General features: G+C 44.4%; 1 protein-coding gene across 1 annotated transcript; it reads right to left on the reverse strand.

Moving 5' to 3' along the window:
- Positions 1 to 21,251: 21,251 nt before the first annotated feature.
- On the reverse strand, positions 21,252 to 38,602 carry AKAP17A (A-kinase anchoring protein 17A). The gene is made up of 5 exons (XM_077294682.1): positions 38,446 to 38,602; positions 32,683 to 33,458; positions 30,074 to 30,222; positions 28,887 to 29,127; positions 21,252 to 22,454 (listed from the first exon to the last, which is right to left on the reverse strand). Exons 2-5 carry the CDS (start codon positions 33,442 to 33,444, stop codon positions 21,603 to 21,605), a joined length of 2,004 nt encoding a protein of 667 aa, XP_077150797.1. The 5' UTR covers positions 33,445 to 33,458; positions 38,446 to 38,602; the 3' UTR covers positions 21,252 to 21,602.
- Between the last annotated feature and the right edge of the window lie 33,487 nt (positions 38,603 to 72,089).

Raw genomic sequence — 72,089 nt, forward strand, 5'->3', positions numbered from 1 at the left:
TAATTACCCTGGTTACAAGTGAACACATCGCTGGATCGGCGTCACACACGCCGATCCAGCGATGACAGCGGGTGATCAGCGACCAAAAAAAGGTCCTGATCATTCCCATCGACCAACGATCTCCCAGCAGGAGCCTGATCGTTGGTCGTTGTCACACATAACGAGATCGTTAGCGGGATCGTTGCTACATCACCAAAAGCGTGACGTTGCAACGATATCATTAACGATATCGTTATGTGTGACTCAGCCTTTAGGCCCCTCACATGCTGTGCAAGCAGTGTGTTGGGAATTTACAGATGTGAACAATGGGAAGACGTGATAAGATGCCATTTGGTATACCTTCTGTATAGTTTGGCGAGAGCCAGGAGATCATACCAGTGAAAACTTCACGATCTAACGAGAAAAATAAATGTAAAAATCAAGTGTTCTACCATCAGCTATATGTCCAGTGCCTTATTCTGCTGAAATCTTAGTTTTTCTTGGGACAGTAGAGCTTGTGAAAGCATTGAGTAGGGAGGACCTGGCCTACAAGATCACCTTAAACCTGGTGATACAAACATTCTACATGAGCCACTTGTTGACAGAAAGAACATTATATGAAACTGGATCTCTAAGCAATTCGTTAAAGTTTTGCCAACTGCAGGAGACTGTTACATGCACTTCATTTTGACATTTACTACCTTGCTTGCCATTTAAAAAAATAAAGGCCAAGATTTGATAGCTGACTATAGTTGGAGCATCAGGCGAGAATGTCCAGACTGAATACTCCAGGATAAGCTATAAGCATAAATTTGTACTTTAACAGCTACGTAACTTTACAACTTGCTCACAATTTGACTTACAGTACAAGATCAATAGACCATTTGTATAAACACAATAGCTTTAAATGAACATTACTTTCAGGTTATTTTTTGCCATTGTATGTACATTTTGTATGGTTTTTGGAGACAAAGAAAGGGTATATGGCACCTTAAAAAGTTGTTTTGATAACAAGAAAAACTGAGATCACTTTAGGATTCAGAACTCAAGTTAGTCAAAAACAAGTGTCAGGTTTAATGCAACGAAAATTATGTTCCTCAGTTTATAAGTATCTGTCTGTATGTCACAGCATTTAATCCCTTAAACATTAACCCTGACCAAGCCCCCAACTCCATTTGCTGAAATGTAGCCTCCAACTTGCAAGGAACCTCCATCATGCTTTACTGTTACCCGCAGATACAGCTGTGCTCAAAAGTTTACATACCCTGGGAAAAATGTTGCTTTCTTGGCCTTTTTTCAGAGAAAATGAATAACACTAAAACTTTTTCTCCACTCATGGTTAGTGGTTGGATAAGCCATTTATTGTCAAACTACTGTGTTTTCTCTTTCATAATGACAACCCAAATCATCCAAATGACCCTGATCAAAAGTTCACATACCCCATTTCTTAATACCGTGCATTTCCCCTCTGACATCAATGACAGCTTGAAGTCTTTTGTGGTGTGGATGAGGTTCTTTATTTTCTCAGATGGTAAAGCTGCTCACTTGTCTTGGCAAAAAGCCTCCAGTTCCTGTAAATTCCTGGGCTGTCTAGCATGAACTGCGTGCTTGAGATCTCCCCAGAGTGGATCAATGATATTGAGGTCAGGAGACTGAAATGGCCAATCCAGAACCTTCACTTTGTTCTGCTGTATTCAATGACAGGTTGACTTGGCCTTGGTTTTGGATCATTGTCATGTTGGAACATCCAAGAACGTCCCATGCACAGATTCCGGGGTTATGATTGCAAATTTTCCTCCAGGATTTGCTGATAACGTGCTGCACAACTGTACGTTATTGTACAGCTTACGAGTCCTTCGGTGAATAAACAGCCTTCTGTTACAGCCAAATAATTCACATATTGACCCATCAGTCCAGAGTACCTGCAGACACTCTCTGCACCTTGGTCTCGCTGATATGTCAAAGTTATGGTTTTTTTGCTGCAATTCTTCCATGAAGACCACTGCTGGCCAGACTTCTCAGAACAGTAGATGGGTGTCGCAATGTCGCACTAGTTGCTGCCTGATTTAAGCTGATGGAACTGCTGGGCATCTTTTTATTTCAAAGGGAAGTAAACAAGATTTGTTTTTCATGTCCTGCACCGTTTCCTTGGCTGACCATTACCGTCCTCAACATTACCAACTTCTTTCTTCAAAAGAGCTCTAACAGTGCATCAAGAAACCACAGTCAACTATGAAATCTTTGCTTGGACAAGACCTTGCTGATGCATTATAACTATCTGGTGTCTTGATGTGTTTAGTCTGGCCATGGCGTAAGACCTATGACATGAAACGGTCTTCCACAGCTTCACCTCTGTGACAGAGTTTGGCTGTTGCTCACCCAGTTTTAAGCCTCCTACACAGTTGTTAATGACTATTTTCATATGTAGGTTGTAACACAATCATCAGTTTAGCATGATTGGTTAATTGGTTACTCATACACCTGACTATAAGGGTACGTTCACACAGGACTTTTTTGCTGCGTTTTTTTATGCTAATTTTCAGCTGCTTTTTACAGTACCAGCAAAGCCTATGAGATTTCAGAAATCTCATGCACACACATTGGGTTTTTGTTTGATCAGTATTTTCCGCTTTGCTGCGTTTTTTGGACATAGGGCATGTCACTTCTTTCAGCGTTTTTGCAGCGTTTTTTCACCCATTGACTTGAATGGGTGATGGAAAAACCGCTGCAAAAACGCATGTAGCATTATTTGCTGCGTTTTTTGTGCAGAAAAATCATGGCCAGCAGGAAGTGATCTCACAGCCAAGAGCTTAGGGGTGTGGTTAGTGAGGTGTGAAGAGCCATTGTAAGGTGTGAAGAGCCATTGTGAGGTGTCCTGAATGTGATCTATTGTGAGGGAGTTTCTGGTAGTGAGGTGTGAAGAGCCATTGTGAGGTGTCCTGATTGTGATCTATTGTGAGAGAGTTCCTGGTAGTGAGGTGTGAAGAGCCATTGTGAGTAGTGTTGAGCATTCCGATACTGCAAGTATCGGGTATCGGCCGATACTTGCTGTATCGGAATTTTCGATACCGAGATCCGATACTTTTGTGGTATCGGGTATCGGGTATCGCAACAACATTAATGTAATAATGTGTAAAAAAGAGAATTAAAATAAAAAATATCGCTATACTCACCTGTCCGACGCAGCCGGGACCTCAGCGAGGGAACCGGCAGCGTTGTTTGTTTAAATTTCGCGCTTTTACTTGGTTACGTGAAGTCCCGGCTTGTGATTGGTCAGGGCGGCCATGTTGCCGGGACACGGACCAATCACAGCAAGCCGTGACGAAATTACGTCACGGCTTGCTGTGATTGGTCCGCGTCCCGGCAACATGGCCGCCATTAACCAATCACAAGCCGTGACGTCACGGGAGGCTGGACATGCGCGTATTTTGAAAAGCGCGCGTGTCCAGCCTCCAGTGACGTCCCGGCAACATGGCCGCCATTAACCAATCACAAGCCGGGACGTCACGGGAGGCTGGACATGCGCGTATTTTGAAAAGCGCGCGTGTCCAGCCTCCAGTGACGTCCCGGCAACATGGCCGCCATTAACCAATCACAAGCCGGGACGTCACGGGAGGCTGGACATGCGCGTATTTTGAAAAGCGCGCGTGTCCAGCCTCCAGTGACGTCCCGGCAACATGGCCGCCATTAACCAATCACAAGCCGGGACGTCACGGGAGGCTGGACATGCGCGTATTTTGAAAAGCGCGCGTGTCCAGCCTCCAGTGACGTCCCGGCAACATGGCCGCCATTAACCAATCACAAGCCGGGACGTCACTGGAGGCTGGACACGCGCGCTTTTCAAAATACGCGCATGTCCAGCCTCCCGTGACGTCACGGCTTGTGATTGGTTAATGGCGGCCATGTTGCCGGGACGCGGACCAATCACAGCAAGCCGTGACGTAATTTCGTCACGGCTTGCTGTGATTGGTCCGCGTCCCGGCAACATGGCCGCCCTGACCAATCACAAGCCGGGACTTCACGTAACCAAGTAAAAGCGCGAATTTTAAACAAACAACGCTGCCGGTTCCCTCGCTGAGGTCCCGGCTGCGTCGGACAGGTGAGTATAGCGATATTTTTTATTTTAATTCTTTATTTTACACATTAATATGGTTCCCAGGGCCTGAAGGAGAGTTTCCTCTCCTTCAGACCCTGGGAACCATCAGGAATACCGTCCGATACTTGAGTCCCATTGACTTGTATTGGTATCGGGTATCGGTATCGGATTGGATCCGATACTTTGCCGGTATCGGCCGATACTTTCCGATACCGATACTTTCAAGTATCGGACGGTATCGCTCAACACTAATTGTGAGGTGTCCTGATTGTGATCTATTGTGAGGGAGTTTCTGGTAGTGAGGTGTTAAGGTACCCTCACACTAGACGATATCGCTAGCGATCCGTGACGCTGCAGCGTCCTGGCTAGCGATATCGTTTAGTTTGACACGCAGTAGCGATCAGGATCCTGCTATGATGTCGCTGGTCGTTGAAGAAAGTTCAGAACTTTATTTGGTCGTCAGACCGGCGTTTATCGTCAGGTTTGACACCAAAAGCAACAATACCAGCGATGTTTTACGCTGGTAACCAGGGTAAACATCGGGTTGCTAAGCGCAGGGCCGCGCTTAGTAACCCGATGTTTACCCTGGTTACCAGCGTAAAAGTAAAAAAAAAAAACAGTACATACTCACCTGCGCGTCCCCCGGCGTCCGCTTCCTGCACTGACTGAGCGCCGGGACCGGAAAGTGAAAGCACAGCACAGCGGTGACGTCACCGCTCTGCTGTTAGGGCCGGCACTCAGTCAGTGCGGGAAGCGGACGCCGGGGGACGCAAAGGTGAGTATGTACTGTTTGTTTTTTTTACTTTTACAATGGTAACCAGGGTAAACATCGGGTTACTAAGCGCGGCCCTGCACTTAGCAACCCGATGTTTACCCTTGTTACCCGGGGACCTCGGCATCGTTGGTCGCTGGAGAGCGGTCTGTGTGACAGCTCTCCAGCGACCAAAGAGCGACGCTGCAGCGATCGGCATCGTTGTCTGTATCGCTGCAGCGTCGCTTAGTGTGACGGTACCTTTAGCCATGTCTTGGTATAGGAGGATGAGCATTAATGTTTCCCAACTAATCATGGAGGTAATATTTTTTTTAATTTGTGATATATCTATCTATCCGATTGTTTGCAATGGTACACTTTGCGATGCTCATGTGCTGTTATGTACATGTTCATGTGTATGTTTGTATCTTCCTTGTCATGAATGTTGGCTTCATTTCATCTTGCATTTGGTAATTACTTTTTCATTTATTTTTCCAAGGTGGAAGCAATGCCTGTAATTTGGGATGTAGCTTGCCCAAACTACAGTGATCGTCAATGTAATTCGCCGTAAATTGTTCCCCCGCTGGGATGAAGGCGATGCTAAGCTCCACTGGGGTCACTCAACTTTATCATGCACAAATAGACAAAAAAACGCACCAAAACCGCACAAAAAACGCATCTATAAGCAGCTGAAAATTGGCATAAAAAAAGCAGCAAAAATACGCAGCAAAAAAGTCCTGTGTGAACTTACCCTAAGTCTGCAAAATCCCTGACTTTGTGAAAGTGTACCTAAAAGAATTGATCTTTTAATAAATAGCAAAGAATGACCACCACAAATATTGATGCAATTTAGATTTCTCCTTTCATTCACTTTGCAATTTAACTGATAAAAAAAAACCTATTAACACTTCTATCTTGAAAGCATTCGTACACATACATTATATATATATATATATATATATATATATATATATATACACACATACATACACACACATACAGGGGTTGGACAAAATAATGGAAACACCAACAAAAGTTAGTTTAATATGGTGTAGGTCCACCTTTTGCTGCTATTGCAGCCTCAATTCTCCGAGGTATAGATTCATACAAGGTGTGAATTGTTTCAAGGAAATTTTAGCCCATTCTGCAGTTAAAACACCCTCCAGTTCTTTGAGTGACGATGGCGGCGGAAATCGACGTCTAACTTGAATCTCTAAAATCGACCATAAATGCTCAATAATGTTGAGGTCTGGGGATTGTGGGGGCCAGATGAGATGCTCAACTTCATTAGAATGTTCCTCGTGCCATGCTTTAATGATTCTAGCTGTATGAATTGGTGCATTATCATCCTGAAAGATGGCGTTCCCCTCCGGGAACAGTGCTTGAACCATTGGATGCACTTGGTCGCCAAAATGCCTAAATAATCTCGGCTGTTAATTCTTCCATGAAGGGATATCATTGGTCTGGCGGATCTCCACGAAATAGCATCACAGATCATCACAGAACCTCCATGTTTTACGGTTGGGAGAAGGCAGTCTGGATGGAATGCTTCTTTCGGCTGTCTCCAAATGTACACTTGGCCGGAGGTCAGAAATAGGGTAAACAATGATTCGTCTGAGAATATCACATGTTTCCACTGCTCGAGGGACCATTCTGGAGGTTTCTACACCACTCTAAATGCTTGGAAACATTTGTCATTGAGAGCAGCGGTTTTCTAATTGCAGGTCTTCCGTGGAATCCTGATTTGTGCAGCTCCCGACGAAGTTTTCGTGGAAACTGGGTTCTGTAGGTGTTCATTGAGCTCAGCAGTGATTTTCGGAGCCGTGGTCTTGCAATCCTCTTTCACAATTCGCTTTAGAGTCCAACGGTCTCTCTCAGTCAACTTTGACTTTTGGCCGGACCTGTGCTTTGCTGCGGACGTTTTTCCTTCTCTTTCAAACGCAGTCATTACTTTGGAGACAGTACCTCTTGACACGCCAAGCATTCGGGCACTTTCTGTTACACTAGTTTCTGCCATACGAGCACCAACAATTTGGCCTCTTTGAAAATCTGAGAGGTCTGCCATTGGTATCAGATTCTCATCAATGTTCTTACAATTATGCAAAACAAACAGTTAATTTACATACACATATAACAACTAATCAACTACAGAACATTACCATATGTCACGGTTTGCATGTTTATCACATGTTCGAAGATTATGATGCCAAAACATTAGGTGTTTCCATTATTTTGTCCAACCCCTGTGTGTATATATATATACACTCACTGGCCACTTTATTAGGTACACCTGTCCAACTTCTTGTTAACACTTAATTTCTAATCAGCCAATCACATGGCGGCAACTCAGTGCATTTAGGCATGTAGACATGGTCAAGACAATCTCCTGCAGTTCAAACCGAGCATCAGTATGGGGAAGAAAGGTGATTTGAGTGCCTTTGAACGTGGCATGGTTGTTGGTGCCAGAAGGGCTGGTCTGAGTATTTCAGAAACTGCTGATCTACTGGGATTTTCACGCACAACCATCTCTAGGGTTTACAGAGAATGGCCCGAAAAAGAAAAAAAATCCAGTGAGCGGCAGTTCTGTGGGCGGAAATGCCTTGTTGATGCCAGAGGTCAGAGGAGAATGGGCAGACTGGTTCGAGCTGATAGAAAGGCAACAGTGACTCAAATCGCCACCCGTTACAACCAAGGTAGGCCTAAGAGCATCTCTGAACGCACAGTGCGTCGAACTTTGAGGCAGATGGGCTACAGCAGCAGAAGACCACACCGGGTACCACTCCTTTCAGCTAAGAACAGGAAACTGAGGCTACAATTTGCACAAGCTCATCGAAATTGGACAGTAGAAGATTGGAAAAACGTTGCTTGGACTGATGAGTCTCGATTTCTGCTGCGACATTCGGATGGTAGGGTCAGAATTTGGCGTAAACAACATGAAAGCATGGATCCATCCTGCCTTGTATGGAGCATCTTTGGGATGTGCAGCCGACAAATCTGCGGCAACTGTGTGATGCCATCATGTCAATATGGACCAAAATCTCTGAGGAATGCTTCCAGCACCTTGTTGAATCTATGCCACGAAGAATTGAGGCAGTTCTGAAGGCAAAAGGGGTCCAACCCGTTACTAGCATGGTGTACCTAATAAAGTGGCCGGTGAGTGTATGTATATATATATATATATATATATATATATATATATATATATATATATATATATATATATATATATATATATATATATATATATATATATATATATATATCTATCTATATCTATATCTATATATATCTATATATATATCTATATCTCTATATCTCTATCTATCTATCTATCTATCTATATATATATATATATATATATATATATATATATATATATATACTAGCTGTACTACCCGGCTTCGCCCGGGTTAATGACTGCTGTTAGCAAAATAGAATGTGTTAACAAAAATTTATTCTGCACACAAAAACCACAAAACAAATAGATAGAAATGTAATTATTAAAAGGCAAAAACTAAGCAAATAGAAGCATTTCACAACATATATTAGCTTTGTTATACTGAGAATGTCTTTGTTGCCTATATTAACCAATCAGAGCTCAGGTTAATTAACTGTAGCAAAATAGAAGCTGAGCTGTGATTGGTTGCTATTGGCAGCCTGATAAATCCCCAGCCAACAGGAAGCCCTCCCCCCTGGCAGTATATATTAGCTCACACATACACATAATAGACAGGTCATGTGACTGACAGCTGCCGTATTTCCTATATGGTACATTTGTTGCTCTTGTAGTTTGCTTATTAATCAGATTTTTATTTTTGAAGGACAATACCAGACTTGTGTGTGTTTTAGGGCGAGTTTTATGTGTCAAGTTGTGTGTGTTGAGTTGCGTGTGGCGACATGCATGTAGCGACTTTTGTGAGATGAGTTTTGTGTGGCGACATGCGTGTAGCAACATTTTGTGTGTTGAGTTGCATGTGACAGGTTAGTGTAGCAAGTTGTGTGCAGCAAGATTTGTGCATGGCGAGTTTTGCGCGTGGCGAGTTTTATGTGTGGTGCATTTTGAGTATGTGCAAGTTTTGTGTGAGGCAACTTTTGCATGTGGTGCAACTTTTGTACATGTGGCAATTTTTCTGTGTGTGCAAGTTTTGCATGAGGTGAGTTTTCCATGAGGTGAGTTTTGCACGTGTGGCGAGTTTTGCGTGAGCCTAGTTTTGCATATGGCGAGTTTTGCATGTAGCGAGTTTTGAGTGGTGACTTTTGTGTTTCGACTTTTATGTGGCGAGGTTGGTGTGTGTGTGTGGTGAAATGTGTGCTGAGGGTGGTATATGTGTTCAAGCACGTGGTAGTGTGTGGCGCATTTTGTGTTTGTGTTCATATCCCCGTGTGTGGTGAGTATCCCATGTCGGGGCCCCACCTTAGCAACTGTACGGTATATACTCTTTGTCGCCATCGCTCTCATTCTTTAAGTCCTCATTGTTCACATCTGGCAGCTGTCAATTTTCCTCCAACACTTTTCCCTTCACTTTTTCCCCATTATGTAGATAGGAGCAAAATTGTTTGGTGAATTGGAACGCGCGGGGTTAAAATTTCACCTCACAACATAGCCTATGACGCTCTCGGGGTCCAGACGTGTGACTGTGCAAAATTTTGTGGCTGTAGCTGCGACGGTACAGATGCCAATCCCGGACATACACACATACATACATACACACATTCAGCTTTATATATTAGATATACCTGTATGTAATCTCCTGTATATAGTATATACCTGTGTGTCATCTCACCTATATATAGTATATATCTGTGTGTCATCTCCTGTATATAGTATATACCTGTATGTCATCTCCTCCTATACATAGCATATACCTGTGTCATCTCCTCCTGTATATACTATATACCTGTAGGTAATCTGCTCCTGTATATAGTATATACCTGTGTGTCATCTCCTCCTGTATATAGTATATACCTGTATGTCATCTCCTCCTGTATGTAGTATGTACCTGTATGTCATCTCCTCCTCTATATAGTATATACCTGTGTGTCATCTCTCCTGTATATAGTATATATCTGTGTGTCATCTCCTCCTGTATATAGTATATACCTGTGTGTCATCTCCCCTGTAAATAGTATATACCTGTGTGTCATCTCCTGTATATAGTATATAGCTGTATGCCATCTCCTCCTGTATTAGCCCTCGTTCACACGTTATTTGGTCAGTATTTTTACCTCAGTATTTGTAAGCTAAAATGGCAGCCTGATAAATCCCCAGCCAACAGTAAGCCCACCCCCTGGCAGTATATATTAGCTCACACATACACATAATAGACTGGTCATGTGACTGACAGCTGCCGGATTCCTATATGGTACATTTGTTGCTCTTGTAGTTTGTCTGCTTATTAATCAGATTTTTATTTTTGAAGGATACCAGACTTGTGTGTGTTTTAGGGCGAGTTTCGTGTGTCAAGTTGTGTGTGTTGAGTTGCTTGTGGCGACATGCATGTAGGGACTTTTGTGAGATGAGTTTTGTGTGGCGACATGCGTGTAGCAACTTTTTGTGTGTCGAGTTGCATGTGACAGGTTAGTGTAGCAAGTTGTGTGCAGCAAGTTTTGCGCATGGCGAGTTTTGCGCGTGGCGAGTTTTATGTGTGGTGCCTTTTGAGTATGTGCAAGTTTTGTGTGAGGCAACTTTTGCATGTGTTGCAACTTTTGTGCATGTGGCAATTTTTCTGCGTGTGGCAATTTTTCTGCGTGTGCAAGTTTTGCGTGTGGCGAGTTTTGCACGTGTGGCGAGTTTTGCATGTGGAGAGTTTTGCGCGTGGCGAGTTTTGAGCGGCGACTTTTGTGTTTCTACTTTTATGTGGCGAGGTTGGTGTATGTGTGGTGAAATGTGCACTGAGGGTGGTATATGTGTTCGAGCACGTGGTAGTGTGTGGCGCATTTTGTGTGTGTGTTCATATCCCCGTGGTGGTGTGATTATCCCATGTTGGGGCCCCACCTTAGCAACTGTACAGTATATACTCTTTGGTGCCATCGCTGTCATTCTTTAAGTCCCCCTTGTTCACATCTGGCAGCTGTTAATTTGCCTCCAACACTTTTCCTTTCATTTTTTCCCCATTATGTAGATAGGGGCAAAATTGTTTGGTGACTTGGAAAGCGCGGGGTTAAAATTTCACCTCACAATATAGCTTTGACGCTCTCAGGGTCCAGACGTGTGACTGTGCAAAATTTTGTGCCTGTAGCTGCGACGCCTCCAACACTTTTCCTTTCACTTTTTCCCCATTATGTAGATAGGGGCAAAATTGTTTGGTGAATTGGAAAGCGCGGGGTTAAAATTTCACCTCACAACATAGCCTATGACGCTCTCGGGGTCCAGACGTGTGACTGTGCAAAATTTTGTGGCTGTAGCTGCTACGGTTCAGATGCCAATCCCGGACATACATACATACATACATACATACACACACACACACATTCAGCTTTATATATTAGATATACACAGTACAGACCAAAAGTTTGGACACACCTCATTTAAAGATTTTTCTGTATTTTCATGACTATGAAAATTGTAAATTCACACTGAAGGCATCAAAACTATGAATTAACACATGTGGAATTATATACTTAACAAAAAAGTGTGAAACAACTGAAATTATGTCTTATATTCTAGGTTCTTCAAAGTAGCCACCTTTTGCTTTGATGACTGCTTTGCACACTCTTGGCATTCTCTTGATGAGCTTCAAGAGGTAGTCACCGGGAATGGTTTTCACTTCACAGGTGTGCCCTGTCAGGTTTAATAAGTGGGATTTCTTGCCTTATAAATGGTATTGGGACCATCAGTTGTGTTGTGCAGAAGTCTGGTGGGTACACAGCTGATAGTCCTACTAAAAAGACTGTTAGAATTTGTATTATGGCAAGAAAAAAGCAGCTAAGAAAAATGAGTGGCCATCATTACTTTGAGAAATGAAGGTCAGTCAGTCCGAAAAATTGGGAAAACTTTGAAAGTGTCCCCAAGTGCAGTGGCAAAAACCATCAAGCGCTACAAATAAACTGGCTCACATGAGGACCGCCCCAGGAAAGGAAGACCAAGTTTATCCGTGTCACCAGCCTCAGAAATCGCAGGTTAACAGCAGCTCAGATCAGAGACCAGGTCAATGCCACACAGGGTTCTAGCAGCAGACACATCTCTACAACAACTGTTAAGAGGAGACTTTGTGCAGCAGGCCTTCATGGGAAAATAGCTGCTAGGAAACCACTGCTAAGGACAGGCAACAAGCAGAAAAGACTTGTTTTGGTGAAAGAACAAAAAGGAATGGACATTAGACCAGTGGAAATCTGTGCTTTGGTCCAAATTTGAGATCTTTGGTTCCAACCACCGTGTCTTTGTGCGACACAGAAAAGGTGAACGGATGGACTCTACATGCCTGGTTCCCACCGTGAAGCATGGAGGAGGAGGTGTGATGGTGTGGGGGTGCTTTGCTGGTGACACTGTTGGGGATTTATTCAAAATTGAAGGCATACTGAACCAGTATGGCTACCACAGCATCTTGCAGCGGCATGCTATTCCATCCGGTTTACGTTTAGTTGGACCATCATTTATTTTTCAACAGGACAATGACCCCAAACACACCTCCAGGCTGTGTAAGGGCTATTTGACCAAGAAGGGGAGTGATGGGGTGCTATGCCAGATGACCTGGCCTCCACAGTCACCAGACCTGAACCCAATCGAGATGGTTTAGGGTGAGCTGGACCGCAGAATGAAGGCAAAAGGGCCAATAAGTGCTAAGAATCTCTGGAACTCCTTCAAGATTATTGGAAGACCATTCCCGGTGACTGCCTCTTGAAGCTCATCAAGAGAATGCCAAGAGTGTGCAAAGCAGTCATCAAAGCAAAAGGTGGCTACTTTGAAGAACCTAGAATATAAGACATATTTTCAGTTGTTTCACACTTTTTTGTTAAGTATATAATTCCACATGTGTTAATTCATAGTTTTGATGCCTTCAGTGTGAATGTACAATTTTCATAGTCATAAAAATACAGAAAAATCTTTAAATGAGAAGGTGTGTCCAAACTTTTGGTCTGTACTGTATATATGTGGCAATTTAATATTTCTCTAGCACTTTCAATTTCACTTGAAAAGGCATCAGCACACCCTAGTGGCAGACTATATGAACTGAACTAAACACACCAAATCCCAACATTTGTAATTGTATTCCACTAGCAAAATGTTAGATGTATTTTACTACTTTTATTTTTCTAGCATATGTCTAAAATGGAGGCCTGACTGGACTCTCCGCCAATATAAAGTACAAAAGCAGGGGGGAAGAAGTGTTGTCATTGGGATGAGTTTTATAAGACCAAGAGGTTTCCCTACTAAAATGTATAAATACTAAAGGAGTTACAGCCATATTGAATGGTCGCTTTCTTCATTAGGACAAATTTACATATCTGTTTTTTAATGTAGTGCACGGTGGTGGTATCTGCGAGCTGCCCGTTACATCACAGACCCATTGATTGTCGTGTGTTTGGTCTGTGGATCAAACCAATTTCAGACATGCCTCTGCTTCTTTTCTGCAGACCATGTGAGCTCAAAACATGAAGGAAGGGAGACATAGGCTATAATGGATAAGTGTTATATCCACAGAAAAAAAAAAATATATATGTGAATGGGGCCTGAGCAATGTCATTGACAGTATCCGTATAATATCCTTTGTGATGCATGTCAGTGTTATTTAGAAGTATTTACTGCTCACTAGTCATTATTTGTACTGTTAATAAAAGAGGTTGTCCCATGAACAAATTACATTTTAACCAATTTGATGTATTCAAAAACATGTGACTGTGCGGAGACAATTTTATAAAAGTACCACTACTGGCCAGGGAAGGAAGCACAAGTCACTTATAAGTGACAGTACAGACGAACTAGCAAGGGCTCACAATGGCTTCTTTCTAATGTAACACATTGCCCTGCCTGGTTTATCACAGGAGCGGTTGTTTCTGCTGTGTCTCCAGCTCTCTGAGCTCATCCTAAATGAAGACATATGACAAATAAAGTCAGCAACCACTGGAGGTCCTACCTCATTGACTTGATTTATGATGAGCTCAGAGGGCTGGAAACACTCCCACGTGATAAAACAAGCAGGGAAATGTGTTCGCTCAAAAAGGAGCAGCTGTAAGCCCGTTTTGTCTGTATACGCACTCATAAGTGACTTACGCTACCCCGCTGGCCAGGAGCTGTGGTATGTGTTGACCATGAACTGGAGCAGATATGCATGATCAGATACAGCAAATTACAGTATGTAGCAGGGGCATATTATAAGATTATCTCAGCACCGGAACATTTTATTGTAACATATAGTCATGGAACTTATGGTTATTCAAAGATGTATTGATTAAAGTGCACTTTATTCATTGGACAATCCCTTTAAAGAAGGTGTTGTCCGGCTTAATTAGAACCTGGGGCCAAAGCTGCTTATGCTTATGTCCGATTTAGAACATGTGACCGTGGCAACAAAGGATTGCACACATGGCATTAGTACTGTACACCTGTCACCAAAAATCAGCAGGGGAGCAGTGCTGAATGGCAGGTGTTCAGGAGGTAAATGCCGCTTATTTTAACATTTTGAAGCATAAGTAGCATTGGCCTAATTGGTTTTTTTTTTTTTTTTAAACAAAACCAGTCAACCCCGTGAAGTGTAACTGTTCAAATAACAGACACTGGCAGCCATGTTCATCAATAGGGGTCCAGGTCTCGAGACTCCCACCGACTGCACAAAACACTGCTCTGAAGTGTAAAGCTCTTGTAAGGGCAGTGTGTGGGCTTAATAGTAAGTCATGGGTTCCCTCACTGCTCGGAGATGGAGAGGATGGGCCGATAGACTTACTATGAAGCCTGTATACTGCTCTGTGGGCACTCTGCATACAAGAGCTGCACAGTTCAGAGCTGTCTTTCCTACTATTTGAGGGGGTCTCGGGACGAAGACCCGCACCGTAGTGCAGCTATTTGCAGTGTCTGTTTCATAAAAAATGTGCATATCGACAGTTATACTTCAGAGACATTTATATAAACTTGAACAATGAAAGAGCCTCTGTGCTCTGAAAGCTTGAAAATATCATTTTTCTGCTTAGAATAGTGTAGTTACTTACCGATAACGGTATTTCTCAGAGCCCATGACAGCACTACCAGAGAGAGGGAATCCGCCCTTCAGGGACAGGAAACCTACAGGATAAAAAGGGCGGTACCTCTCTCCTGCCTCAGTTTGGTTTACAGAGCATCAGAGGTCCTCCAGGTCAGTGACAACAAGAAATATACATATTTTTAGCAAAATACTTATGAAGATTACACCGTGTCTAAATCAAACACACATTTCGTTTAATAAGGTGCTCACCGCACACGTGATAAGGGGGGGAATAAGCAGGTGCTGTCATGGGCTCTGAGAAATACCGTTATCGGTAAGTAACTACACTATTCTCAGTCGCCCATGACAGCACTACCAGAGAGAATTGCAGAGATTATTGCTTTAGGGAGGGACCACAGCCTGCAAGACCCTTCTTCCGAAGGTTAAGTCCGACGAAGAGGCTAAGTCTAATCGATAGTGCCTAAAGAAGGTTGAAGGTGTTGACCAGGTGGCCGCTTTACAGATTTTATCTATTGGTACCTCCGACCTTTCGGCCCAGGAGGTCGCCATAGCCCTTGTAGAGTGTGCCTTGAGTCCTTCAGGCACTGCGTTTCCCGTGGACGAGTATACCAGGGCTATCGCATCAGTAACCCAGCGAGCTATAGTGCTCTTGGAGGCTTTGAGTCCTTTCCTAGGTCCCTGAAAACAGATAAAAAGAGAGCCTTCCTTCCTACACTGTCGGGAGGATTCTAGGTAGTGTATTAGACACCTTCTCACATATAAGGTGTGGAATTTTTCCTCTTTTTGATTTTTCGGGTTTGGACAGAAGGAAGGAAGGATTATTTCCTGGGATCTATGGAAATTGGAAGCAACTTTGGGTAGATAAGCAGGGTCTGTTCTCAATACTACCCTATCCTCCATGATTTGTGTGAAGGGAGGTGTCGCAGATAGAGCCTGGAGGTCACTAATTCTACGGGCAGATGTTAGGGCTGTAAGAAGGGCCGTTTTGAGAGATAAGATTTTAAGTGGTATCGAATCTATGGGTTCAAACGGGGGTTCTGTCAGAGCTGATAGTACTAAATTTAAGTCCCAAGATGGAGGACTTTTGATTTTTATCGGCCTAGAACGTACAGCGGCTTTAATGAATCTTGTTACCCATGGGTTAGTGGCAATACTATCATTGTATAACGCCCCTAAGGCCGCTACTTGCACCTTTAAGGTGCTCACCGATAGGCCCATATCCAAGCCTTTCTGTAGGAATTCTAATATTTTGACTACTGGAACCCCATCTTGTATTTTTACCCCGGAGGTGGACAGAAACTTTTTCCAGGTTTTACCATAGATTTTAGTTGTTATTGTCTTCCTACTTTTTAATAGTGTGGACACTAAATTATCTGAGAAGCCCTTTGCCTTTAGCAGTGACCTCTCAAGTTCCACGCTGTCAAGTGTAGATTTGCCGACTGAGGGTGGAGCACCAGCCCCTGTGATAAGAGGTCCGGAAGATCCGGAAGGACCCAGGGATCGGTGACCGATAGAATTCTCAGCCAGGAAAACCAGGCCCTTTTGGGCCAGAAGGGGGCTATTAGGATGATTCTCGCCCTGTCCTGTCTTATCTTCCGTAGAACTGCCGGAATAAGTATATGAGGGGGAAAGGCATATGCCAGACCGTGAGTCCAGGGGATCGAGAATGCATCCAGTGCACGGGGGTTTCCCCTGTGGTTTAGAGAGCAAAATTCCTTTACTTTTCTGTTCTCTATACTGGCAAATAGGTCTATTACTGGGACCCCCCAGACTTTGGTGATCTGATCGAAGACTCTTTGGTTCAGAGCCCATTCCCCCTGTTTCAGCTGGGTACGGCTTAGGAAGTCTGCTTTTTTGTTCACTACGCCCCTTATATGTAACGCTGAGAGGGATAGGAAGTGATGTTCGGCTAAGGCGAAGATTTGGGAAGTAGTTTTCATCAGGGCTTGGGATCTGGTCCCGCCCTGGTGGTTCAGGTAGGCTACTACTACCTGATTGTCCGAAAAAACCCGGACATGATGACCTCGTAGTTTGGGAAGAAAAATTGACAGGGCATGGCTCACTGCACAGAGTTCTTTTTGATTTGAGGATACCTGGTATTCTTGATCTGTCCATACCCCCTGAGTAACACTGTTTCCCAGGTGAGCTCCCCACCCCATGGGACTAGCGTCCGTGGTAACTACTCGATGTGCATCTATCACCCACGGAACTCCCTTTGATAGATTGGTGGCTAGATCCCAACAGTCTAGGGAACGAATAGTGTCTGAACTTAGAGTCATGTGACCTTCTAGGTGTCCCCTCAGTGTAACCTGATTTTTCAGGACATCCCACTGGAGGTCTCTCGTGTGGATTTGAGCCCACTGTACTGCCGGGAGACAAGCAGAAAGGGACCCCAGCAGTGACATCGCTCCTCTCAAGGTCATATGAGGGTTTGAGCGAGCTCCAGACACAATACTTAATATTTTTTGTTTCTTCTGGTCTGGAAGGCGACATTCCTGTAAAACCGAGTCCAGAGTTAGGCCCAGAAACTCTTGTACCATGGTCGGTTCCAGTTTTGACTTTTGGAGGTTTAGGAGCCAACCTAATTCCGTTAGAGTTTTTATTACTCTGCTGCATTGTTGTTGGCAGTGTTGGGCTGAGTTGCTGACAATTAGGAAGTCGTCTAGATATGGTATTATAATAACGTCTTTTTCCCTTATGTGGGCCATCATTTCTGCTACCACCTTGGTAAAAACATGGGGCGCTACTGAAATGCCAAATGGGAGGGCCTTGTACTGGTATTCTTTTACTACTCCCTCCATGACTACTGCTAGTCTGAGGTATTTCTGTGAGTTTTTGTGGATGGGGACGTGATAGTACGCGTCGCTGAGATCCAACACTACCATGAAACAATTTGGAAACAGGTTTTTTATTGTTGATTTTATCGATTCCATTTTGAAGGTCTGATTCTTTACATAACTGTTTAATTTGCGCAGATTTATTATTGTGCGGAAGGAACCGTCCGGTTTTGGAATGAGAAAAAGTGGGGAAAAGAATCCTTTCCCCCTTTCCAGTAAGGGAACTTCTCGGATCACATCTTTGGCTATGAGTTTTGAGATCTCTAGTTCCAAAGCCTGTTGTTGCCGGCATGAGGGTTTCAATGGAGTGACCACATAGTGTTGGGGAGGAAGGGTGGTAAAGTTTATTTGAAGTCCCATCTTTATCAGGTTTAAAATCCAAGTACTGGAAGAGATTTTTTCCCAGGCCGGAAGGTATTGAGACAGTCTCCCTCCCACCCTGGGGGAGGTGTCACTTAGGGTTTTTTTTATTTCTTTGGGAATTGCCAAAGAGGAAGCCCCTATTCCTATTTCTCCCATCCTCCCACCTGTTCTGTTCTCTAGGGGGGCGTCTGCGGAAAAATTTCCTGTTCCGAAAGGGCCGCCTAACGTATGGCATGGCCAGGTTAGGGAATCCCTTCTTCTTATCCCCTGCTTTTTGTAGAATGTCATCTAGGGTTTCTCCAAATAGAAATTTTCCCTCACATGGGATTGAACAGAGTTTTTGTTTTGTCTGTAGGTCGCCTGGCCAATTTTTCAGCCACAGCGTTCTACGAGCTGCATTAGACAGGGCTGCCGATTTTGAGGTGAGTTTAATAGCATCCGCCGAAGAGTCGGCCAAGAAAGCTGCCGCCCCCCTAATCATGGGAATTGATTCCATTACTTTTTGTCTGGATACTCCATCACTTAACTGTTTCTCTAAATTGTCTATCCAAATCATTAGAGATCTAGAAGTACAAGCGGCTGCTATTGTGGGCCTTAAACATCCCCCCGCTGACTCCCACGCCCCTTTTAGGAAGGTGTCGGCTCTTTTATCAAGGGGGTCTTTCAGTGTTCCCATGTCCTCAAAGGGCAGTGCAAACTTCTTTGACGCTTTAGCTACTGCCACGTCAAGTTTAGGGGCTTTGTCCCATGCTGTAGAATCATCTTCCGCAAAAGGATATTTCCTTTTAAGAGAGGGTACAGATGAATTTTTTCTTTCTGGTTTCTCCCACTCCTTTTTAATTAAGGCCTGCACGTTTTCGTTAAGTGGAAAAACTGTACGTTTTTTCTGGCCCAGACCTCCAAACATAATGTCCTGTACCGTTTTGTCAGGACGTGGGTCTAGGACACCCATTGTAGATCTTACGGTCTTGACAAGGGCATCTACTTCGTCTAAGGGGAAGCAGTGACGGCCTCCACTCTCAGAGTCTGAGGAAGAGGAACCTTTCCTGTCTGATATATCCTCATCAGAACTAGAAGGATCGGAGTGAGAAAGGGGGACAGGTGTTCTCTCCTTAACCCCCTCCCCTTTAAGGGATTTGAACGCTGTTTCTACCTCTGATCTTATTACTGAACGTAATTCAGAGGCAAAACTAGGGGTTTCTTCACAAAGGACTTGTCCTATACAGGAACCGCATAATTTCTTATCCCAGTTCTGTAACAGGGGTTCTCCACATAAGGGACAGTCTCTATGTTTAGTTTTCTCCGTTTTTTTTCTTGCCTAAAAAATAAATGGAAAAGGGGACCCTAATTATTTGGTGAACTTTCACGAAGATCACTCACCCATCTTGCACAGCTACAGGTACCAGTTCTGGAGGAGGCACGGGATCTTGTATGAGACCCGAAGTAGAAGGTGTCGGCTGGCTGGACATATTGGAGGCGTTACTCTGCGTTGTGGAATGGCTCCTGGAGCGGGTACTTCGGGTGCCTGCAGAGGTCCTTCTCTTTGTCTCGCCTGGCTTGCGTTGGTGGTGTCGCTGCTGTTGTTACGGCGGTGGCTGTAAGGGCTGCGCCGGCTGGAGCTGCTGATCGCTGTCCGCCATATTGGGACTGTATGCAGCAAAGGGCGCTCTCACAGCTGTTTTTTTAATTAGTGCGCCGATCACCCCTCCTCCAGGCTGCGTTGCAGGGAAGCGCTGGTCCCCAGTGCGCAAGCGCGCTCCCCGGGACCCGGAAGTAGACAGCGTCTATATCCGGTGCGGCGGCCATCTTGGTGGTCTCACACACCGAGCCGCCGCTCCGGACCAGGCCTCTGCTGCAAAGGCACGCCGGGTCCCTGAAGCCCCTACCCCAATCCGGGGAGGCAGCCGCGCTCCCCTCCTCACGCTCTGCAGCCCCATCGGACGCAGAAGCGGCGGCGTCGGACACCATACCAGCGGTGACAGGGGCCTCCCCGCCGTCATACCTCCACTGGTCGGCTCCGGATTACAGGTACCGATCCTGAGGGTTCCCCTGTCAGGGACAGGAAACAAAAGTGAGGCAGGAGAGAGGTACCGCCCTTTTTATCCTGTAGGTTTCCTGTCCCTGAAGGGCGGATTCCCTCTCTCTGGTAGTGCTGTCATGGGCGACTGAGAAATATATAATTCCTAGAAGACTTTTGTCATTGTTGGCATAGAAGCATTTACAAAGATAAAAGACAGAAAGGGAAGATGCAGAATCAAAGTATTGCCACGGTGTAGCCTACTGAAGAGCATAGCCCATATACAGCTCACTAAACTCACTATGGAGTCTCCTACTGAAACAAATCCAAGATCTACTCCTATTAGATGATATAGAAAGAAATCAGCAGAAAGTATAAACCCCAATGGAAATAAAACAGACCAGAGCACTCATGGTTTTACGTAAGAGAAAAATAAATATTTTATTAGCCAGATCTGGAATCTAGCTCTGCAATCCTACGTGGTCCCTAAAACCAAATCCACTAGGAGTTAGAGGATCTGCCACCAGCTTCAAAAATATAAGCTCCATACATTAGACAGGTCTCACTTCTGAATCGGATTCAATAGAAAAAAAAAAAAAAAAAAGGCTCACAGTGGAAGCACTGGGAGGCGCTAGCGAGAGCTGCACTTACGCTGAACTGAATGACATAGGTACCCAGCGAACTTATTGACACAAGGGCAACGTGTTTCTACCTTGACTCGATGTCTTGCTCAGACTCTATAAAAACGTCCTTCTCTCAGAGGAATGTCAGACTTCAGGAAATGGTGTACTCACTTTAAAAATCTGTGTCAGTATAGGCATTTTATTTTCCCAACTGATAAAAAATGTAAGGTAAAATAATGTTCAAAAACTATGCAGCCAATATGGCATGGATTTTCTGAGAAAGTACACTATCCTTGTCGACACAAAGACTACTCTTCAATATTTTATGCAGTTTGTACTCTAATTCTGGTGACAGATCTTCTTTAAAAAAACGTATTTGTGTCATTTTTAGTAAAATTTGAAATGTAAGTACACTGAAATGAACCCGAAGGGACAAAAAGACTCATTACTGATATGTACAGTTCTTTATGGAGGCCAGCCACAGCAACTTCCAAGTTTAAAAGTGGTTCTACAGATGGATACATTTCTAGAATTATCTGACCAATATGGACAATGTGTGACGCTGTTAATCAGCTGTGAGCTGTATAATTGTGCTGGCCTGGTTGTTAGCTGTTCGCCTTTGCCTAGGAGCCTTCTTGGAAACCAGTCTTTCTCAGATATCTCTGACGGACAGCTGATACCATGCTAACAGCACCGAAGCTTCTATCACTTATTGTCACATTATTCAGTTTTTTCTTTTAACAGAGACACTAAAGTGAAGAAGCTTTTCCCCCCGGAGCAATGCTGGAGACCGAGGACATTCAACTACTCCAGGATCTCCTGTCCTTGCTGTAAGATCTGCGGTGATGCTTCTTCTCCTTATGACTGTACCTAACCTTCTCTCTACCTTTGGTTTTGCTACGTTCGGAGCTGACACTTCTTCTCCGTGGGCTGTGATCCTTAGAGGAATGCTTTTTATGTGATTTCTTCAGCTTTCTGTGGTCATCATCTTCTCTATTTAAGTCTCGTTTGTATTTGGTCTTCTGCCTGCGCTCTGTGTCCTGAGTGTGACTGTACTTAGCAGCTTTCGCCTGTCTGTGCGCGTCATCTACATCGGCTCCACTGTGACGTGTTTCACTCTCCTCCTCCTGTAAAGCTGGATCTTTACTTGCCGAGTTTTCATGATGCATCATCTTATTGCCTAGAATGCTGGTAAGTGAGTACAGGGGTCGCCCTGGGTTCAGGACATTCACCTGGTTGTAATCCTGGACGTGGGGGTCTTCTGTGCAGACTCCATTGACAGCATGAAGAGATGAATTTGCATAGTTGATGTAAGGCCTGAGCGGCTCATAGTCCGGTGGCGTTTGTGTTGAGGTAGATGTGACGTAGTTCACAGGTGGGTCACGAGGGAGGTTTTCACTGGGATTGAGAGGATAAATCTGCAGAGGATTAACGTCTTCTTTCACTTGAGACGCAGAGCCCAGGTTCCTGTTGAGTAGACTGTTGACCAACTTTTCTCTCAACTCCCTCTCCTTCCGGTGTAAACTCAGAGTTCGCTGCTTCTCTTCTTCTACTCGCCTCAGTTCGGCCTCCTGTTGTCTTCTCCGCTCTTCCAGCTGCAAAAGACGAATTCTCTCTGCTTCCTTCTCCTCCTGTTCACGAATCTTTGTAGCCTGTAAAACAAGGCAAAAGTCCATTAAAACAAATGTGATAGCACACATGTAATTGTAGAAAAGATATGATTATGAGCGGTAACACTTTCAGGTCTTCATCCTTTGACAACTGTGGGATTAACGGGGGCTTAAAAGAACTAGTCCACTACTCGGACAACTTCTCATACCCCTCGCTTGGCCCCGATAAAATAATAAAACTTATATTCATCTCCAATGCGAACGCCGTTCCTGCACTGCTGAGACTTGCTCTCCCCGGGGCTCTCGTGCGGTGTTGTGACATGTGACGCTGGCCCGCCTTCGGCAAATTGAACATAAAATGGAAGGACGGGATCTGCTGCAGTCTGGACTTCCTCTTTATGTTCAATAAAGGCGGGGACAGTGCTGACGCCAGGGTCACGTGACACAACACTGCACAAGAGCCCTGTTGTCTAAAGCATGAAGCAGTTTGTCTAAAAAAAAAATAAAAATAAGTGGACACTGTGAAAATTGTAAGATTATTGATTCATTGTTTTATTTTTAATACAGATCGTAATAGGAAAACAAAAGCACTGCCAACATTTAAAAAAAACAAAAAACATGTAACAAAGTTGGGTTAAACAATTAGACATTATCTGATGAAAATTTCAATTTATGTTTTCTCTCTGCAAATTATGTGAAGGCCACAGTCTTTAACAATGCTCCGTTAAAAAAATGCACTCGGCACTCACTGCCAGGAGCAGAGCCCGCACCGCTCCCGGCAGGTTAGCCCACTAAATGCGGTGATCGATGTCGGTTTAGAAGGCAGGCAGATGGAGGGCACCCCTCTGCCCTTCAATCGGTGCCCCTGCTACGTCATTGCGAGGGGCCTGATTGTTGCCATGGTAACCTGATGTCGTCATCATGACATTCGGGTCAGAGCTAGCAAACTTGTTACACCATGCTCAGATCATGGTGTATTAAGGTACCTTCACACTAAACGACGCTGCAGCGATACAGACAACGATCCCGATCGCTGCAGCGTCGCTGTGTGGTCGCTGGAGAGCTGTCACACAGACCGCTCTCCAGCGACCAACTATGCCGAGGTCCCCGGGTAACCAGGGTAAACATCGGGTTGCTAAGCGCAGGGCCGCGTTTAGTAACCCGATGTTTACCCTTTGTTACCAGTGTAAAATGTAAAAAAACAAACAGTACATACTCACCTTCGCGTCCCCTTCCCTGCACTGACTGAGTGCCGGCCCTAACAGCAGAGCGGTGACGTCACCGCTGTGCTGTGCTTTCACTTTACGGCCGGCGCTCAGTCAGTGCAGGAAGCGGACGGCGAGGGACGTGACGGACATCAGAGGGTGAGTATGTAGTGTTTGTTTTTTTTACTTTTGCGATGGTAACCAGGGTAAACATCGGGTTACTAAGCGCAGCCCTGCGCTTAGTAACCAGATATTTACCCTGGTTACCATTGTAAAACATCGCTGGCATCGTTGCTTTTGCTGTCAAACACAACGATACACGGCGATCTGATAAAGTTCTGAACTTTCCTAAACGACCAGCGATATCACAGCAGGATCCTGATCGCTGCTGCCTGTCAAACTCAACGATATCGCTAGCCAGGACGCTGCAACGTCACGGGTCGCTAGCGATATCGTTTAGTGTGAAGGTACCTTTACGTTTGTGTGTCTGTGCAAAGCTGGCAATTTGTAAAGCATAGCATTGCTTTTGCATTCCTATGAGCTGCAAGAAGTTTTATTTAATTTATATATATATATATAAATATAAAAAGGGGTGAGGAGCCATGCAGACCAGGATAAGGATGAGGAGCCACGCATACCAGGAGAGGGATGAGGAGCCATGCAGACCAGGATAGGGGTGAGGTGCCATACATACCAGGATAGGGATGACGAGGCCATGCAGACCAGGATAGGGATGACGAGGCCATGCATACCAGGATAGGGATGAGGAGCCATGCAGACTAGGATAGGTATGAGGAACCATGCAGACCAGAATAGAGATGAGAGGGCAGTGCATACCAGGATAGGGATGAGGGTACAATGCGTACCAGGCTTATACTTGGCTTGTCATCACTGCATCCAAAACGACCCGACCTATAAAACTGTCCAACTAGTTAAAGGGAAACTGTCACCCCCCCAGGCGTTTGTAACTAAAAGAGCCACCTTGTGCAGCACAAATGCTGCATTCTGACAAGGTGGCTCTTTTAGTTATGATGCCTGCACACGCTGAAATAAACGTTTATAAAATGTGCCCCCTCTTACCCTGAAATCGCCAGGGAGGCGGGTCTTTCCTTCCTAATCAGACGCAGCACAGCCGTCACTCCAGGCCTGTGCACGCCGGGCGCCGCCTCCTCTTGTAGCATTATCGTCCCCGGCGCCTGCGCATTAAGTTTTTTTTTTCGGGCGTGCGCAGTTGCGCTGCCCTTTGTACTTACAGCGCAGGCGCTGGGGACGATAATACAGCAAGAGGAGGCGGCGCCCGGCGTGCACAGGCCCAGAGTGACGGCTGCGCTGCGTCTGATTAGGAAGGAAAGACCCACCTCCCTGGCGATTTCAGGGTAAGAGGGGGCACATTTTATAAGTGATTATTTCAGCGTGTGCAGGCATCATAACTAAGAGAGCCACCTTGTCAGAATGCAGCATTTGTGCTGCACAAGGTGGCTCTTTTAGCTACAAACGCCTGGGGGGGGGGGGGGTGACAGGTTCCCTTTAACCCCTTTATTGAACACCGTGAAAAAAAGATAACATGGCAAAAAAGGATGCTTTATCATATCATCAAACAAAAAGTAGAATAAAATGCAATCAAAAAGATGAATGTAAATAAAAGTATGAAACAGTCATCTTGTCCCGCAAAAAAACATGCAGACATACAGCTTCACCAGCAGAAAAATAAAAAAAGTTATAACTCTCAGAATAAAGTGGTGCAAAATAATTTTTTTATAAAATACTTTTTATGTAAAAGCAGCCAAACCTAAAAACAAGATATAAATGGGGTATTGCTGTAATCGCACTGACCCAAACAATAAAGCTGCATTCTCCATTTTACCACACGTGGAATACAAGAATTGCTGGTTTTTGTTCACTTTGCCACCCAAAAGTCGGAATAGAACCTATCAAAAAATGTCATGTGTCTGAAAATGGTACCAATAAAAATGTCAAGTCTCGCAAAATAACAAGCTCTCACATGACTGTCGGACGAAATTTGTAAATGACAGAAATTAGAATAATAGCTATGCAAAAACTTGTGTGTGACAGCATCCAAACATAAAAACCCGATAGAAAACTTGTTATTGCTGTAATCACACAGACCCGAAAAATAAAGTCGCCTAATTACTTAGACTGCACGGGGAATGGAGTAAAAAAATAAATAAATCCAATTCACCTGCCATTATGTTAATTCTGCATCCCAAAGATCGCAGTAAGGCATGGCGTACATTTATCCGGCACTCTGCGCTGAGCGCTTACATCGGGGTTTCCGTGTAAATCTCTGAAATATGTGATTCAGTCGGAGCCCATGGCGGAAAATTCCCTATAATGAGGCAGATGGAGGCACTGTTAACGCCATCTTACGTATGATCCAGAGGTGTTTGTTTTTTTAAGTGTGCATAAAAGCACGGTCCGCCAGTTTTGTGCACTTCTAAAAAGAAGGACAAAGCTGAACAGAGCTCACACGGAGTCCAGAGTAACTCTGATGCCTCATTATAGTGAATGGATCCCTCAGGGTTTCATCTGAATAATGTTATTTGGAGATTTAAACGGAAACCCCAGAGTAAGTGCTCAGCGTAGAGCAGCGGATAACTGTGATCCCAAAAGTTATGTAAAATGTTTCCAATAGAAGATTCAACTCAATCCACAAAAAAAAAAAGCAAGTCTCCAATCAGGTCCGTTATGTATCAATGGAAGTATAGGGGGCTTCCATATTACTGGTAGCACAAAGGCTCTGGAAAAGTGAAATGGTTCCTTGCCCCTCAAAAAAAATTCAGCAAATTCTGTGCTCCGAAATCCATATGCCCCCTTTCTTCTGAGCCCCAACGTGCCTAAATCACATATAGTCATATAGTGTCCACATGTGTGGCTTTTCTGAGCAATGAGAGGCCACCTAATTAATGGGTGTGCGTCTCCAGAAGCATGAGCTGGGCACTACCACGTACTGGGGACTATAATGTACTGAGCACTACAATGGCAGTTTGCAATTTTGACTCCGCAACATCAATTGCTGCTTGTTTCTGAAAAACACCCATGGAGTCAAAATTGTCACTACAGCTGTAGATAAATTCCCAAAGGGGTACAGTTTCCACGGGTGTGTCACAGAATTTAATACCATTGGGAGGTGAAGAAAAAAAAGAACATTTTAACCACATTTTAACCAATAGTTTGCGGATTCCATATACAGAGGCACCAAATGCTAGAGAGCAGAATCCCCCTTCAAGTGACCCCATTTTAGAAATTACACCCTTCTGGGAATTCATCTACAGGCGTAGTTATGATTTTAACTCCATGGGTGTTTGCCATAAACAAGCAGTAGTGGATGTTGCTGAGTGAAAATTGCACATCTGTCATATTAGTGCCCATACATTATGCCCAGCTTGTGCTCCTGGAGACATGCACCTGTAAATTAGGTGGGCTCTCATTGCAACAGAAATGCCAAACATGGATAATACCTTCGGTTTAGATACACTGTGGGCTCACAATTAAGGGGGCATTTGGATGTGCGAGTGCAGAATTCAATGGATTTCTTTTGGGAAGCATGGAGCCATAACGTTTTTCCAGAGCCTTTGTCCTACCAGTAATGTGGAAGCCCCCTATATTTACATTAACAGATGACGGGCCTGAGTGGGGACTTTTTTGTGGACTGAACTGAAGCTTTTACTGAGAACATTTTACATAACAAAACGTATAACTGCGCTGAGCATATCTCCGAGTGAGGTGATTTAGATGTAACCCCTGAAGGATCCATTCACTATAATGAGGCAGCAGAGTTACTCTGGACTCCGTCTGGCCTCTCTTCAGCAATGTCCTTTTTTTCCAGAAGTGCATAAAATTGTGGCAGCTAGATAGTGTCCACAGTGCCTCCATCTGCTTCATTATAGGGAATCTTTCTGCTGGGGTTTCCATCTGAATCACGTATTTCAAAGATTTGCACGGAACCCCGGTGTAAGCGCTCAGCGTAACATAAATGTGCGCTGAGCCGTACTGCGATCTTTTGGAAGCAAAATGAACAAATCAACAGCAGGTGAAGAATTGTTTTTAATTGTACGCTGTTTCTTGTGTGGTATAAGTGATTAGACGACTTTATCCTTCAGGCTGGTGCGATTACAGCGATACCAGATTTATATAGTGTTTTTATGTTTGGCTGTACACTATAAAAAACGCTTTGTTAATCGCTTTATTCTAAGAGCTATAACTTTTTTACTTTTCCGCTGATGGAGTTGTATGATGGTTTTTTGTTTTTTTTTGCAGGACAAGATTACGTTTTCAGAGATACTTTTTTTCTTTTTTTTAATTTGCATTCGACTTTTGATACCGCTTTATTCCACTTTTTGTTCAGCGGTATGTTGAAAGAGCATCGTTTTTTGCCACTTTTTTTTACGGTGTTACCTTAAGGGGCTAACTAGTGGGACAGCTTTATATATCGAGCAGTTCTGGACATGCGACATCAAAAAAAAATATTTTTTTTTGTTCATTTTGTGATTTTTTTTTCAGTTTTTTAATTTATTGTTTTACTTTGCCTTTTTTATAACTTTCCCTGCCCTTACTAATACTCTCTAAATGCTTTTTTATTGCAGTGCATTAGATCGGTGAAACAGACACAGGCCACAGTACCTGGGTGATCCCGTGGCCATCTCTTGGACTGGGGGTCACAATCATAATTGCACTGTGCCGATCAGAGCACAGAGGGAGCTCCCTCCCACTGCTACGCTTGTCGATGTAGCTGTCACTATTGACAGCGGCATCAGAGGGATTAAAAACACCCGCGATCGGCACTAGCACGCACAGATTGTGGGTACTGCAGAAAGTGTCAGCAGTCATATAGTGCCGACACCTGGCTTTTGATTGCGCCGGCGCTTGGAGTGAGCCCACGTGAATGTCACGCCGTACATGTACGTCGGTTTGCAGGAACGCACCTCCCGCAGCGCATGTATGGCGGATGTCGTGCAGACATTAAAATTTCTATATCCGTTCACATGGTCGCCATGTAATAATGCCATTCTCTGACGAGGCAGACACTATGCAAGCTGACAGAGCAAACAAGCATTTCCTCACGTCCCCTTGTAACTTGGGCTGCATATAAAATGTAGCTGTGGATGGCATGTTCTGTGCAGCAAGACTGAAAATTACACGAGGAAAAAATGGAGTGAAATAACTGTACATGTACACTTGCTCATTCATGTATTCAGCAGGATGCTACGTGACACCACGCTGGACGCTCATCCATGCAGCCGGCTCTCACCTTCACTCTGCTCAGAAGCTCCACAATTAATCTGATGGACTGTAAATTCCTCTGAGCCAGGAGAAGCTTTCTCTCCTCAAATCGGATTTTCTCCTGCAATCTCTTTTGTTCCTCGGCCTGCAGTTTTTGTAATTTTTTCTTGTTCTTGCGAGCTTCCCGTTCCCTCTGCTTCTCCTCCTTCCGCTTTATCTTATCCTTCCGTTTTTTCTCTTTCTCCAGCTCTTCCAGTTCTTTCTGTTTCCTAAAAGACAACCAGTTCACGTTAGGGGAACAGAAGTGATTTTACTATGGGTAAGGTCTCTTCACAGAGTTTTATGAAGTTTATTTAGAGGTATATGTTCGGATTATCCCCAGATGTATATCTCCACTAGCTCCTATTATAGAAATACTGAACAGTGGCAAACATTTTTTTTTTTCTGGAAGCAGTCCATACCCACAAAAAACAGCATTAATATTGTGGCTCAATGGAGGCCACATGGCAGGGACCTATGGGGACATTTCTTCCATGAACTTTCTCGGTGGTTACAGCAACATTATGGCAATGAACAGGGAGTGCATGTAGAAGAAAATGGCCCCTTTTATGGAAGGACCTGCTGTGCCATTGATGAGAACGCTGATGTGTAAACCATAGACAAACCAGGCGGCATTCCCAGACTCATGTGCACATGGTTTCTAGATTAGATTTCTCATGACGGGCACAGCTGATCTCTATTGGAAAAGTTTCATTTTCATTGGGTGCAAACACTTACAGATCCATAACATAATGCCATGCATAACAATATGCTGGTAGATTATCTTTAAATGCTAAAAAAATTAACGATTGACCCAATCTGCAGTTTGTTAAAAAATAACAAACCGCGCTATACTCGCCCCTCCTTGGGTCGACCGGCGATACTACGCCGCTGCTTCCAGAGTCTGGCAATGGCTATGGTGCGGACGTCACATGGACAGCCAATCAGTGAGCTCAGTGTCTCAGCCCATGTAACCTGAACGCCCCCCGCCAGAGCTGCCGAGTTCCCTGACTGGCTGCTGCGCTGCCCACCTCACGTCATCGCTGTAGCCAATGTGGGGAAGGGAAGCACACAACAGTACAAACTGCAAGCGGGCCTGACCGTTGTCTGAAAGGGTGCAGCCCCTAGTACACTGAGGATATGTCAAGGGTTGATGAGTGATGAAGATGATCTTACCGTTCCTCCTCCTTTTGCCTCTCCGCAGCTTCCTTCTCTTTTCTCTTCTGATCCTCTCGCTTCTGTTCTAGTTCTTGTAACTTCTGACGCTCCAGTTGACGCTTCCTAATAGAGGTTTCACTCAGGTGCTTGGTTGTGTCAAATGAGACCTAAGAAATGGAAAAAAGCCCATGAAATAGATTATTTTATTGCAATGGAAATGATCTTACTAGCAAGTTAATTTTCTAATTTGTTAATATTCTTACTCCTGCACATTTTCTGTCTAGACCAGATCCCTTCCTATTAGAGTGCAACGTCCATCCGTTTGGATCAGTATTATTGGGAATCTGGTGGTACCTGATTATTTCCGATACACACAGTGCAGTCTGCCCGGACCTACAATAGGCAGGTAATGTCCCTGAGCACAATCTGCACTTGATCCATCATTGTCCCCATGCATAATCAATGCTATAAAGTAATGTTTTCTCCCGGGTCTCAATGTGTCATACAGTATGATATGAAACACAGAGATTTTCAGTCTTCCATGATTCCATTCTGTGCAGTTTACGGTTTTACTCTAGGTATACAATCCACGTGATTGCATGCGCTGTGTCTTGCTGCTTGTGTCCAAAAATATGTCCACCACTGGGCAGTTTCAGAAGTGTGCAGCAAAATGCAGCATGTGCGACACCCGGAAAGGCCACTCACTGAGTGTATGAGTTAACCCACTCACTGCCAGGGCAATTTTCACACTGTGGACAACAAATCAGCTATATTATATGCCTAATCAGCCAGGAAGTACAACACAAGGACTGTGACCGCACTAGTAGATGTCATTGTATCGCTATACAGGCAGTAGCGAGTCATGAACTGTTCTGTAGGTTTGTTCATAACCCGAATTTGTATGCAAGTTGGAACAGAGCAGGCAAAAAAAAAACAACAAAAAACTAATAAAGCAATGCTGACCCCTTCAGCCGGTCCTCTTCTTTTCGCCATGATCCACATTTCTGGCTTCTTAACTATAGGACAGGATCTCCACAAGCCTCCAGGTTTCAGACATCACTGCACATCATAAAGTTGAAGTACATCTTGACCTCAGGACCTTACAACACAGTGACCTCCAAGGCCGGAAGTCCTGGCTCTTAGTGAAGATGCTGGAGATGTGAAGCGTGGCAGCGGAGAGAAGAGGAACAGACGGCAGGCAGCAAGCCTATATTACTGCTGAGAATATGGCAGCATACTGGAAAAATAGTTCTCTCCAGTTACTATTTCTCACAATTTCACATAAAAAAAAAATATTTTTTATGCCCATAGTGCCACTCTGCCAGCACTTTGTGGGGGTACGCTGCCTGCTGACCTTGTATATGAGGGACTACTAAGGAGGATCGGTAGCTTTAATTTAAACACACTATGGCCCCTTTCACACATCAGTCTTTTGCTGTCAGTCTCAATCTGGCAAATTTTGAAAAAAAAAATTGATCTGGTGAATGTTGCCGCTGGATCTGTTTTTTTCTCATAGACTTGTATTAGCGATGGATGGCCTCACGTTTCATCCGTCGTTCACCGGATCCATCGAAAATTGTTTATCCGGCGGCCGGAGAAAAAGTAACGTTTTTTGTGTCCGTCGAAAAAACGGACAGAGACGGATTCGTTGAAATCCATCGTTTGCTAGAATGGAAGCCTATAGCGCCGGATCCGTCAAATGATGGAATCCGGCAACGGATTCCGTTCTTCTTAACTGGGCATGCTCCGATTTTTTTAGAATCCAATTAGCTCGATGAGCTAGTTGGATCCAGCGAAAAAACTGATCCGTCGCATCAGTTTTTCAAAATCTGCAACGGATCCGTTTTTTTTCAACATTCGACGGATTGTGACTGATGGCAAAAAAATGATGTGTGAAAGTAGCCTATCCTTGTAAGTTCCCTAGAGATAATCTGCCACCAGAAAAGTCTGCCTCAGCTTTCCTTCTCTCCCTACTCAAAACACATGAATCTGTGGCAGAGAGAAACTTTATTGTGTAGGGAGATGAGCAGGAGAGGTAACCATGGCTGACAGAGAAGATATTAGGCCATTCTAAAAGGACTCTGCTTGGATCAGCACTTTTAGCCTCAAAAATGTTAAATGCTAGCGTGAAATTGCATGAAGTTGCACGTGAATGGAAAGGATTGGGTGACATTTTGAAAAGGTCACAGAAAATATCCGAAAACTTGAGGATATGGAGATTTTATGGTGTGGACTAGGATTGTACTTTATCTGACCGGATTATCATGATTTTGGAAGGACGTATAAGGTTGCTTATATATCATATATATTTAGTGTGCTCTAGTAAGTTGATAAAGGCTAAATATATGAACACTCCTCTGACCGAGTCCTCGTCTTTCTCTTGTTACCATCCACCCATCAGTTTTCCTTTTTTGTGTATGTTATTATAAAGCATGAGAGTGAAGGTTAGGATCACTATTTCTTCTTCTCATGCCTGAAAACTCCCTTGAGAAATGTCACAATTATTTTTAGATAAGGAATAAGCTAATTGAACCACTCGGGACCCTTGTTTGTAGCCCTGTGTCAGTGTCTGGGGAAATCTAATAAGAGAAAAGAAGTGATCTTCTTACCACTACACAATTACAAACCTTTATATTACAAGCCACAGCTTTTCCATCTTCCCCCTTATGCATAAGCTTCATCCCACGCAGAGCATTCATTGCCTTGACAAAGCCGACATACTCCTTGTATTGTACATAGGCTTCAAAGTTCAAGTGGCCACCAAAACTAAAAGTATGGAAGTTCCTGCCAGTCATTTCTTCTCGATACGGGTCAAGCATGGGGATATCCACATTCCTAATCTCGCCAAACAGACTGAACACCTTTACAAGTACATCTTCACTTGGTTTCTCAGTCCCAGAATCTTTTGAAGCAAACCACTTGCAAGGAAGACCTTCTAAGTGAATGGTGTCCGGTCTCTCTCCGGGTAGATTTTCATTCATGTCTTCTGCATCTCGAAAGAAAGAGTCCCAATCGTGTCTCGTTGGAAAATCTATTTTAAATTCGGCAGCTCGAACTTTCAGAATATCAGAGAAGCCGCTTAGCTTTATGCTCTTCCCTTCCAAAGCGGCTATAAAAGCTTTAACCAAGCTCTTGTTCTCTACTTCTCCCTCGAACCGTATGAAGTCCATGGTGCTCTTTGAGATTCGGAGAGTGGAGAACTGATGGTTATTCACCATGCCCTTTAGACGTTCCATTACTTCCCAGTTTGAGATGGATTTTCCCGGTTGCTTCAGTTGAGGGAGTGCTACGCTGATGATCATTTTTGAGATAGGCTTTAAGAAAAGGCCATGTAGATGACATAGTTCCACAGCTTCAGATGTATCATGCACTATGGTGGCGGCAGCCATAGTATAACACAGTCCTGTAAAAGAAATGAATTCACATATTAAGCTAGTTATCCTAGCAAGCCAAACAGCCATTCAATGTCTCTACAAAACTGCACTTACATAGGTCGCCCTATAACTGGAAAGCCATGATTATTTTATTCAGCACTACACGTCCATAGGTTGTGTCTGCATGTGCAGCTCAGGTTCATTTAAAGTAGAACTCCAGATTTGTTTGGGTTTTCTGTCCACCCTATAAGAGTACCCCTATATACATAATCCAGGTAGTATTGCCTTATTTTGTTCTTCTTATCTGCAAATTCATCCTTTCTCTTCAATAGGTCATGATCTTTTGCAGACACGCCCTCTCTACACAGAAATTACATGTAGTTTTGTTCCCTGCAAGGGGTCACAATCTCAGTCAACAGAAGTTCTGATATGATGAAATTGGTAGGACTGTACCACATAAGTATTGCACAGAAACTCTTAACATGGGTAATAATGATGACTGCACAGCCCCTGTCACTTTTATGATGTAGCAGATCAGTTATGTCTCCCAGAGTGTAGGATATTTGCTTATTTAGGAGAATGTAGAAGGAAGGATAAACCTGAAGAATGTAAGTCCGCAAGGACAGGGTCCTGTCCCCTCTGTACCCCTCTGTCTGTCATTGTAAGTTTGTTTACTGAAAACGATATCTATAACCCTGTAGGTAACCCCTTTTCTCATGTACAGCACCATGAAATTAATGGTGCTATATAAAAAAATAATAATAATCAGAGACATACCAGCAGACTGAGATGGTACTGGCTCTAGCTGGTCATGCAATGCTATATTGATGAATCATGGGATTTTAGCAGAGCACGGAAAAATAAAAAGTAGGGAAAGAGCTAAAAATGGCGGGGAGAAGATAGGATTATAAAGAAGTAAGAACATCATGTATAGTAGAAGAGCATATTGTGACAATCAGATATGGAGGGGGTATAGTTAGAAGAAAAAAAAACCTCATAGTGGTTCTTTAAGTGAATTGGTCTCACCTAGAATACCAAACTGTGGAAAAAAGAAGCCATGTTTTTCTAACCCCAAAACAATCTTATAAATGACAATATTCTTAATTATCATGATCAATTAAAAGAGTTATGACATTTTTTAACCTTTTCCAAACATAAATCAGCTTGTACATTTTATAGCCCCAGCACTGTGATCTACACTACTCTGTTAATTCCTCCTGCAATGATGACAAAACATCTATGCACATCACAGCAACATCCAATCAGTAGCCACCATACATGCAGACACCATCGCTGAGGCAAGTGACTGGCTGCAGCGGTCATGTGGATGGAGAGCACTTCATTGCTGCAGAAAAGCAGAGATCAGCAGCGATTACAGGAGCGACAGAGCAGGAAAACTGCATTCAAAAAGTGAAGCTTTGAGAAATCTTGGGCTGCATCTTCAATTATTCTTTTTCTGATAAAAACAAGAAAAAGATTTCACTGTTTAGGCCGGCATCACACTGGCGCTTTAAACGGCCGAGTGCAATGCGATAAAAAAAAAAAATTGCACTCGGACCAATGTTAACATATGGGGCAGCTCCCAGCAACCGACTTTTTGTCGGCCGTTTTCCTTGGTCCGAGACAATCGCAGCATGCTGCGATTGTCTCGGACCGAGGAAAACTCTCGGCTCACTCGCACCCATAACAAACCTATGGGTGCGAGTGAGGCAACGCACATCACTTGGATATCATCTGAGTGATGTGCGTTATAAGCGGACCCCAGCAATGGAGGAGATGGAGAAATTAATTTCTCCGCCGCAGCTGTGCTCCGATCCTCCCTGTGCGAGAGAATCGGAGCACAGACGCATGACACTCGGCTCCTGCTCTGCTGCGAGCAGGAGCCGAGTGTCATTAGCATATCGCATCCGATGCAATACGCTAGTGTGACGCCGGCCTTAAATTACAGTTCTGGAACCCAGAGCTGCAGTGTGAACACTGCGATGCAAAAAGACTGGAAAATGACGTTGCCAGCTTCTGCTCACCAGCAACACAAATTTGACTGATATATATATATATATACACACACTGCTCAAAAAATAAAGGGAACACTTAAATGACAGAATATGACTCCAAGTAAATCAAACTTCTGTGAAATCAAACTGTCCACTTAGGAAGCAACACTGTTTGACAATCAATTTCACATGCTTTTGTGCAAATGACAAAATGGGATAGACAACAGATGGAAATTATTGGCAATTATCAAGAGACACTCAATAAAGGAGTGGTTCTGCAGGTGGGGACCACAGACCACATCTCAGTACCAATGCTTTCTGACTGATGTTTTGGTCACTTTTGAATGTTGGTTGTGCTTTCACACTTGTGGTAGCATGAGACGAACTCTACAACCCACACAAGTGGCTCAGGTAGTGCAGCTCATCCAGGGTGGCACATCAATGCGAGCTGTGGCAAGAAGGTTTGCTGTGTCTGTCAGCGTAGTGTCCAGAGGCTGAAGGTGCTACCAGGAGACAGGCCAGTACACCAGGAGATGTGGAGAGGGCCGTAGGAGGGTAACAACCAAGCAGCAGGACTGCTACCTCAGACTTTGTGCAAGGAGGAACAGGAGGACCACTGCCAGAGCCCTGTGCTGGTGCGGTTGGCCCTGGCTTCTTTGTAATGCAGGACAATGCCAGACCTCATGTGGCTGGAGTGTGTCAGCAGTTCCTGCAAGATTAAGGCATTAAAGCTATGGACTGGCCCGCCCGTTCCCCAGACCTGAATCCGATTGAACACATCTGGGACATCACGTCTCGCACCATCCACCAATGTCACGTTGCACCACAGACTGTACAGGAGTTAGCAGATGCTTTAGTCCAGGTCTGGCAGGAGATCCCTCAGGAGACCATTTGCCGCCTCATCAGGAGCATGCCCAGACATTCTAGGGAGGTCATACAGGCACGTGGAGGCCACACACAATACTGAACATCATTTCCTTGTCTTGAGAAATTTCCACTGAAGTTGGATCAGCCTGTAACTTCATTTTCCACTTTGATTTTGAGCATCATTCCAACTCCAGACCTCCGTGGGATATTAGTTGTGATTTACGTTGATCATTTTAGGTTTTATTGTTCTCAACACATTCCACTATGTACACATAAAGGAACATCAGCCGTGTGTTGTACTACCAAAAAATGGCGACTCAACCATAGATATAACACTAATTGGAGAACCATGAGTCAAGAAGTTGCCAAATTTTACTTATTTTGTGTGTGCTTTGGCCCCCGGCTACTTTTGTAGCACTCTTGCATTTTATTATACCACCATATTTCTCTGCTGGGCTGCCTGTTTTTGGCAGATAGTCTTCAGTGCACACTTTGTGACAGCATATGTATCACACATCTATATACCTTACGATTTTTATGGTGTTCTCAGTTCACCACTGTATCCATGGATTTAGTCACTTTGTTACTTCATTGTAATTGGTAATATTTTATTCTGATATTGATGTATCTTTAATAAATTTTGTACTTTTTGCTCTAATTGTTTTTGGCAACTTCTTGACTCACGGTTCTCCAATTAGCGTTACATTCCACTATGTAATGAATAAAGATTTACAACTGGAATATTTCATTCAATGATATCTAGGATGTGGGATTTTAGTGTTCCCTTTATTTTTTTGAGCAGTATATGTATATATGATCACATCGCATTTCGGGCCTCTGTTGGAGGTATATGTCAGGAGGACCTACCCTTCTACTTCAGACACACATCCAACTGTACACACATAGGTCACCAAAGGCTGATAGTGTACAATGCAGGAGAGCTTGACACACTGGCACATTGTATGCTGAAAGGAAACTAGTTTTGCATATGTTAGGCACATGAGGAATATGAACACAATGGAGGTATACACTGGGGAATATTACCAAACCAGACCTGTGACGTGGAGAAAAATGAGATCTAACCAAACGTAAGACACCAGCACAGACTATGGAGACTATCACTTCACACATGTACAATGGGGCAAGTGGTGGTCTAATGTTACGGCGAAATCTTTTGCCACGACTACTGCCATAATTGTGCCTTTCAAATAAATAATGCACCTGAGCACAAAGGGAGGGGCCGGCCACCTGCATGTAGGTAGAATAGTGTGGAATGTAGCTGCTCTATAATAACATCCCAAGGTGGGCATTGCTCCAGTACAAGAGACACACACGTCACTGTACACCCTATGCCCGGGTAGGGGCAGACAAATCTCTCTGTACAGTCTTGTGCCCGGGTAGGGGCTCACGTATCTCTCTGTGCCCGGGGCTCACATCTCCCTGTACACCCTGTGCCCGGGTAGGGGCTGACACATCTCCCTGTACACCCTGTGCCCGGGTAGGGGCTGACACATCTCCCTGTACACCCTGTGCCCGGGTAGGGGCTGACACATCTCCCTGTACACCCTGTGCCCGGGTAGGGGCTGACACATCTCCCTGTACACCCTGTGCCCGGGTAGGGGCTGACACATCTCCCTGTACACCCTGTGCCCGGGTAGGGGCTGACACATCTCCCTGTACACCCTGTGCCCGGGTAGGGGCTGACACATCTCCCTGTACACCCTGTGCCCGGGTAGGGGCTGACACATCTCCCTGTACACCCTGTGCCCGGGTAGGGGCTCACATCTCCCTGTACACCCTGTGCCCGGGTAGAGGCACACACACGTCACTGTACACCCTGTGCCCGGGTAGGGGCTGACACATCTCCCTGTACACCCTGTGCCCGGGTAGGGGCTCACATCTCCCTGTACACCCTGTGCCCGGGTAGAGGCACACACACGTCACTGCACACCCTGTGCCCGGGTAGGGGCTGACACATCTCCCTGTACACCCTGTGCCCGGGTAGGGGCTCACATATCTCTCTGTGCCCGGGTTATGGCGCGGACAGTATGTGCTGTTGATGACACGTAAGCCTATGATAGGACAGGAGAGTTGGGTGAGTGCCTCCTGTGCCCCCCGGGGTCTACCCAACGTCCGGCACTCAGCAGCCTCCTACCTGTGCGGCCACCGATAACTGAGCCGCTATAAGCACATTCGGCAGGAAGATCACGGTGACGGAACCGCAGAGGAGCCTGGGATATGGGCGGGGTCAGAGCGCAGAAGACAATTTCCGGTTCCGCCGCTTAGCTTTACTGTGGTCTCCATGGAGATACGGGGAGAAGTCATCTATAGGAGGGATGTTATTAACCGGAAGCGGATAATCCGCCATATTGGGTGAAGGCGCGCAGCGGCTGAGCGGGACGTTTTGTAAAGCAATGTGTTTTGTCCCATTTAATACTAATGTGGTAGAAATGAGGGGACACGTGAGAAAACGGGCGGGCATCGTGCAATATGAGGGGTTTCTTTAATTTTTTGCAGGCAATGGTGTGTCGCCGTGCACCTGCCCTAAAGCGGCCACCTAAGCTAGCACAACTCATTAGAGCATCATGGGAGAGCTCACGTTGTGTGGCAGCGATATAGTCTGTCAAGCCACACCAGCCCAGTACAAAGAGGCAGAGCAGCCACCCCCCTATACTTTCCAACCAGAGACTGCCCCATTACTGTGCCAACCGGAGACTGCTCCATTACTGTGCCAACCGGAGACTGCTCCATTACTGTGCCAACCGGAGACTGCCCCATTACTGTGCCAACCGGAGACTGCCCCATTACTGTGCCAACCGGAGACTGCCCCATTACTGTGCCAACCAGAGACTGCTCCATTACTGTGCCAACCGGAGACTGCCCCATTACTGTGCCAGCCAGAGACTTCTCCATTACTGTGCCAGCCAGAGACTTCTCCATTACTGTGCCAGCGAGAGACTAACCCATTACTGTGCCAACCAAAGACTGCCCCATTACTGTGCCAACCAGAGACTGCCCCATTACTGTGCCAACCAGAGACTGCCCCATTACTGTGCCAACCAGAGACTGCCCCATTACTGTGCCAACCAGAGACTGCTCCATTACTGTGCCAACCGGAGACTGCTCCATTACTGTGCCAACCGGAGACTGCCCCATTACTGTGCCAACCAGAGACTGCTCCATTACTGTGCCAACCAGAGACTGCTCCATTACCGTGCCAACTGGAGACTGCCCCATTATTGTGCCAACCAGAGACTGTCCCATTATTGTGCCAACCAAAGACTGCCCCATTACTGTGCCAGAGACTGCTCCATTATTGTGCCAACCAAAGACTGCCCCATTACTGTGCCAGCGAGAGACTAACCCATTACTGTGCCAACCAAAGACTGCCCCATTACTGTGCCAACCAGAGACTGTCCCATTATTGTGCCAACCAAAGACTGCCCCATTACTGTGCCAGAGACTGCTCCATTACTGTGCCAGCCAGAGACTTCTCCATTACTGTGCCAGCCAGAGACTTCTCCATTACTGTGCCAGCGAGAGACTAACCCATTACTGTGCCAACCAAAGACTGCCCCATTACTGTGCCAACCAGAGACTGCCCCATTACTGTGCCAACCAGAGACTGCTCCATCACTGTGACAACCAGAGACTGCCCCATTACTGTGCCAACCAAAGACTGCCCCATTACTGTGCCAACCAGAGACTGCCCCATTATTGTGCCAACCAGAGACTGCCCATTGCTATTCCAACCAGAGACTGCCCCATTACTGTGCCAACCAGAGAATGTCCCATTACTGTGCCAACCAGAAACTGCTCCATCACTGTGCCAACCAGATACTGCTCCATTACTGTGCCAACAATAGACTTGCCCATTACTGTGCCAACCTGAGACTTTCCCATTACTTTGCCAACCAGAAACTGTACATAACTGTGCCAACAGACTTCCTCCGTTACTGTGCCTACCAGACACTGTCACATTACTGTGCCAACCAGAGACTGCTGCATTGCTGTGTCAACAAGACATTGTACCATTAGGCTATGTGCCCACATTGTGAAGCAGATTTTTCCTCCTCAAAAACCGCACACCCTTGCCAGGGAAAACGCATGCGGATTTTGATGCGTTTTTCACGTGTTTTTCATGCATTTTGTAAGAGTTTTTGAGCACAAATAAAGTTGGGACAAATAAAAAGGCTCCTATGGAGGTCATTTCCTAGTCCAACCCCCTTTCTCCATTTTATTTTCTTGTTGGATTCAAGATGCCACAAGTGCAGCCCCAGCGGCGTCTCAGCCAAGAAAATATGCAGATTTTGATGCTTACATTAGTGATTGTGCTGCACCACCACAGCGAGCAGGTAACATACGGTCAGTAGATTTTGTATCTGTTTTATATACGGATGTATTTTGTACTAAAGACTATATTCTCCCATAGGAGCGCTCTCGGAGGAGGAGGAGAACAGCATGGAAAAGAATGTGGGTGCACCCGATTGTTCAGGAGCGGGCGGAAAAGGGCCACTTCAATCTCCTTTAGGCCTCTTTCACACGTCAGTGTCTCCGGTACGTGTACTGACAGTTTTCTCACATACCGGAGACACTGACACCCGTAGACCTATTCAAATGAATGGGTCTATGCACATGTCTCCGTGTTTTCACGGACCGTGTGTCCGTGTTGAAAACACGGAGATATGTCCGTTTTTCTCCAGCAGCACGTCCAGCAATACGTCCTGCACACGTGCACACAGAGAACAGTGTGCACTCCTCCGTGTGCACGTACCGCCCGCAGGAGAGACAGCGCTACAGTAAGCGCTGTCCCCTCTGCGTGTGGTGCTGAAGGCGGCATTCATCTCTTCTCCCCTGCAGGAGAGAAGAGATGAAAGATCAAGTTTTTGTTCTTTTTTGTTAAAAATAAAGTTTGCTGGTGACCTCCCGCCTCCCATCCCCAGTGCGCCGCCCGGCCGATTGCAGAGAAATACTCACCCAGCTCCTGCGATGTCTCCTCTCTCCTCAGCGCCGGCAGCCTGTCCTGTGTGAGCGGTAACGTGGGACCGCTCATTACAGTGGTGAATATGCACATATTAACCACTGTAATGAGCGGTCCCACGTGACTGCTCACACAGGAGAAGCTGCCAGAGCTGAGAGGAGAGAGGAGACATCGCGGGAGCTGGGTGAGTATTTCTCTGCAATCGGCCGGGCGGCGCACTGGGGATGGGAGGTGGGAGGTCACCAGCAAACTTTATTTTTAACAAAAAAGAACAAAAACTTGATCTTTCATCTCTTCTCTCCTGCAGGGGAGAAGAGATGAATGCCGCCTTCAGCACCACACACAGGGGGAACAGCGCTTACTGTAGCGCTGTCTCTCCTGCACGGTCCGTGTGGTCCTCAGGCTGCACACGGCTGCCGCACATGTGCCACACTGATGTGCCACGTGAGCACACGGACACGGATAACTCCGATACCGAGTTCTCCGGTACCGGAATTATCTGGACGTGTGAAACCGGCCTTACCATGATTTAAGGAGGTAAGATATATTAGGGAAAAAAGCTATATTGTCATCCGTGTGAACCTAATGTATTTTTAAAATGATTTTTTTTGTTGGTGGTATCCTTAAGATGTCAAATTTTAATCCATGTGATAAACCTGACATTTTTTTTTTGTTTTCAGTTATCTGGAGAAATTTATCCAGTTCTGCAGGCTCACGATAGAAGCTTTCGATCGCCTACTCGCTCTTCTGTCTCCTGATTTACATTACGTGGACAAAGTCATGTGAAGAGCCATCTCTGCTGAGGAAAGGCTGCTCATCACCTTGTGATAAGTGTATTATTTTATTTATTTTTTTTTGGTAACACATTTTTCCCCCATAATACTGCCAGACCCAGTGCCCCCATAATGCTGCCACAGTAACCCCATAATACTACCAGACACGGTGCCCCCATAATGCTGCCACAGTAACCCCATAATATTAACAGACACAGTGCCCCCATAATGCTGCTACAGTGCCCCCATAATACTGCCAGACACAGCGCCCCCATAATGCTGCTAGACACAGTGCCCCCATAATGCTGCTAGACACAGTGCCCCCATAATGCTGCCACTGTGCCCCCATAATACTACCAGACACAGTGCCCCCATAATGCTGCCACAGTAACCCCATAATACTGCCAGACACAGTGCCCCATAATGCTGCCACTGTTACCCCATAATACTACCAGACACAGTGCCCCCATAATGCTGCACAGTGCCCCATAATACTACCAGACACAGTGCCCCCATAATGCTGCACAGTGCCCCATAATACTGCCAGACACAGTGCCCTCATAATACTACCAGACACAGTGCCCTCATAATGCTGCCAGACACAGTGCCCCATAATACTGCCAAAGTGCCGCCAGTGCTTGAATCTTATTTATTAAAAAGTCCATATATGTTTCCGTATAAATTTCAAATGTGCCATTCTGTTATATGTCATTTATTTTATTGGCTTTTCTAATTTTTTTTTTTTTAATTTTCAGGTTTTTGGCCACAGGAAAGCACTACACATCACTGCACCTCCAATTTAGGGTTGGTAAATCCACCATTTCAAGAATTGTGAGGTGCACATGTACCATCATCTGGCAGAAGTTGCAGCCCATCGTGATACCTTGCCCAATCGAGGAGACTTGGCTGCAGGTCACAGCAGGCTTTCAGTCTGTGGCCAATTTCCCCAACTGCATAGGTGCTGTCGATAGCAAACATGTGAGAGTGCAGAAGCCACCACGATCAGGATATAATTAGAAAGTCGAGCGGGCACCACTGCAATATCATTTGTAATATCGGCCAGGTGCTACCAATACGCTAATAATACATTTATGGAAAAAAAGAGGAAAAAAGGAGCGCAATAGAGGTGCACACAGAGTCTTTATAATAGAGTGTAAACAATGCTTTATTGAGACCACGTCAAAAGTGCACTTTTGACTTGGTCTCAATAAAGCATTGTTTACACTAATTATAAAGACTGTGTGTGCACCTCTATTGCGCTCCTTTTTTCCTCTTTTTTTTACCACGATCAGGATAACGTTTCTTTAATTTTAAGTAAAAATAGAAATTTTATTCATGATTAAAACAATTTTGTCATCATATCAATAAATTAATACATAAAATACACATAAAAAAGAAGAAAAAAAGGGGTTTCAAGTGACACCTAGTGTCACGTCAAAAAGGCGGTTTTCAACTAATCAAGAGGGCATACTAAATCTACATGTATATAAATATGTGCAAAAATAGCAGGCAATAGAAAAATAAACAGTAAAATTACTGACAATAAACATGTAAACAAAAGGCTATCAACAACGACAAAAAATAAACAGGTTTGTGGATATATTAAGAGGCACTTATAACACTGCCGAACATAGAAAAATCATAGGGGCCTTCTATCCATATAACAATATAGACCAGCAAGTGCTCAGTAAATAAAGGCACCCAAATGACACTTCATTATCATACTATTTAACCAAAAGCCAGCCTGATAGAGTCATGTAGTAGTCCAATCCAGACTCCTTTAACCCCTTAACGACCGCCGATACGCCTTTTAACGGCGGCCGCTAAGGGTACTTAAACCACAGCGCCGTTAATTAACGGCGCTGTGGAAAAAGTGAATAGCGCCCCCCAGAGTCGGATTTTCTCTGGGGTCTCGGTTGCCGAGGGTAGCCGAGACCCCAGAGAACATGATTCGGGGGTTTTTTACCGACCCCCGAGTTGCGATCGCCGGTAATTAACCGTTTACCGGCGGTCGCAACAAAAAAAAACAAAACGCGATTTGCCGTTTAATTTCTCTGTCCTCCGATGTGATCGCACATCGGAGGACAGAGAAATGTGGTCCCCGATGGCCCCCAATAGCCCCCCAATACTTACCTACCTCCCCCGGTGCTCCTCGTGTCTCCCCATGGGCGCCGCCATCTTTTTTCCGGGAAAAAATGGCGGGCGCACGCGCAGTGCGCCCGCCGCCCGGCACCCGGATGTTCTTTGGGGTCTCGGCTGCCGGGGGTAGCCGAGACCCCAAAGAACATGATCCGGGTCGGTTTGCACCGACCCCTGCTTTGCGATCGCCGGTAATTAACAGTTTACCGGCGACCGCAAAAAAAAAAGCGATCAGTTATTTCTCTGTCCTCTGATGTGATCGCACATCAGAGGACAGAGAAATAGGGGGATTCGGGGACCCTATCATACTCACCCGGGGTCCCTGGGTCCTCTTCTGTCTTCTCCTGCCAGCCGGCTTTTTCATCATGGCGGGCGCATGCGCAGTGCGCCCGCCATCTGCTGCCATCTGCCGGCCGGCAGGAGAAGACAAGTTGGGGCTAAAATTAGGGTTAGGGTTAGGGTTAGAGTTAGGGTTAGGGTTAGAGTTAGGGTTAGGGTTAGGGTTAGAGTTAGGGTTAGAGTTAGGGTTAGAGTTAGAGTTAGGGTTAGGGTTAGAGTTAGGGTTAGGGTTAGAGTTAGAGTTAGGGTTGGGGCTAAATTTAGGGTTAGGGTTAGGCTACTTTCACACTAGCGTTTTTTGGCTTCCGTCGCAATGCGTCGTTGGAGAAAAAACGCATCCTGCAAAAGTGCTTGCAGGATGCGTTTTTTCTCCATTGGCTTGCATTAGCGACGCATTGCGACGGATTGTCGCATCCATCGTGCGACGGATGCGTCGTGCTTCGGCGGACCGTCGACACAAAAAAAACTACATGTAACTTTTTTGTGCGACGTGTCCGCCATTTCCGACCGCGCATGCGTGGCTGGAACTCCGCCCCCGCCTCCCCGCACCTCACAATGGGGCAGCGGATGCGTTGAAAAAACAGCATCCGCTGCACCCGTTGTGCAGCGCTTACAACGCTAGCGTCGGTACGTCGGCCCGACACACTGCGATGGGCCGAGTACGACGCTAGTGTGAAAGTAGCCTTAGGCTTTCACACTTGCGTCGGTACGGGGCGGTCGCAATGCGTCGGCCCGATGTACCGACGCACGTTGTGAAAATTGTGCACAACGTGGGCAGCGGATGCAGTTTTTCAACGCATCCGCTGCCCAGTCTAAGTCCTGGGGAGGAGGGGGCAGAGTTACAGCCACGCATCCGTGGAAATGGCGGACGCGACGTACAAAAAAAAGGTTACATTGAACTTTTTTGTGACGACGGGGGCTAAAGTTATGGTTAGGGTTGGGGCTAAAGTTAGGGTTAGAGTTGGGATTGGGGTTAGGGTTTGGATTAGGGTTGGGATTAGTGTTACGTTTGGGATTAGGGTTGGGATTAGTGTTACGTTTGGGATTAGGGTTGGGGTTAGGGTTGGGATTAGGGTTAGGGGTGTGTTGGATTTAGGGTTTTGATTAGGGTTATGGTTAGGGTTGAGATTAGGGCTGTTTTGGGGTTAGGGTTGTGATTATCGTTAGGGTTGTGATTAGGATTATGGATCGGGTTGAGATTAGGGTTAGGGCTGTGTTGGAGTTAGGGTTGGAGTTATAATTTGGGGGTTTCCACTGTTTAGGTACATCAGGGGGGTCTCCAAACACGACAGCCAATTTTGCGCTAAAAAAGTCAAATGGTACTCCCTCCCTTCTGAGCTCTGCCGTGCGCCCAAACAGTGGTTTACCCCCACATATGGGGGCATCAGCGTACTCGGGATAAATTGGACAACAACTTTTGGGGTCCAATTTCTCCTGTTACCCTTGTGAAAATAAAAACTTGGGGGCTAAAAATCTTTTTTGTTGGAAAAAAATATATTTTTTTATTTTCACTACTCTGCATTATAAATTTCTGTGAAGCACTTGAGCTTTCAAAGTTCTCACCACATATCTAGATAAGTTCCTTAGGGGGTCTAGTTTCCAAAATTTGGTCACTTGTGGGGGTTTCTACTGTTTAGGTACATTAGGGGTCTGCAAACGCAACATAACGCCCGCAGACAATTCTATCAAAGTCTGCATTCCAAAATGGCGCTCCTTCCCTTCCGAGCTCTGCCGTGCGCCCAAACAGTGGTTTACCCCCACATATGGGGTACCAGCATACTCAGGACAAATTGGACAACAACTTTTGGGGTCCAATTTCTCTTGTTACCCTTGTGAAAATAAAAATTTGGGGGCTAAAAAAATCTTTTTTGTGGGAAAAAAAATATTTTTTATTTTCACTACTCTGCATTATAAACTTCTGTGAAGCACTTGGGCATTCAAAGTTCTCACCACATATCTAGATAAGTTCCTTGGGGGGTCTATTTTCCAAAATGGGGTCACTTGTTGGGGGTTTCTACTGTTTAGGTACATTAGGGGGCTGCAAAGGCAACATAACGCCCGCAGACAATTCTATCAAAGTCTGCATTCCAAAATGGCGCTCCTTCCCTTCCGAGCTCTGCCGTGCGCCCAAACAGTGGTTTACCCCCACATATGGGGTACTAGCATACTCAGGACAAATTGGACAACAACTTTTGGGGTCCAATTTCTCTTGTTACCCTTGTGAAAATAAAAATTTGGGGGCTAAAAAAATCTTTTTTGTGGGAAAAAAAATATTTTTTATTTTCACTACTCTGCATTATAAACTTCTGTGAAGCACTTGGGCATTCAAAGTTCTCACCACATATCTAGATAAGTTCCTTGGGGGGTCTATTTTCCAAAATGGGGTCACTTGTTGGGGGTTTCTACTGTTTAGGTACATTAGGGGTCTGCAAAGGCAACATAACGCCCGCAGATAATTCTATCAAAGTCTGCATTCCAAAATGGCACTCCTTCCCTTCCGAGCTCTGCCGTGCGCCCAAACAGTGGTTTACCCCCACATATGGGGTACCAGCATACTCAGGACAAATTGGACAACAACTTTTGGGGTCCAATTTCTCTTGTTACCCTTGTGAAAATAAAAACTTGGGGGCTAAAAAATCTTTATTGTTAAAAAATATATATTTTTTATTTTCACGACTCTGCATTATAAACTTCTGTGATGCACTTGGGCATTCAAAGTTCTCACTACACATCTAGATAAGTTCCATGGGGGGTCTAGTTTCCAAAATGGGGTCACTTTTGGGGGGTTTCTGCTGTTTAGGCACATCAGGGGCTCTCCAAACGCGACATGGCGTCCAATCTCAATTCCAGTCAATTTTGCATTTAAAAGTCAAATGGCGCTCCTTTGCTTCCGAGCTCAGCCATGCGCCCAAACAGTAGTTTACCCCCACATATGGGGTGTCGGCGTACTCAAGACAAATTGTACAACAGCTTCTGGGGTCCATTTTCTCCTGTTACCCTTGGTAAAATAAAAATTTGGAGGCAAAAAGATCATTTTTGTAGAAAAAATGCGATTTTTTTATTTTCACGGCTCTACGTTATAAACTTCTGTGAAGCACTTGGGGGTTCAAAGTGCTCACCACACATCTAGATAAGTTCCTTAAGGGGTCTAGTTTCCAAAATGGTATCACTTGTGGGGGGTTTCCACTGTTTAGGCACATCAGGGACTCTCCAAACGCGACATGGCATCCGATCTCAATTCCAGCCAATTCTGCATTGAAAAAGTCAAACGGTGCTCCTTCACTTCCAAGCTCTGCGGTGCGCCCAAACAGTGGTTTACCTCCACATATGGGGTATCGACGTACTCAGGAGAAATTGCACAACAACTTTTGTGGTCTAATTTCTCCTGTTACCCTTGTGAAAATAAGAATTTGTGGGCGAAAAAATCATTTTTGTGAAAACAAATGCGATTTTTTATTTTCACGGCTCTACGTTATAAACTTCTGTGAAGCACTTGGGGGTTCAAAGTGCTCACCACACATCTAGATAAGTTCCTTGGGGGGTCTAGTTTCCAAAATGGTGTCACTTGTGGGGGGTTTCCACTGTTTAGGCACATTAGGGGCTCTCCAAACGCGACATGGCGTCCGATCTCAATTCCAGCCAATTCTGCATTGAAACAGTCAAACGGTGCTCCTTCACTTCCAAGCTCTGCGGTGCGCCCAAACAGTGGTTTACCTCCACATATGGGGTATCGGCGTACTCAGGAAAAATTGCACAACAAAATTTGTGGTTAAATTTCTGTTTTTACACTTGTGAAAATTAAAAAAAATGGTTCTGAAGTAAAATGTTTGCAAAAAAAAGTAAAATGTTCATTTTTTTCTTCCACATTGTTTTAGTTCCTGTGAAGTACGTAAAGGGTTAATAAACTTCTTGAATGTGGTTTTGAGCAGCTTGAGGGGTGCAGTTTTTAGAATGGTGTCACACTTGGTTATTTTCTATCATATAGACCCCTCAAAATCACTTCAAAGGTGATGTGGTCCCTAAAAAAAACATGGTGTTGTAAAAATGAGAAATTGCTGGTCAACTTTTAACCCTTATAACTCCCTAACAAAAAAAAAAATTGGTTCCAAAATTGTGCTGATGTAAAGTAGACATGTGAGAAATGTTATTTATTAACTATTTTTTGTGACATATCTCTCTGATTTAAGGGCATAAAAATACAAAGTTTGAAAATTGCAAAATTTTAAAAATTTTCGCCATATTTCCATTTTTTTCATAAATAATCGCAAGTAATATCGAAGAAATGTTACCACTAACTTGAAGTACAACATGTCACGAAAAAACAATCTCAGAATCAGCGGGATCCGATAAAGCGTTCCAGAGTTATAACCTCATAAAGTGACACTGGTCAGAATTGTAAAAATTGTCTCGGTCATTAAGTACCAAATTTGCTCTGTCACTAAGGGGTTAAAGTGCATGCAAGTGATAGAATATAGCCATAATGAGAATCAAACTGCCCATACTAAACCAACCTTAGGGACGGACGTGAGAGACAACCCCAATGCGCGTTTCAAACGCTGATGTGCTTCCTCTGGGGCCTGGTATGCAAATGAAAGCTGCAGGTATTAATAGCACTAGGCAGCCAATCGCATGTAAGTGCGGGATCACGTGGTGCTTCCGGGTGCAACGACGCCTCCCGAAAACCAAGGTACCGGCGTCCAACGTCATCAGGACGCGCCAGGAAGCGAGCGAAGGGCCGAAGACGTCACTAGAACGCGTGACCATGGCAACGGCCAAGCGGAAGCACGAGGGAGCGCACCCCGCAGACACAGGCAAGTATAGTAAAACAAAAGGAGTAACCAGAGAGCCTTTTGAAAAGGATATAATCGCACATACCTTATGGTAGAGGAAGAAAGGAAAAAACCAAGGACAAGTGAAAGGGAGTGAAAAGCAAGAGTGCTGAAAGAAAAAGTGAAAATGTAAGTGAGAAGTGGGTAAACTAAAAACAAAAGCAAATGCTGGTCACAAACACATTAATTATAAACAAATTAATAAATGTGCAATATAGTGATAAATTACTGGAATATGCACATACGATAAAATGATGTATACATAAAGAAATATAAAAGAAAAATGCACAGTGCATATATATATATATATATATATATATATATATATATATATATATATACACTGTGTTCCAAATTATTATGCAAATAATATTTCCTCATATTTTCTCTAAATTACCTATCTGAATTGCAGTCATTGTTATATTCCAGTCATCTACTATTCTACATATCAATGTATGTAAGGTATTAGTTTATATTGGGGCCTCAATACGTAAGACGGCAACCTACGTCAAGGGTCCTTACATTTTTACCGGTCCTAACGCTAAACATTGAGTAAAAGCTCACAGACGCACAAAGGACTTAAAAATCCTCCAGAAAATTGACAAAAAAAAAATCACAGAGAAAAAAGCAGAGATGGTTACCTGCTGAAGCCTCCAAACAAATGCACCAGCAGGGCGCATCGGACCCGATCAATGATGGCAACAACACAGGTGCAAAAAATACCGTTGTTTCATCGGTATTTTTTGCACCTGTGTTGTTGCCATCATTGATTGGGTCCGATGTGCCCTGCTGGTGCATTTGTTTGGAGGCTTCAACAGGTAACCATCTCTGCTTTTTTCTCTGATTTTTTTTTTGTCAATCTACTATTCTAGTATAATTGCAATGTTTTGGAACAAACTGCCTATGAAAACAGTATCTTTAAAAAAAAAAAATAAACACTCAAAATGCATGTTCCAAATTATTATGCACAGCAGAGTATTCAACTTTTTTTTTATTTTGAACAAAAAAATGGTCAATTGTGAAGTTATAAGTATTATCAGTTTATTACAAAATGAAATCAAACAGATTTCGAGTGAAAACTTTATTCTAGGTGATGTTACATTTGCACATAGGACCTCTTGTTCGAAAGAAGCTTCTGAACTCTCTCGTCCATTGAATTTGTCAGTTTTTGGATGGTTTCTGCTTCAATTGTTTTGCATGTGGACAGAATACCCTCCCAGAGCTGTTGCTTAGATGTGAACTGCCTCCCGCCATCATAGACACTCCTTTTGATGATGCTCCAGAGGTTCTCAATGGGGTTGAGGTCAGGGGAAGATGGTGGCCACACCATAAGTTTGTCCTCTTTTATGCCCATAGCAGCCAGAGATGCAGATGTGTTTTTTGCAGCATGAGACGGTGCATTATCATGCATGAAAATGATCTTGCTGCAGAAAGCACGGTTCTTCCTCTTGAACCATGGCAGGAAGTGTTGTTTTAGAAACACCACATAGATTATGGAGTTCATCTTTAGCCCTTCAGGGATCATAAAGGGGACGACAATCTCTCTCCCCATGATTCCAGCCCAAAACATTACTCCACCTCCTCCTTGTTGGCGCTTTAGCCGTGTTTTCATGAGGTATCCATCAACCAGCCATCCTCCACTCCATCCATCTGGACCATCGAGCGTTGCACGGCACTCATCGGTGAACAAAACAGTTTGGAAGTCAGTCTTCATGTATCGTTTGGCCCACTGGAGCCGTTTATGCTTGTGTGCAGTGGATAGAGGTGGTCGACAGGATGGCTTATGCACCTCTGAAGGACCCTGCATTTTGTTCTGGGGACGTTGGAGGCACCAGCAGCTTCAAAAACTTGTCTGCTGCTATGACAAGGCATTTTTGCAGCTGCTCTTTTAACCTTACGCAATTGCCTGTTGGAAAGGGTCCTCAATTTTTCCTTATCAGCACGCACACGTGCTGGGAATCAGCTACATACTTCTTGATTGTGCGATGATCACGATGAAGTGTCTTGGCAATGTTGATTGTAGTCATGCCTTGACCTAAATACTCCACAATTTGTTGCTTCTCGGCAGCCAACACATCCTTTTTCTTTCCCATTTTGGCAAAAAAGGTAGCCTGCTTAATAATGTGGAAGAGCTTTCTTAAGTAGTCTTGCCTTTATTTGGACACACCTGCCAAACTAATGTGCACAGGTATCTGCAATTGCTTTCAGTGATATAAAGAGCCCTGACACACATCACCATCAATGAGTTTAACCCCTTCACCCCCAAGGGTGGTTTGCACGTTAATGACCGGGCCAATTTTTACAATTCTGACCACTGTCCCTTTATGAGGTTATAACTCTGGAACGCTTCAACGGATCTTGGCGATTCTGACATTGTTTTCTCGTGACATATTGTACTTCATGATAGTGGTAAAATTTCTTCGATATAACTTGCGTTTATTTGTGAAAAAAACGAATATTTGGCGAAAATTTTGAAAATTTCGCAATTTTCCAACTTTGAATTTTTATGCCCTTAAATCACAGACATATGTCACGCAAAATACTTAATAAGTAACATTTCCCACATGTCTACTTTACATCAGCACAATTTTGGAACCAAAATTTTTTTGGGTGACGGAGTTATAAGGGTTAAAAGTTGACCAGCAATTTCTCATTTTTACAACACCATTTTTTTTTAGGGACCACATCTCATTTGAAGTCATTTTGAGGGGTCTATATGATAGAAAATACCCAAGTGTGACACCATTCTAAAAACTGCACCCCTCAAGGTACTCAAAACCACTTTCAAGAAGTTTATTAACCCTTCAGGTGTTTCACAGGAATTTTTGGAATGTTTAAATAAAATTAAACATTTAACTTTTTTTCACTCAAAATTTGTTTCAGCTCCAATTTGTTTTATTTTACCAAGGGTAACAGGAGAAAATAGACCCCAAAATTTGTTGTACAATTCGTCCTGAGTACGCTGATACCCCATATGTGGGTGTAAACCATTGTTTGGGCGCAGGGCAGAGCTCGGAAGGAAAGGAGCGCCATTTGACTTTTCAATGCAAAATTGACTGGAATTGAGATGGGACGCCATGTTGCATTTGGAGAGCCCCTGATGTGCGTAAACATTGAAACCCCCCACAAGTGACACCATTTTGGAAAGTAGACCCCCTAAGGATCTTATCTAGATGTGTGTTGAGCACTTTGACCCAACAAGTGCTTCACAGAAGTTTATAATGCAGAGCCGTAAAAATAAAAATCATATTTTTTCACAAAAATGATCTTTTCGCCCCCATTTTTTTATTTCCCCAAGGGTAAGAGAAGAAATTAGACCACAAAAGTTGTTGTGCAATTTGTCCTGAGTACGACGATACCCCATATGTGGGGATAAACCACTGTTTGGGCGCATAGCAGAGCTCGGAAGGGAAGGAGCGCTATTTTACTTTTCAATGCAAAATTGACTGGAATTAAGATGGGATGCCATGTTGCATTTGGAGAGCCCCTGATGTGCCTAAACATTAAAAACCCCCACAAGTGACACCATTTTGGAAAGTAGACCCCCTAAGGAACTTATCTAGATGTGTGGTGAGCACTTTGACCCAACAAGTGCTTCACAGAAGTTTATAATGCAGAGCCGTAAAAATAAAAAATCATATTTTTTCACAAAAATGATCTTTTCGCCCCCAATTTTTTATTTTCCCAAGGGTAAGAAAAGAAATTGGACCCCAAAAATTGTTGTGCAATTTGTCCTGAGTACGCTGATACCCCATATGTGGGTGTAAACCATTGTTTGGGCGCAGGGCAGAGCTCGGAAGGGAAGGAGCGCCATTTGACTTTTCAATGCAAAATTGACTGGAATTGAGATGGGACGCCATGTTGCGTTTGGAGAGCCCCTGATGTGCCTAAACATTGAAACCCCCCACAAGTGACACCATTTTGGAAAGTAGACCCCTTAAGGAACTTATCTAGATGTGTGTTGAGCACTTTGACCCAACAAGTGCTTCACAGAAGTTTATAATGCAGAGCCGTAAAAATAAAAATCATATTTTTTCACAAAAATGATCTTTTCGCCCCCATTTTTTTATTTCCCCAAGGGTAAGAGAAGAAATTAGACCACAAAAGTTGTTGAGCAATTTGTCCTGAGTACGACGATACTCCATATGTGGGGGTAAACCACTGTTTGGGCGCATAGCAGAGCTCGGAAGGGAAGGAGCGCTATTTTACTTTTCAATGCAAAATTGACTGGAATTAAGATGGGATGCCATGTTGCGTTTGGAGAGCCCCTGATGTGCTTAAACATTAAAAACCCCCACAAGTGACACCATTTTGGAAAGTAGACCCCCTAAGGAACTTATCTAGATGTGTTTTGATAGCTTTGAACCCCCAAGTGTTTCACTACAGTTTATAACGCAGAGCCGTGAAAATAAAAATTCCTTTTTTTTTTTTCACAAAAATGATTTTTAGCCCCCAGTTTTGTATTTTCACAAGGGTATCAGGATAAATTGGACCCCAAACTTTGTTGTCCAATTTGTCCTGAGTACGCTGATACCCCATATGTGGGGGGGAACCACTGTTTGGGCGCATGACAGAGCTCGGAAGGGAAGGAGCGCCATTTGGAATGCAGACTTAAATGGATTGGTCTGCAGGCGTCACGTTGCATTTGCAGAGCCTCTGATGTACCCAAACAGTACAAACCCCCCACAATTGACCCCATATTGGAAACTAGACCCCCCAAGGAACTTATCTAGATGTGTTGTGAGAACTTTGAACCCCCAAGTGTTTCACTACAGTTTATAACGCAGAGCCGTGAAAATAAAAATTCCTTTTTTTTTCACAAAAATGATTTTTTAGCCCCCAGTTTTGTATTTTCACAAGGGTATCAGGATAAATTGGGCTCCAAAAGTTGTTGTCCAATTTGTCCTGAGTATGTTGATACCCCATATATGGGGGGGAACCACTGTTTGGGTGCATGACAGAGCTCGGAAGGGAAGGAGCATCATTTGGAATGCAGACTTAAATGGATTGGTCTGCAGGCGTCACGTTGCATTTGCAGAGCCCCTGATGTACCCAAACAGTACAAACCCCCCGCAAGTGACCCCATATTGGAAACTAGACCCCCCAAGGAACTTATCTAGATGTGTTGTGAGAACTTTGAACCCCCAAGTGTTTCACTACAGTTTATAACGCAGAGCCGTGAAAATAAAAATTCTTTTTTTTTTCACAAAAATGATTTTTTAGCCCCCAGTTTTGTATTTTCACAAAGGTATCAGGATAAATTGGACCCCAAAAGTTGTTGATCAATTTGTCCTGAGTACGCTGATACCCCATATGTGGGGGGGAACCACTGTTTGGGCGCATGACAGAGCTCGGAAGGGAAGGAGCGCCATTTGGAATGCAGACTTAAATGGATTGGTCTGCAGGCGTCATGTTGCATTTGCAGAGCCCCTGATGTACCCAAACAGTACAAACCCCCCACAAGTGACCCCATATCGGAAACTAGACCCCCCAAGGAACTTATCTAGATGTGTTGTGAGAACTTTGAACCCCCAAGTGTTTCACTACAGTTTACAACGCAGAGCCGTGAAAATAAAAAATCCTTTTTTTCCCACAAAACTTATTTTTTAGCCCCCAGTTTTGTATTTTCCCAAGGGTAGCAGGAGAAATTGGACCCCAAAAGATGATGTCCAATTTGTCCTGAGTACGCTGATACCCCATATGTTGGGGTAAACCCCTGTTTGGGCACACGGGAGAGCTCTGAAGGGAAGGAGCACTGTTTTCCTTTTTCAACGCAGAATTGGCTGGAATTCAGATCGGATGCCATGTCCCGTTTGGAGAGCCCCTGATGTGCCTAAACAGTGGAAACCCCCCAATTATAACTGAAACCCTAATCCAAACACATCCCTAACCCTAATCCCAACGGTAACCCTAACCACTCCTCTAACCCAGACACACCCAACCCTATTCCCAACCGTAAATGTAATCCAAACCCTAACCCTATCTTTAGCCCCAACCCTAACTGTAGCTCCAACCCTAGCCCCAACCCTAACCCTAACCCTAGCAATAACCCTAGCCCTATCACTAGCCCTAACACTAGCCGTAACCCTAGCCCTATCCCCAACCCTAGCCCTAACCCTAGCCCTAACCCTTGCCCTAACCCTAACCCTAGCCCTAACTCTAGTCCTAACTCTAGCCCTAACCCTAGCCCCAACCCTAGCCCTAACCCTAACCCTAGCCCTAACCCTTGCCCTAACCCTAGCCCTAACTCTAGTCCTAACTCTAGCCCTAACCCTAACCCTAATGGGAAAATGGAAATAAATACATTTTTTAATTTTTTTATTTTTCCCTAACTAAGGGGGTGATGAAGGGGGGTTTGATTTACTTTTATAGTGGGTTATTTAGCAGATTTTTATGATTGGCAGCTGTCACACACTGAAAGACGCTTTTCATTGCAAAAAATATTTTTTGCGTTACCACATTTTGAGAGCTGTAATTTTTCCATATTTGAGTCCACAGAGTTATGTGAGATCTTGTTTTTTGCGGGACGCGTTGACGTTTTTATTGGTAACATTTTCGGACACGTGACATTTTTTGATCGCTTTTTATTCCGATTTTTGTGAGGCAGAGTGATCAAAAACCAGCTATTCATGAATTTCTTTTGGGGGAGGCGTTTATACCGTTCCGCGTTTGGTAAAATTGATAAAGCAGTTTTATTCGTCGGGTCAGTACGATTACAGCGATATCTCATTTATATCATTTTTTTATGTTTTGGCGCTTTTATACGATAAAAACTATTTTATAGAAAAAAATAATTATTTTGGTATCGCTTTATTCTCAGGACTATAACTTTTTTATTTTTTTGCTGATTATGCTGTATGGCGGCTCTTTTTTTGCGGGACAAGATGACGTTTTCAGCGGTACCATGGTTATTTATATCAGTCTTTTTGATCGCGTGTTATTCCACTTTTTGTTCGGCGGTATGGTAATAAAGCGTTGTTTTTTGCCTCGTTTTTTTTTTTCTTACGGTGTTTACTGAAGGGGTTAACTAGTGGGGCAGTTTTATAGGTTGGGTCGTTACGGACGCGGCGATACTAAATATGTGTACTTTTATTGTTTTTTTTATTTTATTTAGCTAAAGAAATGTATTTATGGGAATAATTTATTTTTTTTTTTCTTTATTTAGGATATTTTTTTTATTTTTTTTTTACACACATGTGGGGAATTTTTTTTAAAGTTTTTTACTTTGTCCCAGGGGGGGACATCACAGATCATTGATCTGGCAGTGTGCACAGCACTGCCAGATCGACGATCTGCTGTGCAGGGCTGCAGGCTTAGCAAGTGTCTGCTCTGAGCAGGCACTCGGTAAGCCACCTCCCTCCCTGCAGGACCCGGATGCCGCGGCCATCTTGGATCCGGGACCTGCGGCGAGGAGGGAGGTAGGAGACCCTCAGAGCAACGCGATCACATCGCGTTGCTCCGGGGGTCTCAGGGAAGCCCGCAGGGAGCCCCCTCCCTGCGCGATGCTTCCCTATACCGCCGGTACACCGCGATCATGTTTGATCGCGGTGTGCCGGGGGTTAATGTGCCGGGGGCGGTCCGTGACCGCTCCTGGCACATAGTGCCGGATGTCAGCTGCGATATGCAGCTGACACCCGGCCGCGATCGGCCGCGCTCCCCCCGTGAGCGCGGCCGATCGGCTATGACGTACTATCCCGTCGAGGGTCAGATAGGCCCAGGTCACCTCGACGGGATAGTACGTCTAAGGTCACAGAGGGGTTAAATGACAAAACAATTCTAACCTTATCACTCCTAAACTCTTTGTGCATAATAATTTGGAACACCGTGTATATATACATATACACTCACCGGCCACTTTATTAGGTACACCATGCTAGTAACGGGTTGGACCCCCTTTTGCCTTCAGAACTGCCTCAATTCTTCGTGGCATAGATTCAACAAGGTGCTGGAAGCATTCCTCAGAGATTTTGGTCCATATTGACATGATGGCATCACACAGTTGCCGCAGATTTGTCGGCTGCACATCCCAAAGATGCTCCATACAAGGCAGGATGGATCCATGCTTTCATGTTGTTTACGCCAAATTCTGACCCTACCATCCGAATGTCGCAGCAGAAATCGAGACTCATCAGACCAAGCAACGTTTTTCCAATCTTCTACTGTCCAATTTCGATGAGCTTGTACAAATTGTAGCCTCAGTTTCCTGTTCTTAGCTGAAAGGAGTGGTACCCGGTGTGGTCTTCTGCTGCTGTAGCCCATCTGCCTCAAAGTTCGACGCACTGTGCGTTCAGAGATGCTCTTAGGCCTACCTTGGTTGTAACGGGTGGCGATTTGAGTCACTGTTGCCTTTCTATCAGCTCGAACCAGTCTGCCCATTCTCCTCTGACCTCTGGCATCAACAAGGCATTTCCGCCCACAGAACTGCCGCTCACTGGATTTTTTTTCTTTTTCGGACCATTTTCTGTAAACCCTAGAGATGGTTGTGCGTGAAAATCCCAGTAGATCAGCAGTTTCTGAAATACTCAGGCCAGCCCTTCTAGCACCAACAACCATGCCACGTTCAAAGGCACTCAAATCACCTTTCTTCCCCATACTGATGCTCGGTTTGAACTGCAGGAGATTGTCTTGACCATGTCTACATGCCTAAATGCACTGAGTTGCCGCCATGTGATTGGCTGATTAGAAATTAAGTGTTAACAAGAAGTTGGACAGGTGTACCTAATAAAGTGGCCAGTGAGTGTATATATATATATATATATATATATATATATATATATATATATATATATAAAGTGTAACGAGTGCAAAAAAAGAAAAGAAATAAGAAAAATGAAAAAAGATTATGCGGATAATGAAACAAAAATAATGATGATACATATACACATATATATTCAAAATAAGGAAAAAAATAAAAAATGAATGACAAAGTGCACAAAATACGTTAAAGTGCATGTGTAGTGATTACTGAAAAATATAAATCCTCAAGAGGGAGGTGAAATATACCATGAGAACAAAACGGTATATGTCAATAATTACTAATAAATATAAGATATAAATGTGAGAGTACTAAATATGCAAAACTGTATCCACGTAATGAAAAAATAAATGGAAAATGTGTGCAGATACAAGTGTAAATAAATGAATACACATATATATATATATATACTAATACATACAATACACATATACAGACTAAAACATAAACATATACACGTGCATATGTGCAAAACACACATACACAAATGAAGATAGTGATGAATGGTGACCACGATCCAATAACTCCTCTCTTCAATATAAGAATAAAGTACGCCACACAAAAGCAAATCTGGATACTTGATCTAAAGAAAGCCTGTGTCAATAGGGAAAAACCTGCAGCAAAAAGAAAAAGTGAGAATTAAAATCAATACTCTTGCTTTTCACTCCCTTTCACTTGTCCTTGGTTTTTTCCTTTCTTCCTCTACCATAAGGTATGTGCGATTATATCCTTTTCAAAGGCTCTCTGGTTACTCCTTTTGTTTTACTATACTTGCCTGTGTCTGCGGGGTGCGCTCCCTCGTGCTTCCGCTTGGCCGTTGCCATGGTCACGCGTTCTAGTGACGTCTTCGGCCCTTCGCTCGCTTCCTGGCGCGTCAGTGGCGGGCACGGGCTGATGACGTTGGTCGCCGGTACCTTGGTTTTCGGCAGGCGTCGTTGCACCCGGAAGCGCCGCGTGATCCCGCACTTACATGCGATTGGCTGCCTAGTGCTATTAATACCTGCAGCTTTCATTTGCATACCACGCCCCCCAAGGAAGCACATCAGCGAAACGCGCGTTGGGGTTGTCTCTCACGTCCGTCCCTAAGGTTGGTTTAGTATGGGCAGTTTGATTCTCATTATGGCTATCATTATGGCTATCTTCTATCACTTGCATGCACTTTAAAGGAGTCTGGATTGGGCTACTACATGACTCTATCAGGCTGGTTTTTGGTTAAATAGTATGATAATGAAGTGTCATTTGGGTGCCTTTATTTACTGAGCACTTCCTGGTCTATATTGTTATATGGATAGGAGGCCCCTATGATTTTTCTATGTTCGGCAGTGTTGTAAGTGCCTCTTTCTCTTTCTGTTTATTTATTTTTTGTCGTTGTTGATAGCCTTTTGTTTACATGTTTATTGTCAGTAATTTTACTGTTTATTTTTCTATTGCCTGCTATTTTTGCACATATTTATATACATGTAGATTTAGTATGCCCTCTTGATTAGTTCAAAACCGCCTTTTTGACGTGACACTAGGTGTCACTTGAAACCCCTTTTTTTCTTCTTTTTTATGTGTATTTTATGTATTTATTGATATGATGACAAAATTGTTTTAATATAATCAATAAAATTTCTATTTTTACTGCTCTGAGATCCATTTTTTCTTTTGTTTGGTTTGATTTATATATATTTATGGATGAGCTATGATACTTGGCCCTGTTTTTGGGTAATAATTTGCTTTTGTGTCACTTTGCAGTACGCTTTTTTGGGCAATGGATTTAAAGGCACGAGATCATTCCTGGCTAGCACATGTTGATGCTATTTTTAAGGGTGATATGGCACCTAGTGGTGAAGTTGAAAATGGAACTATAACTGAGACTAATTCTTTGAAAACTCTGCTTAAGAAACGAACATGGTGGAATAAAGCATCGTTGGAGGGTTAGTTAGCCAAGAATATGATACCCAGGGGATTAAGGGTCAAGATTCTCCCTTCCTTTCCAGTTGAAGATTCGTTCCCAGATGGGAAGTGTCATGTAATGTTTGCTCTCACTCCCTCATAGAATTACTAATTGGCATGAATAAAAAGAGTATTGAAGCAATGGAGGGTAAGATTGAGATTTTACAAAAAAAGTTGATTGACTCTTTGAATCCTGGTGACTTGGAAGATTTTAATAAGGATCTTGATAAGAACTATGCTATTTGGGAGAAGGAATTTTAAGAGGTTAAGGCAAAGAAATTTGCCCGTGATATGCAGAATTTCAAAACGAATTCCGTATACAGATGGTATAAACCGCAGACCAATTTACGGTCGGCTTCATTTTCATCTATTTCATCTATGGAAGAGAAATCTGATTCTACGGACAACCAACGGTCCTTCTCCACAATTAGAACAAAGCGTAAAGGTGGTTATCATACTCGAAAGCCAACAGCAAGAAACGTACAGTGGATGGTAATCCTGGATCTTCTAAGTTGAAGGTATTGAACTTGTCTAATGTTAAACTAACTGAATCACAGGTTGAGGTACTAAGTTTAGGTCTTTCTTTCCCCCCGGCATCATCCTTTGATTTTTTTACTGCAGTAAAAGATCTACACTTATTCGCAAGAAAATTGGTTCTTAAGAAATTACATGCCAAAAAATCAGTTGATAATTCACAATGGACACCGAAGGGACAAGAGGCAATATCTATTTTAAACGAGTTATGTGATGACCCCATCGTTGAACCCACGATACTTATGGGTAAGTTTGAGATCTCAAATCTAAAAGTTTTCCTCCTCTTAGTTTGTTTCCGGAGATTGAGTTATTTGTCAGGATGGTAACAGAGGAGTTTAGAAGGATACCATGGCATATCCATAATGACAGTTTAACTAGGGAACAAAGACTTGCATTAAAAGATCTGAGCAAACTTAATGGGGTCGTGATCAAACAGGCAGACAAAGGCGGCAACGTAGTTGTCTGGCCGACTATATGAAAGAGAGGCCTTTCGGCAATTGAAAGATATCGATAACTACAAGAAATTAACGTTTAACCCCTCCTCTGCATTCCAGGTGGAACTTGGGAACATTTTGGAAGATGCGTTTGTGGATGGTGTGATCTCAAAAGAGTGGAGAGACAATTTGATGCCTACATCCCCAAAAACACCTTGTTTATATTTACTTCCAAAAGTTCACAAGAACCCCGAATGCCCACCTGTCGTCCAATCATCTCCGGGAATGGGGGTCTGTCATGATCTCTGCAGGCAGAGATCATAGCAAGCCTATAGAAGGACAAGCTCTCGGAAGATGGAACTATACTGACCATGAACTAAGCCTGCCGCGCAACTAGAAATAGCCAGGTAGCATTTCCTATTTATCGCTAGATGCCCAGCTCTGGCCTAAGACCTAAATAGCTAGCAGAGGGAAATATAAGACCTGGCTCACCTCTAGAGAAATATTCCAAAGAAGACAGTAGCCCCCCACATATAATGACGGTGAGTTCAGATGAAACAACAAACGCAGCAGGAAAATAGTCTTAGCAAATTTGAGGTCCGCTTACTAGATAGCAGAAGACAGATAGTATACTTTCATGGTCAGCAGAAAAACACTAACAAAACACCATCCAGAGATTACCTTAAACTCTGGCATTAACTCATAACGCCAGAGTAGCAATCCCTGATCAACGAGAGCTTTCCAGACACAGTAACAAAACTTCAGCTGTGAACTGGAACAAATAGGCAAAACGAAACATGGACAAAAGTCCAACTTATCTAGTAGTTGTCTAGAAGCAGGAACAAGCACTGAGAGGCATCAGATAACATTGTTGACCGGCAAGAAACCACCAGAGAAATGAGCTTAAATAGCGACACCCACTACTGATGGAACCAGGTGAAACAGGAAAGAGGATGACAAGTCCAATTCCACAAGCGGCCACCGGGGGAGCCCAGAATCCAAATTCACAACAGTACCCCCCCCTCAAGGAGGGGGCACCGAACCCTCACCAGATCCACCAGGGCGACCAGGATGAGCCCTATGGAAGGCACGAACAAGATCAGAAGCATGAACATCAGATGCATTGACCCAAGAATTATCCTCCTGGCCGTAACCCTTCCAGTTAACCAGATACTGGAGTCTCCGTCTGGAAACACGAGAGTCCAAAATTTTCTCCACAACGTACTCCAACTCACCCTCAACCAACACCGGAGCAGGAGGCTCAACTGAAGGTACAACAGGTACCTCATACCTGCGCAATAACGACCGATGAAAAACGTTATGAATGGAAAAGGACGCAGGGAGGTCCAAACGGAAAGAAACAGGATTAAGAATCTCCAATATTCTATAAGGGCCGATGAACCGAGGTTTAAACTTAGGAGAAGAGACCCTCATAGGGACAAAACGAGAAGACAACCACACCAAATCTCCAACACAAAGCCGAGAACCAACACGACGATGACGGTTGGCAAAACGCTGAGTCTTCTCCTGGGACAACTTCAAATTGTCCATAACCTGCCCCCAGATGTGATGCAATCTCTCCACCACCGCATCCACTCCAGGACAATCCGAGGATTCCACCTGACCGGAGGAAAATCGAGGGTGAAACCCCGAATTACAGAAAAACGGGGACACCAAGGTGGAAGAGCTGGCCCGATTATTGAGGGCGAACTCTGCCAATGGCAAAAAAGCAACCCAATCATCCTGGTCAGCAGAGACAAAACACCTCAGATATGTCTCCAGGGTCTGATTAGTCCGCTCGGTCTGGCCATTAGTCTGAGGGTGAAAAGCAGATGAAAAAGACAAATCTATGCCCATCCTAGCACAGAATGCCCGCCAAAATCTAGACACAAATTGGGTACCTCTGTCAGAAACAATATTCTCAGGAATACCGTGCAATCGGACAACATTCTGAAAAAAACAGAGGAACCAACTCAGAAGAAGAAGGCAACTTGGGCAGAGGAACCAAATGGACCATTTTAGAGAAACGGTCACAGACCACCCAGATGACAGACATCTTCTGGGAAACAGGCAGATCTGAAATAAAATCCATCGAGATGTGTGTCCAAGGCCTCTTAGGAATAGGCAAGGGCAACAGCAGTCCGCTAGCCCGAGAACTACAAGACTTGGCCCGAGCACAAATGTCACATGACTGCACAAAGACTCGCACATCTCGTGACAGGGAAGGCCACCAGAAGGATCTTGCCACCAAATCCCTGGTACCAAAAATTCCGGGATGACCTGCCAATGCAGAAGAATGTACCTCAGAGATGACTCTACTGGTCCAATCATCCGGAACAAACAGTCTATCAGGCGGACAACGATCCGGTCTATCCGCCTGAAACTCTTGCAAGGACCGCCGCAGATCAGGAGAAACGGCCGACAAAATTACTCCCTCCCTAAGGATACCTGTGGGTTCAGAACTACCAGGAGAGTCCGGGTCAAAACTCCTAGAAAGGGCATCCGCCTTAACATTCTTAGAACCCGGTAGGTATGACACCACAAAATTAAAGCGAGAAAAAAACAAAGACCAGCGCGCCTGTCTAGGATTCAGGCGCCTGGCAGTCTCAAGATAAATCAAATTTTTGTGGTCAGTCAATACCACCACCTGATGCTTAGCCCCCTCTAGCCAATGGCGCCACTCCTCAAACGCCCACTTCATGGCCAAAAGCTCCCGATTCCCAACATCATAATTCCGCTCTGCGGGCGAAAATTTGCGAGAAAAGAAGGCACAAGGCCTAATGACGGAGCAGTCGGAACCTTTCTGCGACAACACTGCCCCAGCTCCGATCTCCGAAGCGTCAACCTCAACCTGAAAAGGCAGATTCACATCAGGCTGACGCAACACAGGGGCAGAGGCAAAACGGTGCTTAAGCTCCTGAAAGGCCTCTACAGCATGAGGGGACCAATTAGCAACATCAGCGCCATGTCTGGTCAAATCAGTCAGTGGTTTAACGACATCCGAAAAACCAGCAATAAATCGGCGGTAAAAGTTGGCAAAGCCCAAAAATCTCTGAAGACCCTTAAGAGAGGAGGGCTGAGTCCAGTCACAAATAGCTTGCACCTTGACGGGATCCATTTCAATGGAAGAGGGAGAAAAAATATACCCCAAAAAGGAAATTTTCTGGACCCCAAAAACGCACTTAGACCCCTTCACACATAAAGAATTAGACCGCAGAACCTGAAAAACTCTCCTGACCTGCTGGACATGAGAGTCCCAGTCATCAGAAAAAATCAGAATATCATCCAGATATATTATCATAAATTTATCCAGAAAATCGCGGAAAATATCATGCATAAAAGACTGGAAAACTGAAGGGGCATTAGAAAGACCAAAAGGCATGACCAAATACTCAAAGTGGCCCTCGGGCGTATTAAATGCGGTTTTCCACTCATCCCCCTGCCTGATCCGCACCAAATTATACGCCCCACGAAGATCAATTTTAGAGAACCACTTAGCACCCTCTATACGAGCAAACAAATCAGTAAGCAATGGCAATGGGTATTGATACTTAACAGTGATCTTATTCAGAAGCCGATAATCAATACATGGTCTCAAAGAGCCGTCCTTTTTTGAGACAAAGAAAAACCCAGCTCCCAAGGGAGAAGAAGATGGACGAATATGTCCCTTTTCCAAAGACTCCTTTATATATTCCCGCATAGCAGCATGTTCCGGCACAGACAGATTAAACAAACGACCCTTTGGATATTTGCAACCCGGTATCAAATCTATGGCACAATCGCACTCACGGTGCGGAGGTAACGACCCAAGCTTGGGTTCGTCAAAGACGTCTTGATAATCAGAGAGGAACTCAGGGACTTCAGAGGGAATGGACGACGAAATAGAAACCAAAGGTAAGTCCCCATGAATACCCTTACATCCCCAGCTCAACACAGACATTGCTCTCCAGTCCAAGACTGGATTGTGAGACTGCAACCATGGCAATCCCAGTACCAAATCGTCATGTAAATTATACAGCACCAGGAAACGAATAATCTCCTGGTGATCCGGATTGATACGCATGGTTACTTGTGTCCAGTATTGTGGTTTATTATTAGCCAATGGGGTGGAGTCAATCCCCTTCAGAGGAATAAGAGTCTCCAAAGGCTCTAAATCAAAACCACAACGATTGGCAAAGGACCAATCCATAAGACTCAGAGCGGCGCCAGAGTCAACATAGGCGTCCGTGGCAATGGATGACAAAGAGCAAATCAGGGTTACAGACAAAATAAACTTAGACTGAATGGTGCCAATGGAAACAGACTTATCAAGCTTCTTTGTACGCCTAGAGCATGCTGATATAACATGAGTAGAATCCCCACAATAGAAGCACAATCCATTCTTCCGTCTAAAATTCTGTCGCTCGCTCCTGGACAGAATTCTATCACACTGCATACTTTCTGGCGTCTTTTCCATAGACACCGCCAGATGGTGCACCGGTTTGCGCTCCCGCAGACGCCTATCAATCTGAATAGCCATTGTCATGGACTCATTCAGACCTGCAGGCACAGGGAACCCCACCATAACATCCTTAACGGCATCAGAGAGACCTTCTCTGAAAGTTGCCGCCAAGGCGCACTCATTCCACTGAGTAAGCACAGACCATTTACGGAATTTTTGGCAGTAAACTTCAGCTTCGTCTTGCCCCTGAGATAGTGCCATCAAAGTTTTTTCTGCCTGAAGTTCCAAATGAGGTTCCTCATAAAGCAAGCCCAAGGCCAGAAAAAACGCATCCACATCGCACAACGCAGGATCCCCTGCTGGCAATGAGAAGGCCCAATCTTGAGGGTCACCCCTGAGCAAGGAAATCACAATCCTAACCTGCTGAGCAGGGTCTCCAGCTGAACGAGACTTCAGGGACAAATAAAGCTTACAATTATTTCGGAAATTCTGGAAGCTAGCTCTATTCCCTGTGAAGAACTCCGGCAAAGGAATTCTCGGCTCAGATACCGGAGCATGTACCACAAAATCTTGTAAATTTTGTACTTTCGTGATGAGATTATTCAAACCCGCAGTTACACTCTGAAGATCCATTATTGTCAGGTGCACACAGAGCCATACAGAGATTAGGAGGAGAGAGAGAAAAAAGACTGCAGCAAGGCAAACTGGAGGAAAAAAAAAAAAAAAAAAAAATTCCAGCAGACTTCTTATAACTCTCCTTTCTCAACCTGGGTCTTTAACACTTTATTGGCCGGTCAAACTGTCATGATCTCTGCAGGCAGAGATCATAGCAAGCCTATAGAAGGACAAGCTCTCGGAAGATGGAACTATACTGACCATGAACTAAGCCTGCCGCGCAACTAGAAATAGCCAGGTAGCATTTCCTATTTATCGCTAGATGCCCAGCTCTGGCCTAAGACCTAAATAGCTAGCAGAGGGAAATATAAGACCTGGCTCACCTCTAGAGAAATATTCCAAAGAAGACAGTAGCCCCCCACATATAATGACGGTGAGTTCAGATGAAACAACAAACGCAGCAGGAAAATAGTCTTAGCAAATTTGAGGTCCGCTTACTAGATAGCAGAAGACAGATAGTATACTTTCATGGTCAGCAGAAAAACACTAACAAAACACCATCCAGAGATTACCTTAAACTCTGGCATTAACTCATAACGCCAGAGTAGCAATCCCTGATCAACGAGAGCTTTCCAGACACAGTAACAAAACTTCAGCTGTGAACTGGAACAAATAGGCAAAACGAAACATGGACAAAAGTCCAACTTATCTAGTAGTTGTCTAGAAGCAGGAACAAGCACTGAGAGGCATCAGATAACATTGTTGACCGGCAAGAAACCACCAGAGAAATGAGCTTAAATAGCGACACCCACTACTGATGGAACCAGGTGAAACAGGAAAGAGGATGACAAGTCCAATTCCACAAGCGGCCACCGGGGGAGCCCAGAATCCAAATTCACAACAGGGGTCTATCTGAGGGAATAGGTAAAGGTACCTTCACACGAAACGACATTATAACGATATCGCTAGCAATCCGTGACGTTGCAGCGTCCTCGCTAGCGATATCGTTTCGTTTGACACGCAGCAGCGATCAGGATCCTGCTGTGATGTCGCTGGTCGCTGAATAAAGTCCAGAACTTTATTTGGTCGTCCGATCGCTGTGTATCGTTGTGTTTGAAAGCAAAAGCAACGATACCAGCGATATTTTACACTGGTAACCAGGGTAAACATCGGGTTACTAAGCGCAGGGCCGCGCTTAGTTACCCGATGTTTACCCTGGTTACTAGCGTAAAATGTAAAAAAAACAAACAGCACATACTCACATTGCGTCCCCTGCAGTCTGCTTCCTCCTCTGACTCAGCGCCGCAAAGTGAAAGTGAAAGCAGCACAGCGGTGACGTCACCGCTCTGCTCTCACTGTACGGCGCTCAGTCAGTCAGGAAGTGGACGCAGGGGGACGTGAATGTAAGTATGTGCTGTTTGTTTTTTTTAGATTTTACGCTGGTAACCAGGGTAAACATCGGGTTACTAAGCGCGGCCCTGCGCTTAGTTACCCGATGTTTACCCTGGTTACCAGGGGACCTCGGCATAGTTGATCGCTGGAGAGCGGTCTGTGTGACAGCTCTCCAGCGACCAAACAGCGACGCTGCAGCGATCGACATCGTTGTCGCTATCGCTGCAGCGTCGCTTCGTGTGAAGGTACCTTTAGTTATTGGATCATTATCTTAAGCCCATTGTTGAAACTCTTCCCTCTTTTTTGAAAGAGACGGGGGATATACTCTCACAGATCTCTAACATTTGTCTGGAACCAGACATGTGGTTGATAACGTCGGACGTTGAGTCCCTTTATACTTCAATTCGGCATTGTGATTGCTTGGAAGCTGTTAGCTTTTTTATTAATACAACTGATATGGATGACAAATTGGCCCGCTTCTTGTTATCCCTCCTTGAGTTTACATTATCACATAATTATTTTATCTTTAAGGAGGTACTCTACCTGCAGCTCCAGAGGGCAGCCATGGGGGCGGCCTTTGCGCTGTCCTACGCATGTCTGTTCCTGGGGCTGTGGGAGAGGGGAATATTTGTCATGGATCCATCTCATCTTGCTTCCCAGGTTTTACTGTGGACAAGATATATTGATGACATTTTTGCAGTGTATAGCAGGGTACTGAAAGCGAACTTCTCCTTTTTGTGGAGCAATTGAATAACAATGCTAACAATATTAAGCTTACCTGTCATTACAGCCATGAAACTGTTGACTTTCTGGACACAAGGATCTACAGAGGAAGGAATGGTTTCTTACAGAGTGATCTATTTCAGAAAGAAACATCAGTTAATAGCTTACTGCATGCCTATTCAGCCCACCCTGCACATTTCAAGCGAAATATACCATATGGTCAATTTCTTAGAGCTAAGCGAATTTGCTCTGAAGAAACTACCTATCATAAACAGGTCGCGGACTTAAACGACCGTTTTCAAGAACATGGGTATTCCAAACGCACCATCCAAAGGTGCCAGAAAAGAGCATCAGCTGTGAAGAGAGAGGATCTTTTAAGAACCAAAATAAAATCTCTGTAATAATTATAGGGCATAACACAGGAGACTCTTTGCGTGGAACAAGACAACTACAGGACACAGTTTTATAAGTGGTAAAGTCTATATTATCACATGGTGATTCAAACAGGTGCAGAGAGAAACTCAAGTCCACAACACTTCGTGTAAATATTAAATGCAGCTTAGCAGTCTATAGGGAGCTTCAGAGGAAAATGCAATCACGCAGAAAGTCTATGAAACACAATTATTCTTGAGGATACTTGACACGAATAAGTCCTTGTTTTAGTCCAAACACAGATAGCTATGCTTATAAGGCAGTTCAAATAATATCTTAGCTCAACCAGGGAGGCCTGGGTGTTGTGAATTGACCTTTTGGCTCCCTCTTGTGGTCACTAGTGATATGACACTTTGATATTCCTTCCCTTGCTTGGTATCCACCTGGCCTCGTTAGTCCAGGGGTGTCGCTATTTGAACTTCCTGGATTTTCAGTCTGGTGCCTGGCATCTTTGTAATCAGATCCTTCTGTTTGCTCCTATCTGCTGGTCCTGGTTCTATGCAAAATTAAGCTAAGTCCTGCTTTCTTGTTTTTGGTTATTTTCTGTGCTCTTATTTTTGTCCAGCTTGTACTAAATTTGATTCCTTATATTGCTGGAAGCTCTAGGGTGCGGATGTTCTCCCCCCGTGCCGTTAGACGGTTCGGGGGTTCTTGAATATTCCGTGTGGAGTTTTTGTGAGGGTTTTCGCTGACCATATAAGTCATCTTCCTATATTCTGCTATTAGTTAGCGGGCCTCTCTTTGCTAAAACCTAGTTCATTTCTTGCGTTTGTCTTTTCTTCTTACCTCACCGTTATTATTTGTTGGGGGCTTGTATCCAACTTTTTGGGGTATTTCCTCTGGAGGCAAGAAAGGTCTTTCTTTTCCCTACTAGGGTTAGTTAGTTCTCCGGCTGGCGCGAGACGTCTAGAATCAACGTAGGTACGTTCCCCGGCTGCTGTTATTTGTGTGCTAGGTTCAGCTATATGGTCAGCCCAGTTACCACTGCCCTATGAGCTGGGTTTTATGTTTGCAGACTTCGCCATTGTCTCTGAGACCCCCTGCCATTGGGGTCATAACACATGGGTAATAGTCTCAGGTTTTTGCAGAGCAGAAACAGCTTACATGTCCAGCAAATGCAGATGGAATTAAACACGAGCAGCTGATGTAGGAGGATTACTGGAAACTGGTGTATGCAGCAGGAACTCAAGAGCAGAGTAGCAGGATCACCACACAGGTTCACAGGAGCAGGTACAAAGCCAGGGAGTCACCAGGGTCAGGAGCTGGATACAAGGCAGAATACTCTAGCACAGACTGAAGGCTGGGGTGGAGTTTTATAGCAGGAAGACACAGTGCACATGAGACCGAAGATGCCATCTTGGAAAAGGGCAGTAATGCACAAAAGGTATAAAAAAGGTTCAGAGTCCTGACATTACTCCCTCCTTAGAAGCGGCCTCAGGATGATCCTGGACCTGGTTTCTCAGGGAATTTCTGATGAAAACGAGAAATCTTCTGTTGGGCATTGATGTTTTCCACAGGTTCCCAAGAGTCTTTCTCAGGGGGATATCCCTGCCATCTTATCAGATATTGGAGCCGATTCCTGCGAATCCTGGAATCAATAATTTCCTCCACCACAAATTGTTCTTGCCCATCAATCACCACAGGCTGCGGAGGTGGCACAACACGTCCCTGGAAGGTATTAAGAGATACAGGCTTTAGTAAAGATACATGAAAAACTGGGTGTACCTTCATAGTCCTAGGCAGCTTCAGCCGGCAGGCCACAGATCTCACAATACCGTTGATCTTGAAAGGGCCAATTAATTTCTGTCCAAGTTTTTGAGAAGGAACGTTTAACTTCAGATTCTTAGTTGCTAACCACACGGAATCTCCTACCTTGAACATGGGTGCAGGTTTACGGAATCTATCAGCCGATCTCTTATAACGTTCTTGAGCTGTGGTCAGGGATTCCTTCAGAACCTCCAGATTTTGCCTCATCGCAGTCAGCCTTTCCTCCACTGCCGGAACCGGAGAATTAATTGGAGACCTAGGTAAGATACACGGATGATACCCCAGATTGGCAAAGAAAGGTGTAAATTTAGTGGAGGCGCTCTGAGAAATGTTATATGAAAATTCGGCTAACGGCAGCAACTCCAACCAATCATCCTGGAGATGGCTGACATAGCATCTTAGATATTGTTCCAGCGTCTTGTACGCTCAGTCTGACCATTTGTCTGGGGATGGTAAGCGGAAGAGAGACAGACATTAATATTGAGTGCAGAGCAAAACCCCTTCCAGAATCTTGAAGTGAACTGTACTCCACGGTCAGAGATGATCTCATCCGGGACCCCATGCAACCGAAAGACATTCTGTATAACCAAGTTCACTGTATCTTTAGCTGAGGGGAGGCCGGTGCATGGAACAAAATGAGCGGCTTTAGTCAGGCGATCAACTACCACCATGATTGTATTCATGCCTCCCGATGTAGGCAGCTCCACAATAAAGTCCATTGATATAGATCCCCAAGGGCGGGACGGAACAGGTAATGGTTGCATAAGACCCGTAGATGCCACATGAGGAGTCTTGTAACGAGCACATACCTCGCAAGAGAGAACATAGTCCTTGGTATCCTTCAGGCAAGTTGGCCACCAGAAAAATCAGCTCAGGAACACTTATGTCTTCTGTACCCCCCTGTGACCAGCCAACTTGGAGTCATGTACCAACTTGAGTATCTGCAGACGGACGACCTCAGGGACGTAGATACGTCGATCTCTGAACCACATGCCGCCGTTAAAGACAAGATTAATATCCACAGGTGGGTTGGCCAGAAATACATCACCATCATAAGCCTCCCTGCACTCCTTCCACAAGTCCTGATCGTGGATAACTCAGATGAAATTGGCATCAGATAGAATTGTCTTGGATGGGGCTCCAGGTACGGAATCCGCAGCATGGATTCGGGATAAAGCATCAGCCTTCCCATTACGAGAACCTGGACGGTACGAGATAACAAAGTTAAATTGATTTAAAAATAAGTTTCAACGAGCCTGACGAGGAGAAAGACATCTAGCGGATCTAACAAACTCTAAATTGCGATGGTCAGTTAGCTCTATGATCTGTTGTGCAGCTCCTTGCAGATGATGCCTCCATTCTTTGAAAGCGGCAATAATAGCCAACAATTCCTTGTCTCCCACGTCGTAATTCTCCTCTGCTGAGGTTAGTCTACGGGAAAAGAAAGCACAAGGATGTAGCAAACCCTTCTCTCCAGTTCTTGTGGGAGAGAATAGCCCCCAAAGCATTATCAGAAGCGTCCACCTCCACAATGAAAGAAAATGTTGGATCTGGGTGTATCAACAGTGGTGCTGAGGTGAAACAGATCTTAAGCCGATCAAAAGCTTCTTGAGCCTGTGATGACCACTTAAAGGGCTTTTCCTGTTTTGTCAAGGAAGTGATGGGACGGACAATATCAGAAAAATTTCGAATAAAGCGTCTGTAGAA

This window comes from Ranitomeya variabilis, chromosome 3, assembly GCF_051348905.1.
Source record: "Ranitomeya variabilis isolate aRanVar5 chromosome 3, aRanVar5.hap1, whole genome shotgun sequence".
Lineage (NCBI taxonomy): Eukaryota > Metazoa > Chordata > Amphibia > Anura > Dendrobatidae > Ranitomeya > Ranitomeya variabilis.

Coding starts and splice junctions, on each gene's coding strand:
- AKAP17A (XM_077294682.1), bottom strand. CDS start 33,444: ATGGCTGCCGCCACCATAGTGCATGATACATCTGAAGCTGTGGAACTA. Junction 30,223..32,682: donor CTGTGGCTTGTAATATAAAG/GTTTGTAATTGT, acceptor TCCATTTCTTAG/GTCTCATTTGACACAACCAA. Junction 22,455..28,886: donor AGCTTCTGAGCAGAGTGAAG/GTGAGAGCCGGC, acceptor CTTGTTTTACAG/GCTACAAAGATTCGTGAACA.